The sequence below is a fragment of the Ammospiza nelsoni genome, chromosome 1 (genome assembly GCF_027579445.1).
Source record: "Ammospiza nelsoni isolate bAmmNel1 chromosome 1, bAmmNel1.pri, whole genome shotgun sequence".
NCBI lineage: Eukaryota > Metazoa > Chordata > Aves > Passeriformes > Passerellidae > Ammospiza > Ammospiza nelsoni.
In genome coordinates this window covers 66,302,797-66,374,885 of record NC_080633.1, presented here as the reverse complement: position 1 = coordinate 66,374,885, position 72,089 = coordinate 66,302,797, and the positions used below count along the sequence as shown (strand labels likewise).

The following is a 72,089-nucleotide window of genomic DNA, read 5'->3' as shown; positions in this document are numbered from 1 at the left end:
TACAGCCTGCAAATGATTGATTTGTTAAAATGCAATTCCCCACTGCCCAAACCAGATTCTCACCCAGAGGCTGCTTTATACTGCTCCAGTAATGTCAAACTGCTGAACTGCCAGTGTGGTATGAAAGAGACCTGGGCTTTGAAAGGAACATTCTTTCACATCTCTAGAATATTTTCCATATTCTATAGAAGTACCAAATGTTTTTGTAAAATAATAATAATTTTTAAAAATTCACCCATTTAATGTTCCTACTCACCAAGTATACCATATGGTATTTTAAATGTCATCTTTCAAAGCCCTTCTCTTTGAAAAGCTGCGAAGATTTATGGCATAAATATTTTCCCTGTGAGGTTTGGAAACCAATGTGTTGGACACTATATTTTTTTAACAGTTATGGTATATTAGATCATGATCTTTTGTGGTTAGGTATGACATCAGGCCACCACAAAGCCATACCAGGAGAATCACATGGAGAAAAACATGTCAACTTAGTGGCTTTCAACCTTCAAGGGAATTCCAAAAAGCCAGGCCTGTGTATGTGGAATGATCAGTTGTTATTCTGACACAGCTAACCTGGTGTGACTTGCAAGCATGCATACTTACAAGCAGTTTTGAGGATTAGATAAGGAGAAAAGAATTGCTATGTGCATATTCCAGTTTCAGAAAAACATCAGCAAGGCTGCCAGGTCAGCCACTGCCCCCCTTACTCTCCTGTAAATACCTGATGATTCACCTACGATCTGCAGCCCTTGGTACCAGCTGTCCTAAATGAGAAATGCATTCCAAATTACTAACAGACCCACCTTAGATCTTCGTGTATCTGTTCTACTGTTTTCATAATGTTCCTATTTATCCCTTCCATTTATCTATTTGTTTTGGGTTTTTTTCTTTCCATAATGCAGCTCCTGCATTTCTTAGACCTTTCAGCCAACACCATGAGGAAACATAGAAGAAAAATAACTTTTCTTGGAAGACAGATCTGTGAGAGCAAGGGCCAAAGTGCTGATGGGCAGCGGGAGCACAGTGATGCCTCAGGCTGGCTGCCGGTGATTTAGCTGGGGAGGGGAGACCCAGTCTGGTGAATATAATCTACCTTGTGGGCTGGGTGGTGGGGCTGCCGTGACTTGTCATGGGTGCAGAGGGATTAGCTCCTGCCCTGTGCTGCCTCCATCCTCCTATGGCCTGTGCCATTACTCTTCTGTCCCCCAGAGCAGTTGGGAAGCCTGGATTTGCTCTACCTCTGCAGCTACAGTCAGTGATTGCCAGGAAGGCAGGGCCCCTCCAGGGTAGGAAACACAGCTTGGGGGAAAAGCAGGTCTCAACCCTTGTGACAGACAAGCACCCACCTTCAGGGATTTGTATTGTCTGCTGACGAGGCCATTGCCTCCATGGAGCTCAGATCCTGGGGTTGCAGAGGGGGATTTTTTGGTTGTTTTGGGTTTTTTTTTCCTTTTTTTTCTCAGGAATGCCTGCAGTTTTATTGGGAATTTGCTGATTCTGTTTCTGACCTGTAAAAGCACTTGTCCACCTATGAGGTTTTCTCCTTTTCCTTAATATCCTAATTGGGCTAATGAAAAATATTGCTTCTACCCATAAGCTTTTTTCTTGATTAGGATGTACTCCATCCTGTCCCCAGCAGATAGCAAAGTGTCATTCCTGCTGCTGGCCTTGTACTTTGAAGGACAGAGAGAACATGTGACAGATTCTGTATCCCTGCTAGGCCTGGGAGACCTATAACTACATACTGAGGTGTGCATGCCTGCATATGTGACAGGAGATATCTCAGATTGCAAAAGAAATCCTCCTATTGCCATTTCTTAACTTTTAAGTCCTCGGTTTTGTAAGCCAAGACTTGCATTTAGGCATGCACTAAAATGCCTCCAAATGTGCAGATTTATTGGCACAATGAGTGCATTTTTTTCCCCCTGAAATGGAAAGGGTAAGAGCAGCTGCAGACTCAAATGCATTTCATAGACCTGTGTTACTCTGTTCTTTGACTATTTTATTCTTTTCCATCCTTGTAATTTTTGTATAGCTGTTATGACCTTCTGTTCTTAATGGGGCTTTCCTTTGCAACGGGCACCTGAGATGTATAAATGTTTTTTTCAAAAACTTTTCTATGTGGTCCATCAAGCCATTCAGACTTAGCCAGTCTGCCTTGTACTTTGAATATTGAAATCCACATGATTACGAACTATGTACAGCTTGAGAAATGTTTAGGGACATCATTCTGAATAAGGAACACTCTCAGATTTATTCTTCTTTTCAGCCTCTTACAGACAATCTACAAATTCAGTGAGAGAATGTGTTTGTGGACTCCATTACATGAAACTGTAGCAACTATTAAGTTGAATCTAAACAAAATAGGAGGAGGAAGTCAAAATCCAATTTGTCATTGTCCTTTCTAAAAGATATGTGCAAAAAGCAGTGATAGCAAGTCACCATAGTGTTTCTTATCAGCTCTTGCACAGGGACATGAAGAGAAGATGTTTCTGATAACATTAAAAGTTATTCCTTTTTTAGATCCAACATGTTCATAACTGATATAGGATATCAGTTCTGACTGCACATGGGACAAACCCCTAAGAGCTAATCCATTGCTTTGCTCATGGGGAAATGCTGCTCTCCCCTTTGGATTTCATAACAGCTTGACACTAACTGAGATATTGCCCTTTTAAATTGGCATTAGTGTGCTCAGGGGTTATTTTGTTGCTGTTACTGCTAGCTGGTTATGCTTTGGGTGGGGATTTGGAGGATTTCTGTGATACCAAAAGCTCTGACACAGGTCTAAGTACCTGCACTGCTCCCCATTCTCACAGCCTGGGGGGGAGCAGCTGAACCTGCCCTGCCCTGCTGCTCTCCTGGCTGAGTAGTCATGGAGGGCCACTGAGGCTGTAGGAGGTGTGAGGCTTGGGAAAGCAGAGGGATCCCATTTCCTTTGCAGTGTGACAAGGAAATACAGCAGGCCAAGCTCCTAGGTATGTCCTGTGTGCTGGACAAACACTGACCTCCTGTACCTTGAATCTAGATTTTCAAAGCACTTTTCTGAGTGACTCAGGGTGGGAAGAGGCAGGAGGTGGATTTCAGGAACACCTCAAAACTCTGTTGTGTGTTTACCTCCTCCAAAGCAGCCCCCAGATTGTGGAGAGGAGAGGGGAGCCCTGTGAGAAACAGATATTTTTAAGCCCTGCAACAAGAGCCAGATATTCCATGTTTGCTTAGTGTGTCACTGGGCTGGGCATGCCTGTACTTCTAAGCCCTGGAGGACAGGAAAATGCTACTTCCCTGCCCTGGGTTGTTGCAGAACACGGCTTTTAATGGTTGTCAGATATTTATCAGAGGGCAATAAGGAACTTTCTGACTTCCAGGGAAATATCTAGTGCACCTTTTCTTAAACTGCCAGATAATGATGATGGCCACAATTTTCAAAGGAAACCCTTTGCTAGGCACTGAAAAAGGAGGTGGTTTCCAGAGCTGGCAGCATTGCACAGCTGCCCACAAAGCTGCAGGGAGCTTGTGCAGGGGGCAGCAATGCCAAGCAGCCCAGCAGGGCAGGGAGACAGCTTTGTGTCCTGTCTGCAGGTGTTGTTGAGAGCCCCACTGTCCTGGGAAGGCCTAAAGGAAGAACCACAATAGAACCTTTGGAAATTAGAGGAGTGGTAAGGTTCCTTGTCAGTCCAGCAGAAGATCCTCTCCTTCCTGTGTTCTGTGACAAAGACAGAGAATAAATACTCTGGGCTGAATATGATACAAAATAAGCTCTTCTACAGTTCCTGGTTTCAGGCCCTTAGCAAGGGCCTGTAAAAAAGGAGTTTAAACATTCCCTAGTTAACCTATTTCCTTTGAGCTTTCTCATGTCTCCAGCTGCTGTATTCGTGTGCTTCCCCAGCTGGAAGGGAGCCAGGCACAAGGTGAAGGAATCTGGAAGTTTAGGGATTCATTCTTACAACATTTGGAGTGCAGAGTGAAAGCATTAGGCAAAAGCAGTAGTGGCCCTTCCCTGGATTGTTTTGCCCCCTTTTTTGTATGGTCATACCCCAAAAGCTGATGATTGCTAGCACATGAATTGGCATGCTGGTGTTTTTCCATTCCTGGTGGAGGGCTGAAGTAACTGGCCTAGTTCACCACAGCTAGCAATAAAAGCAGCAGATGAATGTGAAGTCCTTGAACTCTGCATTGTCTAAGGTGTGACTCTTACATCTAGTTTTATTGGCGTGCTACAATATGTGTTATATATTGGATATAATCATAAAGAGAGTTTATGATTATAAACAGAGTTTAGATAAATACAGTTGAGACAACTAATAATGGCCAGGTGTATCAAACCCCACAATTGTTCATTGTAATTTGAAGGAGGAAGTGTTGTCTTTTTTCTAATGTTAACAATTTTCTCTGGAAAAACATCCAGATTTTCTAAGAGCACAAATGTGACTTTCACTGTAAAAAACCTGTGTTTCTCCTACTTTGTGTATTAAACTGTGTGTAAAAGACCACTTGTTTCTATACTGCACAAAAACGCTTAGCCTCATTGAAGGTGACTGAAGAAAAGACTTCACCATAGTTATTTTTCAGGCAGTTCTTGGCTAGTGGGTGCACAAATCATACAGAGTGCACAAGACTATTCCTCCTCTCCCTTGCTTGTGAACGAGATGGGCTTGATGTTGCAGAAAAACATGTTTTCATTCTGTAAGCAAGCTGTGGTGCTGTTCATGTGAGCATGGTTTAGAGAAGCAAGGATCTTTCAGATACTCCCTCTTCATGGACTTTAGTTTTCAATTAAAAAGAAATATTCCTCTTAATCTTTGTAAAGGAAGGAATCACATAAAGTAGCTAATGCTGGGCTAGACATAGTTGATACTGCTTACCAGGAAACTCAGAGTAAAAGTATTCATAAGGCTGATGGCAAATCAAAAGCTGTTCTAGAGGCAGCACAGTGAGAATTTTCTATTGCATTATCAGGGCTTGATGGGAAATTTGTCTAATGTAAGAATCCAGACTGGAAGAGATGGAAACAATAAACTAAATGAGAAAACTTTGGGCATCACATGAGGTAACACCTGTTGGAGCAGCAGCGAAGCTCCTGAGAAAGACCTGCTTCAAAGGAACATGGAGATAATGGAGCACCTTGCTTGTGCATCTCCCACCATCACCACCAATGGATTCTGTAATAAAGACTCAGAGAAACAAAGCAGTCACATCTAAATGTTTTGCTGGCAGATCGCATGGAGTTTAATTATTCTGTGTTCCTGCTTTCAGTGGCTGAGGAGAACAAATAGACCCATCCTTCACCTTTCAAGCATCTTGCTCAATAGCATTTTTCTCTGTTTTCCTCGGTGACAGTGGTCTTGGAGAAGTCTGCCCCAGAGAAGAGGTGGCAGAAGAGAGGTTAACTGTGGGGCAGGATATAGGATATTTTCTGAAGCCAAGGCTGTGATCATTTGCCTCATCACAGCTCCTGCCTTCTCCCTCATGGCTCCGCTGTACCTTGTTATGCTTCCATTAACTTGTAAGCTGACAAACCAGCCTTTCACTGGGGAATGCGAACAGATGGATTCTTCTAGTGTCTCCTCTGGCTTCTGCAAACCCCTGTGCTCCATGCTGTTGTGTCAGCAATGGGAATCATATGAATTTTATTCAGAATTTTGGTAACAGGGAGGATGGGGCCGTTTAAATATCAAGTGTTGGCTCCCTGCCCCATGGACCTAAGAACTAATTACAGTGGCACTGGTTTTGGTTTAAACAGATCCTCTTACAAAGTTGTTGGTATTTTTAGTATATATTTGATAAGGGAAAAAAATTTAAATCTGAGAAATTAGATTAAATAAATTTAAAGTATAATTAATTTGAAGCACAAATCTGAAGTTGAAGCAACCTCCTTCCCTCCCCATCCAACAAAAGAGAATATCTGTATTTTTAGACTGGAAGGTCACTAGTGAGTGACAAAGGAGACTTTTGTTCTGCCCTTGGCCACACTTTTTCTTGCAGGCTGCCCCTCCTCAGGCCAGCCTCTGTCACCCTCCTTAAAAAGGGAGTGTAATGATATCGACCTACTTGGCAAAGTGCTTTGGGATGTATCTGTGAAAGAGCCAGGGCTGAGTTGCCTTTGCAATCTTTGAGTGTTTCATGTTGGTACACTCCTTCAGCTTGGAAAACACTGCTTGCTAAATTTGGGCAAGTTTAGTGCTTGTGATTCATTCCCAGGGAATTCCAGACTTCTTTAAGCTCTTCCCTCATCTGTAGGTATTTGCTGACTGGTTTACCAAACAGGCTGTATGCTGTGCTTGACACCGCTTAGCCGCTCGCAGCCCTGAGTCACGCACCACCGAGCCTTTCACCATTTACATATGGCAAACTAAACACCCAGCCCACGGCCCAGAGTGCTGGGGCCACAGCTCCACCTCCCCACGCCTGGCTCTGTTGGTGTGTGAGTCAGGGCAAGCAGCCGTGGGACTTCTGGCCTGATAACAGAGCAGGACAGGAGGAGCTGTTATCTGCCGTGCACGCACAGGTACTCCCGGTGCAGACAGGGTACCCGGCACGTAAACCCATGAGCCAAGCACTGCATGCAAAAGGTGACTGCAATAAAAATATACTGAGAGCCTCTGGTTTATGGTCTCTTCCTTGGTACAATAATCTGCAAACTTGTGGCAGGTCTTTCCCTAGTAATTTGCCTTTTTTCTATAGCTCCTATTTCAATAGGATAAAAACATAGAATTTCCAGGATACCCCTTATTACTTTGAAGCCTCCTGCAGGGAACAGAAATGCGGTTGCAACCTGCTCATGCTCTCTCATAAATTGATTTCAAACCTTGCACGTGAACACACTGTGATTTCTGCTGGTACCCAGCGTGACATTGTCCATGAAACCTCACAGCTGTCCCTTAATGGGAGATTAGTGCCTTAACAAGTCTTTTCATTACTGTTGTTGTTTGCTCATTAATGAAACAGGCTTGTGCTGTTTGCTATCAATTACATTGCAAATCATGTAATGTAATGCCTCAGTACTTTTTATTTTTTTTTAAAGAAAATGTAGCTGCAAGTTTTATTCAGTCTGGTTGTTTCATGGCTTTAGAATTTGTTGTCCCAGTTCCTCATTACTGCAGCTGTAGATGAAAACTTGAAAATCTGACTCTCTTAAGGCTCAGGAATGTGACATAAAAGGGCCCCCAAAAGGTCACACACAGTTTGGTTCTGTGGCAGAGGTGAAGGTGAGGAAGAGGAGGAGAAGATACAAAAGCTGGCACTGTATATTTGCAACTAACACTGCTGTCTCAGGGGGGGTGCTGGCAACATGTGGCTCTTGCGGCTCCTTGGAAAGATTTTGCTGTTTAGCCTCAGAATCTGGATTCCTCCAGCATTGTTTAGTCTTTCTGGGCTCTTTTAAAGGTCAGCTGAGGGAAAACATGAATTAGCTCTTCCAGAGGGAGCTGATGCTCCTCTCTCTGTTTGGCAATGCAGGGAAAGTGTCTAAAGCATGGTGTTGTGAGAGAAATTAGCTGCTTCTGCTTTCTCCCCTTCCCCTGTAGTGAATTTTGTTCCCTGAATGAATGAGACAGATTTAGTACCAATTTTATTCCCAACAGTCCCCAATAAGCAACCTAAAAATACCTGCAACCCCACACACATCCCATGTAGTCCACAGCTTTTTCTGGAGCTGAGGCAAAACAGAGCTGATGTCATGGGCTATTTTTATACAGCAACCTCTAAAATACTTTATTTTTGTAATAGTGAAAGAGTGCACTAGACTTTTTGGTAAATAATTTCAATGTTATTCTTTCCATTTCTGTAAACTGATGAATAGCTGAAATTAAATTGAGCAAGTGGGGTTTTTTTCTTGTTTTTGGGAGGGCAGGGTTGGTTTTGTTTTTTTTTTTTTAATTCTTTTCAGCTTCTTAAGCACCAGTTCCACCCCTGTCTTCTTCCCCTGAGTCTCCTTCAACAGCAAACACCAAGGTAACACCTGCCAGGGGTGGGCCAAGACAGTGGCCTTTGGTCTCCAAATAAGAGCAGGTGAGTAACTGCACACCTACAGCCCCAGGCATGGGCAGGCAGTGCTGCAGCAGGGCTGGCACCTCACTCACAGCTCCTGCAGAAAGATCCTGCAGTCCTGTCAGCCTCACATCCTCGTGCTGTCCTGGCAGCTGTGAAAAGCCACCAAAGCTTCACAGAAGGCGTTCCCGAGATGGTGGCAAAGAGCAAGAACCCAGATGTCCAACTTTGAAACACGATGAATAGTTGTCATTAGCCATGTCAGATACAGGCTGGGTGTATCTGGTGTATTTTCCAGCTTCTGGTTTTCTCCTCCTTCAATGCTGCTGAAGTGTTTGGGCAGACAGTCTGTTCCCTGTCAACTCCCACTGTCACTTTTTCCTTAAGCGTAATATCAAAAGTGCTTCTACTTTTATATTTTTTTTAAAGTATTGAGAGTACCCCAGTCTCTCCTACTGTGTTTATGCTTCTGCCAGCAAATCACTGCTTCTGTCATGTACTTGGCACCCACTTGCTGCTCACTAGCAACCCAGGTGGGCACAGCACAGCCTTTGTCTCAGAGTCATCCATTGGAGTAAAAGTTTTTTTGGCAATTCAAGTGATTGCTAGTCTGCAAAACTGGAAAATAGAATTTTGCTAACTGGAGCACAGAATGTTGATGAATGCAGAGCTGTTTCAAAAACGAAATTAAGGCAGTGCAGGTTCTCTCCATTTTATGTTTTCTAAAATTCAAATCAAGGAAATTAACATGTTTTGGGTTTTATTCAGGCCCTGCTTTAGCAGCATCTGTCTTACCTGTGGGAAACAGGTGTGACTGAAGTGGTAGGCAAAGGGCTTTTCTCCAAAAGGATTCAGGTGCCTAATGTCAGTTTGGAATACTTCTGACTAAAAACATCCCCAAAACCTCTGTGCTGCCCTAGGAGACCTGAAAATCTGATTCCAAGCCTCTAGCAATTATCACAGAGCTCTGCCTGGGCAGAGCTGCATGAAAGGGTGGTGGCAGCTTTTTAGCCACCCATTTCTGAAAGGGGAGACAAAACCATTGGTATTTCTCTCCTGCCCAAGAACATTTGAATTCGTGGCTTTCACTTCCCTGGGGAACATCCTAAGCAGCCAACTAGAGCGTATCCCGACCCGGTCCTCTCTTTGTTACAGCTCTTCCTGGCTCAGAGTAATTACAAGTGTAATTATCAGGGTAGAGACAACCATGGAAGCCTGACTCTGCCTGGGTGGTGGCTAAACACTTGCCGCAGGCCACAGGTCTTACTCCAAGGATTGTGAGGTTTATGTATCTAACTCTAGGATTCAGCGAATTGTTGTGCTCAGAAAGGAACAAAGCTTACTGAATCTTCATAAAGTCTTGTATTAATTCAGATGCAATGTTTGAGTCCTTTACACGTACAGAGCGCACAGACTCTAAAGGTCCTTGAGATTTATCTTGAGAAGTGTTTTGACACCCATGCTCTGCTGCAGACCAGCACTGGCAGTAAGCACCAGCCTCATAACAAAAAGGAAATACCCTTATTGCCTGCCCATACTCAGGTGTGGGGTCAGACTGAGGTATTTTCATAAACACAGTGTCACACTTTGTTACATCTGCATCATTTAAAGGAAAATAAAAGGCTAATCTTCTCATTGCCATCTTCTCTGCTTCCAGCTTTCTGAATTACTTTCACTGATTTCATGTGAAATGCTGATCCTGTGTTGCAAGATGTAGCCCAGCCTGGAATAGTAATTCAATTTTGAATCCTCAAGGTAGAAAACATTCCATTAATGTCTTGCTACCTAAAGGGTCATGCTAATCAACTTCTAGCAGTTTCTTCTTCAAGTCTTACTCAAGTAGTTATTAATGAATGTATGCCTTTCCACTGTTTTTTTTTAATATATATTTTTTTCTGATGACTATTATTAAACCATCTGCCTCTGGAGTACAAATAATTTCTCCAAACTTGCACCATTTTTGCATCTCTGTGGACAAGCAGTCACTGACAACAGCTTCTGAAACCCTTGGCAGTCACCAAGACCAGCGTGCTGTGATTGCTTCAGACATCACTGGGGAGTCTGCCTACATTCCCCAGCTGCTGTGAGACAGGAAAAGGGAATTTGGGTTGGGAGGACTGGAAACAACCTGAAAGGGTTTAAATGCTTCTGTCCGGTGAGGCTGAAGGAAGAAAGAGATGAACCGGTGACTGGCAAAGAGCAGAGCCATTTGCATCACGAGGGAACAAGAGGGGTCTGCGGGCCCAAGGTCCATGGGATTTACACAGTGTGTCACATGTACGTGGCAAAACACTGTTTAGAAGATCTTGACCACATCTTGGCCACTAGAAAGGAGGCTTTGGCATTTTTAGTTCGACCTGCTAAGAAAATACAGTCCCTCAAGCAAGGCACTGTAACTGACCTGCAGAGCCAGGGCAAGCATAGGGCAAACTGTGCAATTTCACTCTGAATTTACTGAGACAGTTACTTCCCTCTCAGGAGTTTGTCCTTTCAAATGCCCAAGTGTGGCCTCAAAATCTCCATTCTTCATGGGTATTTGCAGCTGTGACCTGCCTCTTCTGTTTCTGCTGGTTTGATGGAAATGAGCATAAACCTGCATGGTGCGGCTGCCCTTATTTCTCTCTCACTTTGAGGTTCAGCAGCAGTTTTTTATGAAGAACCAACCTTTCCTTTTTCCAAGCCTAGCCCTTCTGCATTGGAGAAATGTCCTCTCCTCAGAGCCATGCCACCTTCCTCAGAGTGCTTATGTCCTCTCCCCAGGAAAGGATTACAAATTATGTCAGGAATACCTTTTTTAAAACACACAACCTCTCATTACTTGGTGTTTTAAGTAAAATAACACTTCAGCTTGTTAACTCTGTCTGCCACTCTTCTCATGGAGGACATGTTTTTTAAACAAGCTTTAATATCCTTTAGTAAATAAAAGTTGTTTTCAACAGGAGTACTCTGAGCATAATCATCATATACATATGTGCTTTTTTTAATTTAAAAAAAAGAAGAAAGAAAGAAAGAAAGAAAGAAAGAAAGAAAGAAAGAAAGAAAGAAAGAAAGAAAGAAAGAAAGAAAGAAAGAAAGAAAGAAAGAAAGAAAGAAAGAAAGAAAGAAAGAAAGAAAGAAAGAAGAAAGAGAGAAAGAGAGAAAGAGAGAGAGAGAGAGGAGAGAGAGAGAGAGAGAGAGAGAGAGAGAGAGAAAGAGAGAGAGAGAGAGAGAGAGAGAGAGAGAGAAAGAGAGAAAGAGAGAAAGAGAGAAAGAGAGAAAGAGAGAAAGAAAGAAAGAAAGAAAGAAAGAAAGAAAGAAAGAAAGATAGAAAGAAAGAAAGAAAGAAAGAAAGAAAGAAAGAAAGAAAGAAAGAAAGAAAGAAGAAGAAAGAAAGAAAGAAAGAAAGAAAGAAAGAAAGAAAGAAAGAAAGAAAGAAAGAAAGAAAGAAAGAAAAGAAAGAAAAAAAAGAAGGAAAGACCCCAATAATTGCCATCTGCCACTTTCTTAGTAAACATTGCGATATGTCATGAACTCAATTACACAGATCACTGGGGTGTGGACAACTGGTTGCTGCTTTTTAAAAACAAGTGTTGAAATAAAACTTTGCTTTAGGTGCAGCAAATCCATTACTGAACGTCCATCAAAGAGCAGGGGCTCCTTTCAGGCAGCTCTCTGTGTTCCCTTACATCAGTGGAAAACTGCCAGGTACAACCAGCTCATTTCTTACTGACTCCTGTATTTGCAGGCGGGGTTAGCAAATGGCACCAGCTGCTGCAAAGGCTGCCCCAAATTCTGCATTCTGCCTTTGGCTGAGTTGAGGAACAATGACGAATTTCACCAGATCTGCTTTTTGGCCAAATGTTCTCTGTGGCGGGGAGGCCACATTCCCTGCTGAGGAGATGCTCTGGGCTCAGTTTTTGAAATAGGCTCATTTGTTTAGAAAAAGTCCAGACTGAAGGGCTGAGGCACTGCTAGTACAGGGGAGAAAGAGGGGTCAGAAGAAAAATATGAGGAGAAAATTCTGTGATCCCCTTGAAATCTGAATTTGGAAGCTGCTGGGAGAGATGAGAAATGCGACTCAGAATTGGTGGAAAGGTTTTTAAATAAGGTGAGCCAAGGCACTGGACAGAGGTACATCCATGAAAACAAAAGGCACAAAGGTGGTAAAAATATTCAACAACCATTTAATGAATAGGGTGGTGGGAGTCCCTTGTCCCTTTTCCCCAGCTCCTAAGAAATCATAGCTAATTTATTAAAGAAACAGTGGAAGCTTGAAAGCTAAGAACTCCAAAGATAAGATTTACTTGTTTTAATTTTAGTCTTTTTATACATAAACAGTTAGAAATAATTCTCAATTGCACACTAGATGAGACTGTGCAGTGTCCCACATCTGCTAATTGAACAAGAAGAACATCTTTTGAGACGGGGAACAAGTTACAAATCCAGAAGCAGCCTATATTGCAAATATAAGAGGTTAGTCATGGTTATGATTCCTAATTTATGGTTCACAGGGCATTGAATCATCTTCTTTGGAAAACCTACAGAAATCTGCCATCTTACACCAGATTCTGAAAAAATTGTATCCTTTTTCAAATTACTACTGGCATCAGTTTCAGCTGACGCTTCAAGTGTCTTTAAATATCTATGTAATTGTCTTTTTTTTTGTTCGTATGGGTCAGACTCCTGTCATCCTGCTTCAGTATTCATTGTAAATTGATATTAGGTTGGTGAAACAACTTCTGGGACAATTTAACATCTTCTTTCTCTGTTTCATTTTGGCATGTCTTCTTTCACCTTTCTACACAAACCAACCTGCTTCTCTTAATGATATTTTGATCAAATATATCTTTATATATGGTATATATAATGATGTGGGGGGAAGGAAGACTGTTTGTGAGAGAAGGAAGACTGTTTGATACACTCAACAAAACTCCTACTGACTTTATTGGAAGAAGGATCAGTCCAGAACCTGTCTCTTCTTTTTGTGCTTGCTGTTTTGTTGTTTCTGTTTTGTGTGTGTGTGTGTGCTTTTTTATTGGTTTTTAGTTATTTTATTTGATTTTGTGATTCTTTTTGGCCAAAATGCACCAACGTGCTCTGAATATGTGTATCTTGCATTCAGTAAGGTACAAAAAGAGAGCTTTATAGGGTTCCCATGACCTGTTTATCGCTCAGGAGCTGCCTGTGTTTGATGTGGTGGGCACATTGTGCCCAGTTTGTCACACCTATTTGCTTCTCAGCTGAAACCCACTGGTGCAAAGCTGCAGCCCATTGTGCTAAGCACACTGGCCCCTTGTGAGTAAATTACATGTACTCCCCTGGCTGAGTGAGACCTTGATGAACTTGTATCAAAGGGTTTTCTGAACTCATTTTTAGGAGCATGATGTGAATTATATGGAGCAGGTGTGAGTGCCAGGGGAAGGTGGAGGTCAGTGTCACACTTCACAGCAGAAAGCCACCCACCATCAAGGCTGCTTTTCATGTGCTCAGCCACTGTGAACCCCACTGAAAACAGAAGGGCCTCTGAGGCTACGTGCAAGCCTGAAGGAACAGAGCAGGCTTTTGAGGGAGGAAATCAAAGACATTGGAAAAGTTCCTGCTCCAAATCAAGGTAACTTTTAATGACTCGTAAGTCAAGACTGGACTGAAGAAAGAAAAACATCATGATTTAGAAAAATCCTCTCCCTTGACTTCAAAGTAAAGAGGACACTTTCCATACCAAATCACCTGCCTCAGTCACCTTGGCAGAACAGAAGAGGACTCTGCAAAGGGAGCTGGTTACAATTCCTGTGCTGTGCTGCTGCCTCCTGTGAGGAGGGGCTGTGTGTTGTCCTGTCCTGAGAGAGCATCCTTGAGGGTGGCAAACAATTGCCTTGACTGGGAAACAGAGCCATGCTGTGAGCTTTTCTCCCAAAGGGAACAGGAATCCTTGGGTTTGACCTTTTCGTGCTGTTGGTGTTGGGTTAGAGCCACCCAGCCCCTGGAGTCTTTCCTTTGGAGGTAAAGTGTCTGATGATGCCCTAAGGCTACTGTGCCTTTGGTAAAGTGCATTACAAGGAAAAGCCTCTGGCTTTACTTCCAACAAAATTCATGAGCTACTACAACTGACAGAAGTTTTTGAAGTATGGGAGAAAAGTGTAAAAGGGTTGATGAAACTTTATTTTAGCAAAGCAATTTTGGATGGCTCCCAGTGGTTTGAGAATGCTTATATTGTACACATCCAATAAGGTCAGCTGGGAAGTCACTCTTGTCACTGTGCTCCCCAAGACACTGATATCTTAATTGCTGCTGTTCTGATAATGCTTCTGTGTATCCAGTGTTTGATGCTGCAGAAGCCACCTCAGCTTGTGGGAGAAATTCCTGTGCATTTCATGGAGACTTCATCTCTGGTCCACTGTGGGATAAACCTGAATGATGAAGTAACAGAGTTTTGGGTATCCATGCTCTGTGACCTGCTCTGGGAAAGTATTTGGATTTTGGTTTTTTGGTTTTTTTTTTTTTTTTTCAACTGAATTGGCTCTTTCTTCCTTTGAGAAAAGGAAGCCCCAGGAAAATCCTGCCATAAAAGGTTTCTTTGCAGCAGTCCCACTAGGTTAAAATGGAGACCCATCACCATGAAAATGTTGTGTCTCTGGAGGAAGTTTCACCTGTTAAATCTGAGTGTTACCAGCATGCTTTGGTGTGCAGGGTCTTTACATTCTGCCTTGATGGAAGTTAGGAAAGGGGGATGCCTTCAGTGGTTATCACTTAATTTTTTTTTATTTCAGCAATGGAATTGGTGGTGGAGGAAACAAACAGAAAAGTAGAAGTGTTAGGAAAAGAGTGGCAAAAAGAGTCTGAAAGACTGCCATACAAGCAGGCTTCTATCTGAAGCTACATAATTTCTTCTCTACGTTGGCACACATCTGAAAAGTTTTGTAAGCTTTCTTATATATTTCTGATTACTTAAAAAAATTGGGTGAGCTGGATTATCCAGATTAGTGTTACCCAATATCAGCCTGCATTATGTAACTCTAAGGCAGTAGAGCTACAAAATTCCAAGACAGCTTGATCAAGGTTTTGCTAGAAAGTGTTAAATGGTACAATTTAACAATGTGTAATACAATTTAACAGTGGTACGATGTGTAGTAACAGTTGCTGCCTATGAAGGGGGAAGAACATTTTCTGCCAGTTCTGAAATCAAGGATTGCATAATTTGCAGAAGTGGCTTTGGTTGAGGCTTTGCACTCCAAAGCTGTAATCTTCTGAAGTCTCTCCTAGTAGAGCTGGGTTCTGTTGCTGTAAACTGTCATGCCTCACATGCAACAGGTGATATTTGAACAAAGCCTTCTGGCTGGATTGAAACCTCTCATAATTAGCAGGTAATTAAAAAAAAAATCTAGTTTCTCAAAGCCAGCATAAAGCTCCACCTTATTGCTTAAATAATGCAAGAGAAGATCTCAAGTAATGCAATTGCAATGACAACTGCAAATCAGGGTAATTATTCTTTGCAATACACTTTTAATAAATATATGCTTTATCCAGAAATAATCTCCTTTATCACTTCTTGGTGAGAGCCATCAGCTGCCAGTAGAAAGAGCAGGGATAGACCACAATCAAGTATGACACACAGAGCAGCAGAATGGGGCAAGAAGTAGAGTTGGGTTAGCCAAAACTAAATATTTCACCTGTCTGTAGCCTTCATTTGGCATTTTGCTTTAACCATCAGCAAGAGTCAGTTGTGCTGTGCATCATCCTCTTACACTCTGAAGTCTGGAAACACCCTGAAGAATATGCTTACTTCTCAGATTAAATTCCTCCTAGCAGGGCTCATTTGAAAGGACACACAATATATAAGAAGGAATGTCACAATAGCATCCAGAAAATGAAGTAGCAAAAAAAAGGTCACAGAATAGCAAATTTATAACCATGAAGTAAGGGGTACTTGACATCAGTAGCAGTCTGAGGATGCTAAAGATGATGACTCTAATTCTCCTGATGTTTTATTAAGGATAGGGCAGCAGAAAGGACTCTGGGCTGCCATAAGAAAGGTGGCAGCTGATGCTTTTCCAGGCTAGCATTTGCCAGCAAACACAACCTGCACAGGATTTTTAAGAGCATAGGTGAGTGCTAAGGATACTGAAAATAAGTGCCTGAGGGAGGGTTAGGCTCCTCATTTTTCTCTCTCCTGGGAAGAAGATGTGTGATGTGTACCACCTTTCCCACCAAATGTGCTTTGTATTTGTTTGCATGGTTTTCTATTAGTCCCATTTCTTTCACCAATCCCTTCCATGTGAATGCTTTTGGATGCACATTTATGCTTCAATGGCAAGAGTAAGAACAGGGTGCAAGGACAGAGAAGCCTTTTCTTGGCCACCCTGCTGCATTCTGGAGTCCTTCAAACTTAATGGTGGCCTGGTTCCATCCCTAGTTTATTTTCCCTGTACGTGTTGAGTGACACTGTCCATGATGGAAATCACAGATGTAGGCTGGTGTAACACTCCCTCCCTCTCAGCTCCACTCACATTTTATGGTCAGCTTAGTTAGGTTCCTTTGCCTCTTTTAATATAAAAAGTGGCAGGTGCTGGTGGCCTAGACTAAGGAAGTGTGATGTAGCTTTAAACATGATTTAAGTCTTCTAGCTATTCCTTAGGCTAGCAAAGGGTATTCCTTCCTATCAACATAAAACATAGTTGAAAACTACAGCTATCCACCAGAAGCAAAGACTAAGAAAACTAAAACCAGTCCCTTGGTGCTCTTTTGCTTTATCCTCCATAGAGCTTATTTTTTGAGTGGATGTTTTACAGGTACTTCCTTAGATTTCTCCTCTGGACCAGACACCATGAGCTGCACTCAGGTTAAATCCAGTTTCCAGAGTAGCTCCAGTGCAGTTCAGGCCCTGACAAGAGGCACAGAGCATGGCAGTGCTTGGAACAATATATATAGGATAGAAGCAAGGCCTTCTCGACCTGGTGAAAATGTGTCAACATGCACCTTGCTCGTATTTTACCTGTGACTCAGTCAAAAGAGGGGGGTGGTGGTGGTGAACAAAAGCCAGTAAACTTAAAAACCTTCTGCTCATGAATATGTAATGGAGTCCACTCTTTCAGCCTTGTCTGAATTCAGCTGGATTAAAGCAGTGAACAAAGAATAAATGTTTGCCAGGAATATGATGATCCACAACAATGACAGTGTGAAAGAAACAAGCTGAAATGCACAATAACATCCTCAACACTCAGCAATTTTGCTGGTACATCATAGATCATAACTGAAGTGCTGGGTAATAAAACAGTTAATGAAGTAATTCTAAAACATTTTTTCCACTTTTCTGCTGAGCAGCTTATGAGAGGTTCCTAACCATCAGTGGCATAGAGGGGCCTTTAAAGGAACAGGGATGAAGGAAGGGAAAATCTAGAGAACAGAGTCCAGATATCTAAGCATAGATTTTCCCCTGGAAACTAAACAAATATTTTATTTTTTCATTTTATTTTCTAGAAATGCAAAAGCTTTAGGATGCAGTTACCAGAAGCATTTTATGTGTCAGCAAGTGTCATTTAAGTAGACTACTGATCGCTTGCTCCTGTGTCTGTGCTGACATGTCCCAGCCTCTGTCTCCATCAGTGCAACCATCTGTGGTGTTGTATGCTGGATACTTCCCCTGGCAGATAATGAGGAAAGCCCCTGACCACCTCTGTGTGCAGCAGCAGATGCTGCATTGAAGAACCTGACTGGTTTTTCTGGATACAGACACACAAAAGCAGTAGCTGATAGTGCAGTAATAGGCCATTCAAAGAAGCAGAAAGTAGCTCTAGGAACTTGGAGTAGAAGCCCTTAGGGGGGCACGGACCTTTGATTTCTGCTTACAGATGTGTTATTAATTTTTGAAAGATTGCTTTACTTTCCAGAACACTATTTTGATCCTTTTTGCCACATTTTCAGAAGTGAAAGACGTCACATTGGAATATCTAAAACCTCCGCTTCCTGCCTTCCTGATAAGATCTTTGTGACCCATGTTTGTCCCTTCTCTTTCCTTTTTTCAGACATGAATGTTTAGACATATAAATATTCAGCAAAATTTCATTGTCCTTCAGGAAGAAAACCTGCCTGACTGTCCTCAGTTCCTAGTTTCTGTGCACAGACTAATCTTTTACAACTTCAGTGCCTTGTCACAGATACTGCATCAATTAACCAACATCTGTTCGCTAATAAATATTCTAATTGTTCTGAGGTGTAAATTGGGACTGGGGGAGGATTGCAGATCATATCTTACATAATTGCCAAAGAATATGCAAAGCCTTTGGTGGCCTCCTGAATAAAAGTAAGCTATATGTTCATTTTCCTCAGGGTAACCTCCTCCTGAGCAGGGCAGAAAGCGATTTGTGCCCCGAGGAAAGGTACGTGACAGAGCTCTGCGTTCTTCGAAGGCAGCACTAAGCAGTGCCAGCAATATCCGGTAGATCAAATGTTTCTAGGCTCTCGTGTTTCTTGTCTGTGAAATCAGATTCAGCTGATGGCTCCCAGGGAACTTACAGAATAGCATTCCCAGCTAAAATACTGTTTGAAAACCAAACAGCACTAAATGCATATTACATCTCCCTCATCACTACTGCTGGGCATCGCAGCAGGCAGTGCTTAATTACAGCTGCATTTATAAGTGGGCTCTTGGGCAATGAAACATTAATTCTCCAGTGTCATTTGCTATGCTGGCCACAAAGTCAATGCTGAATTACTCACATGCCTGTCAATGTTTGGTTACTGTACCTAAAGAGATTCTCATAAGCTCAATCCCCTTGTTGTCTTCACTAACTAAATCAAAAAGTAAAATAAAATTGTCTTCCAGCCAAAGCCTATAGTGGCATATGGAGGATCTTTTCCTTATGACTAGGAATAAAGGATGCACAAAGTATGTGTGTCTTCAGACTTGCTGTACACCTCCAGCTAAAAAAAAATAGTATACACATATATATGTGTATGTGTGTGAGAGATATATAGATATAGATATAGATATAGATATAGATATATAGAAATACATAGAGATATGCATATATATATATATATATATACACAGAGAGAGAGAGAGAGAGAGAGAGAGAGAGAGAGAGAGAGATAATGCTTTGATATTTGAATTTTGCTTCTACTTCAGCCTATGGCTGACTCAGCAGAGGAATGAAAATGAGTTGCAGATGAATGTTATGGAGGTTAGAAGCAAAGGGAGCAAATGGCTCTGCCCAGTGATGTAGTATAGGAACCAGAAAGGAAGTCAGAGTAGATTAAGAGGATTGCCATTAAAACACTGAAAGCAGCAGGTTATAGTCACCTACAGGCTTTTGCTAGGCTTCTGGTATTATTATGTGAGTCACATGAAGACATATTTTGGACTACAGTTAATGTGTTGGTGATAATAATTGTACATCCGGTGTTATCTCAAAGGCAAATTTTTAATTTGTCACTGAGATCTCCATGATCCTGAGCATATTGAAAGAAGCCTGATTGATTGTGAAACCCAGTAGGCACTGTGACAGAAAGCAGTAAGATAAATTGAGTGATTTGAGAAATGTGCTTTTTTGGTTGTTTCTGATTTCATCAAGAGTGACATTTCAGCCTTAAATGGATAGCCTGACTAAAGCCCAGGCAGTACTTACGCACCATCTAAGCTTTGACTTTTTTGGAACACTGTCAGAGCAGTGTGTTTTTGGACTACTCACTCTGGTGTGGAATTTCAATCTTTAGGTTTATATTATCATGCCTCATTGCAAAAACCTGGTAAAAACTGAGCCTGAATATGACTACACTCTCCAAATATGCCTCCCTGAAGCTGACCTCTTTGCATTCCTTACCTGGCTACATTTAAAGCTGCTGACACTTTTATGTAAAATTTAGTACCATCTACCTGAAACAGAAGACCAAATCCAGCTGTGTTCTGCAGTAAATAAGAACAGCTACTGTAACTTATTTGTCCAGATGGTTGTACAGCACCCCCTGACCTTCTGTTAGGTTTTCTTGTTGTTGGGCTTTTCCAAATAGCATAATAGAATGGAAAATTTGTATTGAAACAAATATTTAAGCACTAAGGATCAGTATCTCCTCTTTAATGCCTTGGCAGGGGAAGCTCTGTTGGACAATGTCTTTTTTCACAAATGGCATCACTATCAATACTGGAGCCTGTAACAGAGTAAAGTAAATGGGGTGTCAGAATCTGACCTTACACCACACATTCTTTTGGAACCTTTTGGATTTTCATTGTATTAATGGTTCACTCCATGAAGATCAGAACAAGCAGAGGTAACGCTGACATTACAAACCATGGGATCCAACATCAGGATAACTTTCTGCTTAGCAAAAAGACTCTCATGGAGGGTAGAATCAAAAGGGTTATCTGTTCTGCTAAATCCCATCCCTGCAATCACCTGACCAAACCAAATTCATCTCATGCACCAGAGGCTACAAAACTTCTTCCAGCATCTTGTAGCAGCCATCAGGTCTGTGGTGAAAGATAAAACAACACCCACCAGCCTGTTTACCTTTGCCTGCCTCTCTTTTCTGGGTCTTTTAAGATCAACCTAACATTTTGCTCTTAAAATGAGTCTGAATGTGATCAGCTTTTGTCACATTGTATCATATTACAAAAGGGCATTAGGTGCGATTCACCACTGTGAGGCATCTGGTCTTGCCTGTACACCATTTGCCAATGAGATCTCAGGTCAGTTGGGAAATGTGAGTGATGTCCTAATTTTGCACTTATGTCTTCATTAGCAGTGACTTTTTATTAGAAGTCCTTTCAAAACTGCACTATCAAAATTTAATATAATCAGCAAGCCCCTGGCACAAAAGCTAGACTGCACTTGCATTGGTCAAAATAAGAGTAATAGAAAAGAGTCAGTGATCAAAGCACCTTCCACTATAAAGCTCTAGGAATAGGCCAGGAATTTTTCAACTAAAAGATGCTTTAACTTTGCTTTAAAGCAAGGGCTGTTACTCTAGGCTCTAAGATCCTCTGCATGTTTACAGATGCTGCTGGACAGAGTGACTCGCCTCTGACATGTAGAAGCAGAAGAGCTGAAGGTGAGAGAGGAGTTGCAGAGAGGATTCCATCTGAACAGCAAGGAAGGCAATCAGCAACCTTAAGGTACACCTTCAGTGAGCACCTTTCCCTGAGCAAGCCTTGCAGGTATCACATTCCCAGTACAGGGCCCTGCAGGCTGGAAAGGAGGGCGGGTGAAGGGAGGGTAGCCATGAGCCTTGGGCAGCTCTCAAGGAGGGTCTGGCAGAAGGGCACTGCTGGTGGGCAGCGTTGAACCTGGCAGCACAGCTCTCCTCAGGCAGCAGCACCCGGATCCTGAGCAGCTCTGGTCTCCTCTGGATGCTCTGGCTGCAAGGAGGTCGCAGCCACTCTCTCCAACTTCCTCCCCAGACAGACAGTCTGTCTGGGAGGCTGCGTGCCAGGGTTCGTGCTGTCCCAGGGGTTCAGCCCCTCATCAGGGGGATTTAGTTACTAACACATTTGTAATTCTGATGCTGTTAGCACTTGCAGCACTGTCATGGGTTTTACAGAAGCTGCATTTGTTTGCTCCTACATGAACGAGCAGAAACAGAAAAGCCAAATTTTCTTTTGTAGTGAGAAGTGGAAACCAACATTTAAAACCTTTTCCCTGCAGTCCTCACCCACTGGGCTGCTTCACCAGAGAGGCTGACAGAAACAGAGAACTTGAGCCAGCATGCATTTCTCCTCGTTTTGCAAACTGACCAAGTTCCCCTTTCAGATGTGAGGTGGTACGTGTGTGCTCACTGAGACCAAACAGTTAGCTAATCCTCTGCTCTGGAATCTGTCTGACAAAGTGTTAGAGCACTGGGACGTTTTTCTTTCCAAAGTTGTTTAAGTAAACAAAATTAAATCTCTTCTTGGCTGGTTTTAAAAATCAAGTCATAAAAGCCTGGAATAGTTCTGTTGTATACATTTCCCTTGGAAAGTATCTGCTTCAGTTTTTCTCTTTGTTAATCAGGTCTGAGACCTCCATTAGAGAATAGTTTATTCCCAGCTTTAGTTAATATTTTTCAAGTGTGCTGTATTTGTGTATGTTAATTCCTGCCCCCTCAGCTCTCAGAGATTATCTAAGGACAGGACAGCTAATGGCTATCTGAAAGCAGTCAACTTTTTTTCCTGATGTCAGAGTAAGGACAGGTAAAATAGCAGTAAAAAGCACCTTCTTAAATTAGCTGTGGCCCTTTTCCCTTTTGTGAGATGCTTTCTGATTTTTTGCGTTGTTTTCCTTGAGTTGTCAATTGCTTAAAAGTGGGTGCATTATTCAGAGCATATGACAAGAAAACCTATTTAAATTCTGATGCCTTTGGGAAGTTTGTTGACATTATGCATTTATCTTGTGTTATAATTTCTGTGATAACTGCTACCTGAATGCACAAATTCTGCTGTACTGATTCTGATACTTACCAAGCAAGCATAAGGTGAGGAAAATGTTTGTGAGATGATGTTTATCATCTTACCAGGACCTGAATTATTTTTAGAGCAGGGTCATAGCAGCTGGTGTAGTCAAAAGCTAACATTGTGTAAGCTGGGAATATTACCATAGCATTTGTTGCTGCTTTGGGTCAGATCCCACCTTTCCTAGCAGTAGTAAATTTGTTTTACTTCTTTCTCTTCCAATACTGCCGCAGGAAGCAAGGAATTAGGACACACTCATGTACAGCTCCATCTCCAAACATTTTCAGAGTGCTGCCACTTTAACTGCTCGTTTGTTTTCATTCCTACAGGTGTATTTGTTTTCAGACCACTCAGTTTGTTATTCTAGTCTCAGAATAAGCTCTGCAGGGCTTTGTCAGTACTGTTTTGGGGGAGGACCTGAGGGAAGAATGGGAGGATGGTCATTTTCAGGGTCAGTGCAGCCTTGGACATCCTTACACCGATTGTGATCTACACCTCTAATTAGGGCTTTGGACAGGGAGCCTGGCCTGCACGGAGCACACTTGTTTGCAAAACCCCCTGACCTAAGGCACTCCCATGCAGGCAGGTGCACATCACTTTCATGTAGTTCAGCCTGAGTTAATCCTTGAGCTGTGAGTGCAGGAGGATGAAATGCAGAAGGCAGAGCTCCTCCTGTTGGGCACAGCTCCGTGCAAATGTGGCCAGGCTGCTTCCAGACCCAGGGGGACAGAGGATGCTGCACTCTGTGGCCCTCTCAGTTCAAGTCTCTATCAGCTATCTGTGTTCTGCACAACTAAAGGGGCAAAACTTTCCCTTCCTGTAAGAAGGAGATTTCTTAGATTAGGTCAAAGAGGGCATTGTAGCCCAGACATAGTGACCAAGTTCATCCTGTGAGTGAGAGAACACACTTCCCATCCTCACCTGACTCTTTCACCCTGTTCTTAAGACTACTGAGTATCATGACAGCCCCTTTTAGAGGAAACTGGAAGAGTGCATCTGACAAATACTGACAATAAAGTATTTCACTTTTGTTTTCCCCCTCCCCACTTCAGTTTTTTGATCAGCTAGAGCTAACAACTCTATAAAATCAAATATTTCTCCTCCTGGTGGTATTAAATCGCATGCAAAGCTCTGTGGGCAGGTAGCCAGAACAATAACAAAGCCACCTTGGAAGTATTTATCTCTGCAAATACCTTTTACTTCTGATTTCTGTCTGTCTGAATTTTCCAGTGCATTTTAAACTGTCCATTCATTAAACCCCACAAGTAAGGTTACCTCATTTTTTTTCCATCTGTAGAAACCAAACACCAAAGAGGTTACAAATAGAATTAGGAGACTTCTTTGTGTTTTGAGCACTGCCCAAGGCCACTGGCAACAACAGGGCTGTTCACAGGGTGTGATAGTGCCTGGAGTGAATCTGGCCCTGTGGCTCACCTGTCAGCATGAGGCTGGTCTGGAAAGAGATGCTGTGTCTCCTGATTCTTGGTTGTGCACCTCAGTGATGCTGCTGACTCTTTCCTTTCTTTAGGAATAAAGTTACTGAAGAATTGAGCAGTACTCAAGGCTGTACCAACAAGAAGAAAATCTTTGGTGTCTTGTTGGATCGTACCTGCAGAATTTTATGAAGTATCAAGACCTGATCCAAAATTATTACAGTTACCCATAGTTCCACATGATTTTGGTTTTCTTTTCCAGCAATGGGACTCCCTTGCTGTAGGAATGAACTGAATTTTTTTCTCTTTATGTCTACATGAGTTTTGCTCAGCACTGCAGAGGGAGGTATTTTTGAAAGCATAGTTCTGTGACATATTTATATGATCAGCTTGAACTATGAACTAGGAGAGGAAAATCTAAAGGGGATGACAGGAAATCAAAGACTTGTTAAAATATATTGAAAATTCCAGGAATTCAGATGGGAATCTCATGATGGTTGGAACTAATCTACGCTTGTGGTGGTGCCAAAATTTTCTAATTAACCCATAAATTTAAACCAAGAGCCAGATTCTGAATTTCATGGGATTGTGGTAGGGCTGAAAGAACCATCAGACTTTAAAAAATGTTGACAACAAAGGTGTTGTTGAGGTGCCCTAAAAGGCATTATCTGAAGTAGACTGTACTGATGAAATGGAGAGTTAGGGAAGTAAACCAGTGCAAACACACTGGGATAATCAAATAAGTGGGTAAGACTTGTTAGAACTGGCCTATACTAAAGAGGAACAAAAATACATGGCCCTTACTGGCAGAACAGAATTGTTTCTGCCCTAAGGCAGCTGAATCTCTAGAAACACCTGTAACAGTTCTGCTAAACATAATTATTGTTGTCAGATGAAAAGAAGACACGATAAAATCAGATAATTCCCCCATTCAGCACTGGAGCCCACTGAAATCAATTAAGCATTTCCAGGTTACTTTAGAGGATACTGGGTCAGCAGAAGAAGGACACGGTTAGGAACTGAAATATTTGTGGTTTTGCAGGTTTATGGTGTCGAAAAGCAATGCTACAGAGGGGGAAAACTAGAAGTTTTGAGGAAACGTCCTGCTCTGTAATGCTGATGTGTCCTCTCCTGCCTGCTCCAGAATTGAGAGGCAAACAAGGGGAGGGAAGGAGCTCAGTGTGAGGATATGAGCAGATATGGCTTTAATTGTGAAGCTTGAAGTTACAGGTATTTCAACTAAACTCAGATATTTTGAATCTGAGTTTTCTTCAGTTTTAAATCAGAGAAAAAATGCAAATGTATTGCAAATCAGATGGGCCAGAGCTTAGGACTGTATGTAAAAGATAAACACCTACGTACTGTCTGGACTGTGGCATGCATATGTGAGGGTAAACAAGAATTTGTTTAACAAATGAAGGAACAGATTTCTCTATCAAACTTCCAGCAACTCCAAAACAATCTAAAAATAGGATATTTCAAAAAATAATAGCTTGACAATGTTCTTGCTAGCTAATGACCTAAGCATATGAGAAACCTGATGTGGCTACCATGGATCACATTGTTGACCTGGACTGTGAGAGTCTGGTATGTTATTTTAAAAATAATTGGAGGAGGGAGGGCTGTTCTGAAAGAAATAAGTCTTGCTGGAAGCAAGTTTTCTGCATTTTAGCCAAACAGACTTTTTGAACATGTCAGTGAAGAGAAGAAGGAGCTAAAGTTGTTCCTCACTTTTACTTTATACTTTATCTTCAGAAGGAACAGTGAAACTGGTCTCATCCATGTCTTGAGAGATGGTTGTCCCTGCTAGACTGTTCCAAATGTCTCCTACTGACAGTTTTAACAGATAAGTGCCTGTTTTGAGTCAACTTATAAAGGAGAACACAAGCAATAATTTAGATTTCACAATAACTCTGATAACATTATTAGTCACAGGAAAGGATTCCTGGGGAGGGGTTCATTAAGAGCAATAAAATTCTTTTCTAAGTAACAGCATAGTTGATATTAACAGTAGTGCTTACCTTAAACTGCTACATGTGTGTGAATGTACACACCTGTGTGTGCACATGTCTGTGAGTGTGTGCAGAGAGAGAGTAGGAGAAAGCTTTACATTTCTGAATGATGGTATTGTATAAAACAAATAGCTGAGTTGGTCTTTTAAGCAGTGCAGATTTTAACACTAAAAAAAAATTAGATCCAAGTTTAGGTAATATTACTTATGGCAAATCTTTTTAGAGTAGTCAGTGGGACTTTTCTATTTCATGGTGGGTTCAATCCTTCAGGCATTTTAATACATGCAAACTATTGGCTCAAAAATCAATGTATTTTACAGAGGGATATTATCTAAATAGACTAAGCAGACTTTTTTTTTTCTTCCAAAGTTTTGATTAAAAAATAAATCTATCTGCAGTTTCTCGGTACCCGCAGGTGTTTTCTCGCAGCAGCAGTGCCAGCACAGCCCGGGGACGCTCCCGCGGTGTCAGAGCGCAGCCGGCCGTGCAGAGCAGAGCAGTCCCGGTGCCGCAGCAAGAAAAGTCTGCCGCGCACCTCTGCCTCCCTCTGCCGCCCTGCCAGCCGGCTCCGCGTGATTTCCGATGGCTCTGAGCAACCTGGGATGCTGCTTTCATGCTGGGGAGAGCTGCGATATTTAGCCCATGGTATCGCCTTACTTCCTTCCTCTCCTACCTGGCTGTCCAGGCGTCTCCATCCGTCACCGAGGTCAGTGGCTGAGATCGCGTTTCAGCCTTTGGAGAGCTGAGATTAGGAGGCCAAGGATGTCTGAAGGACCCACTTCTCCAGCCACAACTAGCTGTGACTGCCAATTCTCCTGACTGAGTAGTAACTGCTGTGCATAAATTGGTGGTCTAGAAAGGGGACAAGTGTCACTGTTAGGTCGGATGTGACGTACACACCTGTGATCAGGGTCCAAGAAGAAAAAAGTTTTTTATTCTGCGTGTTCTCTACCTTATATACTCTTAACAAAGCGTGATCTTAAGTCATTAACTACATCACAATAACTTATTATATTAATTGGTGCAAAGCAATTAGCATCAATATAATTGGCAAAATTTTTACAGAAATTTAATAAGGCCCGTATACACATCTACTTAAGGATGTAGTCTAGCTTAGAAAAATTTTCATGTCTCTTTTCTAATCTGTTTCCATGCTGATGGCCTTGTCTTCTTCCTTGCTATGGATACACTTGAAAATTGTCAATTGTTGTTTCTTCTATCAACACAGCTTTGCTTGCAGGCCAGCTGTTACTACTCCTATTGAGTAGTAACTCAGCTGTTACTACTCCTATTGAGTACTACTACTATTGAGTAGTAACTGCTGTGCATAAATTGGGTGGTCTAGAAAGGGGACAAGTAGGAAGAAACCTATTGCTAACATCAGAGGTTTAATTTATTTTCTGTATTTGTAACAGCTTGTCAGTGACTTGGGTGAAAGGCCAAAAAACCCCTTTGAAATGGGGAAAAAGTGTCTGCATATATGACAAGTGCTGGGGTTTTCCATTCAGTTAAAACAGTTTAACTGCACTCCTAGTCAATCTACATGGCCAGCTCTGGATAGAAAATCTCGAGTGAGAATTCTGTTCCTCAAGGGGACCAAAAGGGATTTCTATTTGGATTTTGATGTTTTACTATGATGAAAAGTTGTATTCACTATGGAAAATTAAATATTTGCTCCAGAGCATGGCAATAGAACATATTCAGTCTTGTCTGTTTCTCTAAAGAAATGCGACTTAAGGAATCAGTTCATTTTGAACAGCATTACCTTTCCAAGTGGAAAATTATTCAGCCAAGGGCTCTCCAATGAAATCTATCATTATTTCTTTAGCTTCTGAAAACAATACCAGAAGTTAATAGCAACTTATGTAGAGGTATTCTGATCTTTTGCAGAGCAGAGAAACTAAGCTGACCCTACTTTTCCACCTGTAAAACTAATTTCCTTTGGCTGAAGTCAGAGTTTACAGCTGGCTCCTTGCAGTGCTTTGCACACTCCCAAACCTCCCAGCTGCTGTGAGGGAATAGGGGAATGGGGGAAGGAAAATGAGCTCATCTGGGATGAAGATCAGTCCCTGTATAAGCTTTCAGGTGCTCCCCATGGACCCTTTCACTGGTGGGTTTGGATGTGTAAAGGAGTCCTGCAGTCTCTCAGGCATTTGTGGTGGCTCAGGGCTGGCTGTCAGGCAGACCTGGTGAGTTGTGTCCCTGCCTCTGGGATATCACACAGGAGTGGAAACCTGGGATTTCTACACAAATTGTGAAAGTTTCTTTGTCAGGTTCTCTCCCCTCCCCTGCTTCTTTCCCTGCAGTTCCAAGCCTTCTCCTGATCCCTGCTCTGCAGAGGATTATTACAGCTGGTCATACCCAGCCTGCCAGCCCTCCCTCTGCCATCCTACTAGCAAGTCTTCCTCTCTGGCACAGTCACCTTCCCTGATCCATCCCCACATTCTCTGCTCTCCCTGTCCTCCCCATGTTCAGGGTGCCACAGCAGTGGAAATGGTCTTACCATGCCCTTGCAAAAGGACTCCTTCTCTTTTTTTAGCCATTAATAATTTATGGAATGGAGCTACCTCACCTGATAAAATTCTGAGATTATGTCCTCCTCCTCCTTCTTTCTTCTTCCTTCTTTCTTTCCCGTTTCACTTATCAGAACAGTGCTGCCCACTGTAGTTTCTCCTCCCTGAGATGTTTGCAGCCCTCACCCCCTTTGCCTGCCTTGCTCAAGCACACGTGGTTTATTCCTCCCCTGAGTCACAGTTTCAGCTGCAGCCTAAGCCCTGCTGGGAGCCCTTTGCCATCACTGCTGTTGCTCCGTGCATTACTGCCTACAGAGCTGATAATAATCCCTGCAGGGAGCTGCTACACTCGGGACTTCTGTGGCAGCACCACCCATGTGGGAGGTCTTGCTGAGGACAGAGTTGGCTGCAATTCCCTGCTTCTATAAAGCCACAGCTTGGAAGAGTGAATTTTGACTGTTTCTGCTGCTTCATTCAAGGGACTCTATTTCTCCAGAATGACATCCTCCTAGTGTTGTGCTGCTGGGAAATGTCACTGCCATGTATGACTCTTTTTTAAATTTGCTTTTAAGTCAGTACTTTAGCAATATTTTCCTATTTTCCGGAATGACCCAGTTAGCCTTGTTCACACATGATGAATTTGCATTCAAATTTTTATCCACCTCACCTGCTGGATGATGGGCTGAGGATGAAGTTGAATAAATTATATAAATTATGGCCATTTTTAAGATGAGTCTCCATCCCTTTATCACTTGTACACTGTCCAAGCATGTTGGAGGTGTTTGATAGAAAATGCTCAGTTAATTTAGGTGTTGCATGCCTGAGGTTTGACAACAATTTTTAGCCTCTTAGATGGAGTTTCAGTGGAAGCTGGACTGTGGTTTTGGTGGATCTCTCTGGTTTGTTCTCCTAGGACTTAGAGGAGCAGCTGTGTTCTTGCTGTCCCTGCGCTGCTGCAGAATGATCAGCCCTCCCTGGGAGGAAAGAGCATCTGCAAAACCTTGAAGGATGATCCTTGAAGGAAATGTTGCAAGAATCTGCGAACTACAGAGACTCTCACTCACCTCTACGTGAATGTGCTGCCCGTACTTCTACTGTAAAACCTTGAGGAAGGTGTTCTAGCAAGTTCTGGACACTGGCTAGTGTTTTGAAGCCAGAATTCCCCATGCACTCTTCCCTGTGCGGAACACAAGGAAATCATCCATGTGCAGGTTGGAAGGTCACTAGGCACCAATGCAGCACTGTTTACAGACACATGCATGTTTCCAAGCATGCCTCTGGCCTATCAGTCTTGCTGACATCTGTCAGTAGGTTGTCATAGAAGATTTATGAGGTAAAATGGTCACCAAAAGTAGTCTTCCTTTTTACTGTAAGTTCTATTACACCACAGTGTCCTGCAGAGTGTACCTGGTTCTTGGGACATTGGTCTGCAACAAAAATAAATTTAGGGGTGGGGATTTTATTTAAGGACATTTAAAAATGTTTGTTTTCTCAATGTTTGGCATGCAGGAGTTAAAAAGAATAAACCATAAAAACTGTTCCTAAATAATTCATTTTCTGTTTCACATTCAAACTTAAATTTTATGCTATTTTCTTACTGAGCCCTACTCCAAGTATGGAATAATTCTGCCTTAAAAATAAATCACTACTGTATAATGAAGGGAACTGTTTTCTCTAGGGCCTGACTTACACAGCTGTGAAGTGGTGGGGTTATAAGAAGAGGAAGAGAAAGGACCTTCTCTTGATCATGGGACAGGGACCTGGCCCAGCAGCTGAGTTCCTTCTCCATCAGAGATGCCATGCTTAACCAGTGAAACCCAGAGCCCCCTAGGGAGCTCTTCCCTGTGAGTTTCTCATTGCCTGGCTCAATACCTACTTGCAGAAATGCCAAGTACTACTGTCAGCTGCAAAAGGCTTTGGAAGCACACCCCTGAACCAGACATCCTGCATAAATCTATCTGAAAAAAATCGGGTCATTGGCATCAAGCAGGATATGAGCTGATTTATCTGTCCTGGCTCTTAATTTATAAATTGCAAATTTTATTATAAATTGCTTTACCTCTCCAACCCTTTCCATCAAAGGATGCTGACATAAAATTATGTTTATGAGGTATTGTAGCAAGCACTGCTGAAGAAATGCCAGCGAGGAAGTGTGGACACTACCTGTGGCCTAGGGATGCATATTTAAGAATGGATGCGGGATGATTGCTGGCTTTCACATCGGTAAGCACTGTGCCATGCAAGAAGCCGCTTCCAGCTTAAAGGCTCTGTTCCTTTATTACATAAAGAAAGCAAAAGCACGGAGTAAAGATTCGCTCACGATTTCTGACGTTTTCTGACTTTCGGTGGCTTTAATCTGCGGCCGCAGTGACGGCGGAGCTGCGAGGTTCAAAGGGACGGGCAGGGACGTCACGCAGCGTTGCCGGGATGATGCCTCGGGGTGGCAGCTCGGGAGGGCAGCTCGGGGTGGCAGCTCGGGAAGGCAGCTCGGGGTGGCAGCTCCTCCGCTGCGACATGTGCTGTCGCCTGCGCCCCGGCAGCCCCGGCACTCCCGAGCGGCGCTCCCCCTGTGCTGTCCGCTCCTCTGTCCCGGTGCCGTCCTGCTCCGCCGGGGCTGTGTCCCCAGACCCCGCCGAGGCAGCCGTGGAGCTGAATCCGCCCGCGCCCTCTGGAGCTCCGTGTGCTGAGGCTGCGAGCAGCGAGGTGAAAACACCGCTCTTATCAGAATTCAGATTCTGCATTTTGCTCTCCTCCGATGTTTAAAGGCACTCAGCAGCATCAACTTAAATACTTTAACACCATGGAATGTTATCACTTCATTTTCCCCTTTATATCTACCCATAGGTGTATGCAGATTTTATTTGATACACTTCTTGCTAAGGCAAGTTTCTTTGGGGGCCCACGGCATTCCCAGTCTTTCCCGCCCTCTTTGACTCAAATCGTGATTCCGAACGCTGGCTCTCCGTTTGGAGGGAGGAGCCCGCGCCCCCGGCTCCTCCCGCCGCGCCTGCGCGGGGCCGCCCTCCCGCTGCCCCGCTCCCGCTCCCGCTGCCCCGCTCCCGCTCCCGCTGCCCCGCTCCCGTTCCCGCCGCTCCCTTCCCTCCCCTCCGGCCGCCTCTGGCGCCGGGAGCCGCCCCGCTGCCGCCGCTGCTCCCGCATGGAGCCGCCCGCCTAGGCACGGCCCGCGGCCGCCCCGCCCTCGCTCCAGGTGATGCCGGTGACCGGAGTGACGATGCCGCCGGCGAGGCGGCGGCGGCCGCTGCTGATGGAGGAGGCGGAGATGATGATGATGGTGATGATGATGGTGATGATGATGATGGTGATGATGGGCTCCGCCGCCTGGCCCTGCCCCTGAGCGGCAGGGAAGCGCCAGCGGCCGGCTCCCCTCCTCCCCCGAGACCGCCCGGCTCCCCCGGCCGCCGCCTCCCCCACTCCGTCCTCGATGTCTCCTCCGCGGCGCGGAGCTCCCTCGGCCGCCTCCCCGCCCTGCCGCTCCTCGCCGCCGTCTCCCTCCCGCCCCGCGGCCCGGCGGCTGCCGGACCCCGTCCGGCGGCGGCACCATGAAGGTGGAAGCGGGGGACAACTCCATGATCAACCTGTCGGTGCAGCAAGTGCTGAGCCTGTGGGCTCACGGCACCGTCCTCCGCAGCCTCACGGGTAACGGGGCACGGCGGGCCGCGCTGCGGGGCCGCCGCACAATGGAGGGCGGGCGGTGGCGGTGGTCTCCCTGTGTGCTGCGCAGAGGGAGGGCTGGTGTTGGTGTTCCCGGGTCTCTCCGGGTGCCTGCATGCGTGTTCTGGGAGCAGGTACATCGGGTGTCTGTGTCTGTGTGTCTGTGCCTGCTGTGGGGTCCGGGAGTCAGGCGGGGTCTGTGTGAGGTGCTGCTTGGGCTGGGGTGTGTGCCCGGTGTCTGCGGTGCCTGCCCGTGCAAAGGACATGACCGTGGGGGATGTGCTCCCTCACTTCTTTATGCCCATGTATAATAAAATAAGGCTGATGGCATAGGGTGTGTGTGTATGCGAGTGAAGTGATGAGTACCTGTGCGTGAGTGAAGGATCGTAGAAAGTGTGTGAGTGTATAAATGCGTATGGAAGGCTGGAGTGTGTTTGTGGAGGTGGTTGGGTTTTTATTTTATTTTTTCCCCTTGTGGGTATATGCTCATTGGCATTTGACAGAGAGCTATAAAAAACCAACTAGAAAACCACAAAGTTTTGAGTGTGGAGAATCAGAGACTTCCCCCACTACCCCTGAGTACACCTGTGGGTAATGAGACCTGTGGGAGTGAATGAGGTGACAGCTGTTTTCTGACAAGTAGTTGTAGTCTTAAACATCTGGGATTCTTAAAGACTCAGCTGTTACAAAAGAAATAATGTGAACCGAAGTAGAGTCAGGTCCTTCATCCTCTTTTAGGAGAGGGGAGCTTTGGCTGGCTCTTGGCCAGAACTGGCTTTTTTCTGCTCGGTCTCAGGCTAAAAATGGGTGTGGACTACTGTGAGACCCAAGGCATACAGTGGAGAGGGGTATCTGCTCTTATTCTGTCCTTGTGTAAAGAAAAGCGTAAGCTTCCAGCTCTGAACAAACAGGATTGGGTGTCAATAGCAGAGATGTAACTGAGTAAATTCTTTCTGCTCCGTTGTAGGGGTGTATTAGCTGGTGACAGATTAGTGGAAAATGTTGAGTAGGAGTAGGTTTTAAACAGTTATGGAAATAATCTAATATTTATGAAAGAGTATTATGTCACCTTTTTGCACTCTATATTAATGGTTAATAGATATATTCTGTTTTCTTTTTTAATCTTTTAGAGGTGGAAGATGTGTGATGGAAGTAGAAGTGGGATGAAAATAGAAGTGTAACTGAAGTTGAAGCTGTAGCAAACAGAAAGTGATTATCTTTATTGCTCTTTTAACTTTCAGGATGCATCTTAGTGTAATAAAAAAGGTTAACCTTTTCATATTTATCTGGTCTATGAACTTTGTAGCGTGTGTCTGATAATTAGAGTTTCCAGGTATTAGTGTGGTGACACACTAAACACAGTTCACTTCCTGAGTAGTTACTTTAACATACCTATTTAAAAACTTGTACTCTTAAAGGAAAAAGTTCACAATGGATTTCACTTTACTTTGTGCCACACATCCTCTATAAAGTTTTTCTTATTAGATCATTGTGCAGCATAGGCGTTTCTATGAAATTCAGTGCTGAGAGTTAATATCAGCTCACTTCTCAGTGCTTTTCAATAAGATAAGGGCTTGCATAAGGTATTTTTAATGTGGAATGTATTTTCTTTTTAGCTTAAAAATATGAAAAATACTTTTTTATCCATTGTAGTGTTGTTGGGGAATGTGTCACTGCCAGTTGTAGTGGCGGTTTCTAATTTTGTGCTTAAACGATGTTTGCTCTTACAGCCATAACCTGTTGACCTGAATGTTCTCATGGACTGTCAACAGTCCAAAACTTGCTCTGGGCTTAAAAATCTTTTCCACAGGTTAGAATATATATTGATATAATCATTGATATTATCAAAAAGCTGAACTAGTTACGAGCCCTTACTTACTCCTTATCAAAGTAAACTTTGCTCAAGACCAGAAATTCTGTTCTTTTCCCTGCCAAGAAAATAGGTTTGTGAACGAGTTTATCTTCTTTGACTACTTAATCCATTCCCTTTTGCACCACTGTTAGGTATAAGGAGAAATTTCCCCAGAATACTGGGACAAGAAAATCATTAATATGCCATGTTCTATGAATATTCAAGACTACCTCCTGTCTACTTTTGGACTTAATGTTGTGGTCTGAACTGGACTTTAAAGTTGCACAAATGAAGACTTATCTCCTTCAGATAAATCATATTGATTATGTGTTCACAAACATGTTGCAAAATGTTATCAGCTTCCTTCTTAAAAATATGTTAATTTTCTGAATTTTTCAACAGGGTCCTGATATGAACGCCAGCCTAAGCTAGGAATGCTTCACACCCTAATAGCTTAGTTTTGGTGGGTTCTTTTTCCTGTTAATGAGAAACTAAAAGATTATTTTGACACCATATATGTGAATCAGGTTCAACATAAAAAAAAAAGGAAATCCTGTCTTTCGTTCGTGGCCTCAAACACCCAGGAGACCACAGACAAGTTCATTGCTGCCATACCCATCACACCCTGTAACAGCTGAAGGTGCTGGTGTTGTTCCTTTTAGCTGAACACAGGCCCATCACCATGGGGTGCTTGCTTCCTCTCTTCCTGACCTCTCCTGGGAGGTGCAAGTAAGGCTTTGGGAGTCATGGAGAGGTGGGGTGGCTGTTACCTCACTCTTTGTTACATCCTCCAGTAAATACCAAGAACATCTCCTTTATATGAGCTGGTTGTGTTTTAGAGTCTAGGGTTTACTAGAGCAGATCAGATAGCAGCTGAAATTGAACTGAAAACAGAGAAAAAATCCCATTATTAGTATCCAGTAAAATAAAAATTGTTTAAAGGCTGCTTCCACAATAAAGGACTTGGCAATATTTCTACTAATAGAAGCTCCTAAGCTCCATCTTGTGCTAATTTTTCCCAGATTGTCTGGATTTTCTTTTTTCTTTGCCCCCTATGCTGTTACTTGAGAGGACTAGTCTGTAATTTGAGATTTAAATGATCCTCAGCAAAGTGCTTTTTTTCCCCACTTAGTGCAGCAAAAATCTTAACATCTCCAAAGAACGCTTTGACTGTATTGTTGATAACTTTGAAAGTACCAGTTAATACAATAATTAGGGACAGGACCTGGTGCTGAAGAAAAAAATATAGCATGTAAAGAGCTGAGTTACATTTGCAGTTATTATAGCTGTCACTTCATCTGAGTGCTTTGAGTTTATAAGCTACAGGAATCTAACATTACTGGTTTTTCTAATTCTAAATTTGGTGAGTGCTACCTTGTTGACTTAAATCTGTATTTTTGTATTCTTAGTACAGGTGCTTATTGCTTGACTACTTGTAACTGATAGCAGTAGGCTGGGTACAGGGCTTAGAATAGAAAGAGAAAGAGAGAGACACTTTGTTTTGGAGTAATCAATTTTGATTTATGACATCTTGTAGGCAATCATTATTCATCTGGCAAAACAAGATTAGAGCTAGAGGAAGAGTGCTGAAGAGGAAGGACTAAGGAGATAGTCCATGTTTATTGAAGCTTAGTGGCAGTAGGACAGCATATTGATACATTATATAGCTAATATTTGAAAATCATTTATCTGCTTCTGGTGATGGAGTGATGTCTTCAAGTCTTTCTAAGATGGAAGTGATATGAATGTTATTCTAAACAGTAACATAAGTCTTTTCCCAATCTCTAATGTTGTGTATGCCTACACTAATATATATATATATATAATGTTTATCTGTAGTACGTAAGCATAATGTATGGATGATATCTATCTGATATATATGAATACCAAAATTAACAAAGTGCTCTAAAACTGATGTGATTGGGCATTAATTACAAGGTATTTGAGTTTGCAGCTTTTCTGGTAGGAAAAAAATCCCCAACTGAGGCAAACCAGATGAAAGGAGCATAAACACTGTCTTAAATCTTCTTTTCAGTTTAAGCGCTAAGAATTTTAAACATGAAAAATATATCTTAGTTGTTCCTGTTAGAAGAGCTGTGACATCTTTGCAATTTACTGAATGTCACTATGCTTGTAAACTACTGGGCCTGCCCTAGTTCCTGTGTTTCTCTAGGAACTGTGGAGTTTTGATAATGTATGTTGTGTTTTGGTGACTTCAAGTAACTTGGATACTTTAAAAGTAAACTCTGACTTTTTTTAGGGTCAAGCAAAAGAAGTTGCAAGAATTTTGTTGGTTTTTTTTTTATTTTATTTTGTACGATTCATATCTCTTTGAGGGCATGACTAAATGAACTGAGGCTAGGTGAGTATTTGAATCTCTCTGACAGATATAGGTAAATCATTACCTCCGTAACAGCAGCTGATGCTGTCAAAAGAGCCAGCTAATTAGAATAGCTGCACAAAGACTGAAATTGGACTGTGCTTTTTTTGTCAGGGTAGCAATACATAAATTTATGCTGCTTAAAGGATCAGTCAGTGTATAGGACATAAATAGCTGAGACACTTCAGTCTCACTTCCTCTTCCTTAGAGATGGTGCAAGTCAATTCAGCAATCAGACTACTCAGTCATTTTTGAACAAGTGAAGTCTTGGCCATTTGTGTTCAGACGTCCTCATTCTCTTTCTCTATTCTTTAGTGGCACCTCTCAGTGTTATTCCTAAGCTATTCTTTGTGTCTTTCAGTGTTACTCTGACATACTGCTTTTGAGAGTCATCTCTCTTTGTGGTTCAGGGGTTAGGTGATACTGAATTTTACAGAACATAAATAATTCTCTGCCCTCACCATATCAGGGTAAGAGTGTCTGTGCTGTCCTCTAGGTGAATGGAGCTTAAGGTCTCCTGATTTGCTTGAAGAGTTCTCTCTCTCTCTCTCCTTACCTTGTTCATCCCTGTTAAACAACTTACTTGGCTGGCTTCATCACTCACCCTACAAGCAGAAGTAAATAAATGTGTTGAACTAGCAGGCATAGAAAGAGTAAATAAAGGAGGATAAGAAAGGATAACTTCTGGCCTTTCCTAGGGAACGTGCTTGGAAGTGATTGTCCTGTTTCAGCTCCTACATGATGTTTTAAGACATACATCATGTCTTAATGAAGGGAGGTCATAGTTTAACAAAGCTCCAGCAGCTTTTGTGTCAAACAAAGAATATTTCTGGATGCTCTCTAATTTCTTTTTCAATATGCCTGCTGCTTTTAAAGAGTAGGAGGAGAAAGTGTGTAGCAAAGAACTGAAGTTTATATTTCTTTAGCCAACAGAACATTTTGGTGCTGGTTCTATTCTCAAGCCTCCTGCCCTAAATATAAAGTGAGGGGTGATGTTAATTTTCCTTGAGCCTTATTTGGAATGTAAATAAGACCGAAGATCGTTGCTCACTGTGGAGCTATTTTGTTGTGTAAGAGTTTGTAAATATTTTTGGTTTCTTAGTTACAGGGGAGTAGTTTGCCTTCCCATAAGCTTTCATTTTCTTCTAAAAATACAGTCATCCTAGTGAGTTTTCCTAAGACTGGAAGTCATTTGTCTTTTCTACCTGCTAAAGGTTGGCAATGCCTACAAACACCAATTTCCTAAAAGGTGATGCAGTGCCTAGCAAATCCTGTAGAAATTACGGGGTGTGGCAGTGGCAGATTCCCACAGACTTTCTTGGTCCAGATTGGTTAATAAATCCTCCTGTTGTCCAACTGTAGGTCTGGCAGGGCTGCCATGTTCTATATTGGTGGATCTTTGGTTAATCCTTTTGTTTATGTGCTGCCACTTGAATAAAGCAATGGAAATACCCAGGCTGTGCTAGTAATGGACCAGGCCTGTTAGGACAGCAGGAAAGGTTCCCTTCCCACAGATTAGGTCAGCCAGTCTTTCTTCATTTTAGTAAGGAAGTTTGTGGAGTGACTGCCTGACACTCCTGCCACTGTTCTTTCACAGTGGCTTCTGAGAATGACGAGACATTAATTTAGTGGAACAGAGTACCATGGTCATTATCCTTTTGCCAAGATTTTTGACACCCATCTTGGGGCCAGGGGTGAAGGGATGGAGGATCTGATGAGAGCTGCTCTGAGCCACCCTCAGGATGTGGACACATGTACCCAGGCACTCAGAAGGAAAAGCTTGAACTACAGTTGAAGAATTCATTGGATGTGGATTTGCCAGCCACCTTCCTTGCTGCTCTTTTAAGGGAGTCTTTTGTCTTTCATGATTTAGAGGAGCTGTACGTCCTTGGGCAGACAGATTTTCATTGTGTGAAAGGGGAAGGGTTGAGCAACTCCCAAAGTACTGCTAAATAAAAAGCTTAAACTCTCTATCTGTGCTATCTATATACATATCCTACTGACAATGGACTCCCAGGGCTGTGGTTATTGTGTAGCAACATTTTTTTTTCTCAGCATCTTTTCACAGTATGTTTTGTGCTGCTCAGTATTTTTAAAGTTAGCTAATTGGGTTGTATTTTTTTCCTCAAATAGTTGATATGAGTCAAGCTACTTTAATACAGGCTTGCCTCATAAGCAATAAGTATCTTGCTTTTGTAAGGAAGCTGGGGTTTTTTGTTTTGTTCTATTTTTGAGGGGAACTGCAGCAAAAGCTGAATTAATGACAGTGTCATGGGATTATGGAATATGTACCCTAATTTGCTAAGTTCTGTAATGATACATACCCACTGTAGCTCACTTAAAAGGGATTTTTTTTCTTTTATTTACTCACCCTTTTGATTTGTAGAATGTTTTTAGAAAGTTGACAGCAAGTGAGAAAGTTTCTTGAGTTATTGTGTAGCTCCATTGATGGTTCCAGGGTTCCAGCTCTTTTCTTTGAAGGTGCTCATCATGTCTGCCATTCTTCAAAGAAATGTTTGTGCTCCAAACATTCTCATGATCTGACGCCCTTTTTGGTAATTCAAATAATAGTCACTGCCTCTCTCTGAAGTTCTCTACTAAGGAATTAGAAGCAAGGAGTTAGATGTGTTAAAATTTCTTGTTAAAATGATAACGTTTTTATTTGCACTTTTGAAGCCACTTTGATGGAGCACTCTATTACAGCTCCTGGGTGTAGATAAGCTAAAGTCTTTAATCTCAGTTCTCCCATCTGATGTTACCTGATGCTGTCTCTTATTTGTGAGTGTGGGGGATTGGGAAACAACAAAAGATCCACACCTGCCCCAAAACAAAAACTCAGAACCCAAACAAACCCCAAACCAGTTCTTGACTTTTTCCTCCTTCAGTCTTTATGTCAGAATATTTCATTTGACAGAAGCAATTACAATGCCCACTATGAAATTGCAGTCAACACTATTTAATGAAGCCATCTAAGGAATTATGGCTACCTGTAAAAAAAATCTGAATTAATATTTTTGCCAAAATCCTTTTCATAATTTTTAATGCAATTCAGCTAGTCCTTTATGACAGACTGCTGAAATGAGGAAAGAGTCTTGAGCATGTGCTGATAGTGTCACATGTATCACTTTTAAAATGGAAATCAGTATTGATTTTCTCCTACTGTTGATTGTTTGCAATGTTTTAAAGTTTCTTACTTATGAAGTTCTTATCTTAAAAACATTAACCCTTTATTTGACTGCTTTCTTTCAGAGATGTGGTACTGGGTTTTCCTCTGGGCTCTCTTCTCCTCTCTCTTTGTCCATGGTGCTGTGGGAGTGTTAATGTTTGTGATGCTGCAGAGGCATAGGCAGGGGAGGCTGATATCTGTCATTGTGGTCAGCATTGGATTTCTGGGTTCTGTAACTGGAGCAATGATAACCAGTAAGTCTGCCTTTTGTTCTTGTTTGTTTTTTTTTTTTTTGTTTTCTGTTTTTTTTTTTTTTTTTTGTTTTGTTTTGTTTTTGTTTTTTGGGTGTTTTGTTTTTTTTTTTTGGGGGGGGGGGTTTCTTTCTTATTTTACATCTAACTTAAAAAAAAAAAAAAAGACCAAACTGCTTTTCTTAGTTAATTGTTAATTGTTTATTAAGGATTTTTACAATAGTTATAGAGTGGCTTCTCCTCACCTCCCAAAAAAGAAAAATTAAGCTTTGCTGATGTTCTAGGTGGAATACTGTTTGGCAAGGGCATGTGTTACAGAGTTTCTTATGGAATTACATGAATGGCCACCACTCAAAATACATTTTTTCATTATTTCTTGACATTGTATCCTCAGATAGATGCAACAATTTTCTCTGTTAAAGCCCAAAGGTTCACAGAGCTGTTGTTAAAAACCACACTCATATTTAAAACATTGCAGAAAGTAGGAGTGTGTTATGTAGTGAAATGTGGAAGGCTTACACCTGACCAAATACAACATGAATTTGTTGCCAACAATGTTTTGAGGAAATGTTGCTCATCTGTCCTCATCTAGAGTTATTGTATCAGATGCTGCTTTTCCATCTTTCCCAAGAAATTCTGTTATCTATGTCAGCACTGAAACACGGGCCATAAAACCTCTAGGATACTGTAGTCATTCTTTGGTTTTATCATATCCAGCTTTGTTTATCAAATTTATAAATAGACTACAGTAGCTTTCCCAAGCAAGTAGGAGCATGGTGAGTTTTCTCTTGTGGGGGGAAAAATAGTGAATGCTATTTTTTCAGGAAAGAAGCACACTCTTGCCTGCAGCAGTGCTGGTAAGGAGTTCTCAGCATTAAAAACCATGTGTTGAATGGTGCCTATGTTAACTGAGCAGTAGTTTCTGCCCAAAAATCTTCAGTGTTGCAGAAAAGATTTCCTTACCCTCACAGACCTTTCGAGTTAGGCACCTTAATACTAGCAACCCCCATATAGTCTGAAGGCAAAACTTCCCACCTTTCACTTTGGTTTTCCTGTGTTCTGCCCAGGTTATCAGAATAGTGGTATCACTACTCATTCATAGAGGATTTGTGTCAGATTATTTCTTATTGCTGCTGAAAGACATTCCTGACTATTGTTTTTCAAGGCTAAATAAAAATGCAAATGTATGAGAAGTTTCACTAAAACTTTCCTCAAAATGTTGTTTTAATTGCTACAGATTTCTCATCTTAGAATTTCCACCAGTTAACACAGTATGGTTCAGTATAGCTATTTTTTGGGGGAGGTTGGATTTTTTTTTTTTTTTGCTAAGATAAGTTGGAACTACTTGAGTGCCTTATGTTATATGTTATGCTGATTTTTGTCTTAGGATTAAAATGGCAGTGGCCTGTTACAAGGTCAGCCATGCAGGAGCATTTCTGAAGAACTGAGATAGGAAATGTGGTGTTGAAAGATCCAAGCAGAGACTTTCACAGCTTTCTGTGGTGGGGAGGTTTCAGGATCAGTGTCTCTCAAATGAAAGTACTCTGTGTCTTTTATCTTTGCATAAAAAAAGGAGCAACACAGTTGTATTTTTGGCATCCAGTTTTGCAGATCAAAGCATTTAGCACGTGAGCAATCCTGTTTGTGTGCAGATTCATCTGAGAACTTCTCCAAGCTTAGACTATAGACTTGTTATGCTGTTCCCAAAGGTTTTGCACAGAGCATTGCAGCTTGCTTAGGCAACTACTTTCACCTTGAAGCATTTTTTGTTTCTGGCCAGAACTCGGTTGTTTCATACTGATAGAAATTCTGTGGGGAGCTTTTGAAGGCAAATTATGGTGATCAAATATTAAAGAGGAGTTTTAATAGCTATTATGCTGCAAACTGAGAGATGCAAGTTGAAATATCAGCTATTTGAATATGCCTGGTCCAGTGCTTAAGAAATTGAAATAGCCAACTGACTTCAATTTCCACTTTGCATTTCCAGTGTTCTGCATTGTTTGTGTAGGAGAATGAAGGCAGCATAGACTATTGCAAAATGTAAGTTTAATTTTGGTCAGGAAGATCTTTCAAACTTTCTAATGTTCTGGAACCTTTTTAGCAGCATATAGAAAAGCAGGAGACTCCTCTGTTTCTTAGCTTTGAAAAGTCATGGAAATTAAAAAATTAAAATTAAATTAGGTATTAAATAAAATTTTAAAAGGTATTGAAAAATTACTAATCAGAAGGGAATACAGTAAAAAAAAAAAAACAAAAAAACCCTGAAACCCTAATAAAAACAAACCCACAAAGCAACAACCAAAAATACCCCACCAAGCCAGACAAGAATATATAAACACCAGGCAGCTTAAGGCAAGGATTTTAGCTGTATTTGATCCAGAAGGGCCTGTCCTTCCTCCTCTTCGCCAGCACACTCCTTTTTGGTAACAATTCTCATTTCCCTCATTGGCAGCCTATTGTACATACTTTTGGCTCCATACCATCTGTGCTGGATTATGCATTACAGGTTGTACTGCACAGTGTTATTTGTGTAATAATACATAATTAGCAAACTACCAAATTTTTATTGCTTTATTCTGGATACTTCCCAGAGTATCTCAGTGTTTTCTTAAAGCCCAAAATTTCTGTTACTGATCTAGTAGTGACAATTCTGGTATACTTTTTTGGCCAATTTGAATTCGCTTTGAGAGTTCAATCTGAAAAATAATTTTAATGTCAGTAGTGGGCTCAGTCTAATGGATCTCTTTCAAGTTTTGACAGCAGCTAGCCAAGGAACAAATGGAAAAGCTTATGAAAGGTAGCTGAGTGAAATATCATAAGGCTAGCCTTCTGGTGAGATATTTCAGGCAAAATATACTTTACAGAATATGTTTAAAAAAAACCCACAACAATAAAAATAACCAAAAAATTGCCTAACAGTGTGAATAATAGTGTTTGTAAGTACTGTTATGGCCACAGTCATGACTGAATTCTACTCTTCCTAAAGCTGTTGTGAAACTGAGGTGTTACTTGTTGAAGATGTCAGATGATTCAGATGCTGGTTGTACTTTCAGAAAATCTGTTGTGACTCAATGTATTTCTGTGTCACTGATGGATTTTTGATCACTCCAGCAGACTATTCCTGTTAGTAACTGTGCAAAACCAAAAAAAAAGTCCCATTTTTAGTTTAAATCTTGCATATTTATATTTATATTTATATTTATATTTATATTTATATTTATATTTATATTTATATTATATAAAAAATTGTGATGACTTTTCAGTTCTCTTTGAGCCTGAAAGAGCCTGTGTGATCTCTGAAAGCATTTAATTATGACTAGATAACATCTGAGACAATACATACTGAAGGTCTACAATTAAGTTTTGGGTTTGGTTGAGGTTGGTTCTGGCCTCTTTAGATTATATTTCAAATGTGAATTTGCACACAAATGTACAAGAAAAATGATCTGTTGAGTTCGGAATCTTTTTATGTGCTATAGCTCAAATTCTAATTGTATTGGTTAGAAATTTCCTCTCATACACATTTATGGCAAACACTGCAATACTTTGGCCTTTTTCATGTTTTGCTGGATTTACTAAACAACTGTTAACAATTCAGTACTTTAAGTTGAAATAAACTCATTTAGTATCACCAGTTTATTCAGCTGAAATATTAAATGAAGCTGGTCAATGTGTGTTTGCAATTGTTTTGTTGACACTAGCAGCTTTATTGTTCTTGTCTTCTCCCTGCCTATACAAGCAGTATTAAACCACTCTTCAGACCTGGTCAATTTTTAGAGGACTGTCTTGCTACCTTTTCAAACTGGCACAAGGCAAAAAATGTTAAAAAAATTTTGAAGATGTGTAAAGGGAAACAACAAGATTTGATTTTCTTAAACTGATGATGGAAAAGTTGATCTGGTTCAATTGGGAAAATCATTCTTGAAGGATATATATAACTGTAAAAATACAAGCAAGGCTGGTAATTGTGTAATGCCATGAAGCAATGCAGTGTTTGGTAATGTTCTATAAATAGCTGTCACATAGAGTAGATAATTTGTCACATATTTCAACCTTGGCTTTTTCTGTGGTTTGATCATTGTTTTCCTTGTGATCCTTAGGTGCTGCAGTAGCTGGAATTTACAGAGTAGCAGGAAAGAACATGGCTCCCCTAGAAGCTCTCGTCTTTGGTGTTGGACAGACAGTACTGACATTAATTATCTCATTTTCAAGAATTCTTGCAACGCTTTGAAGCTCATGTAGAAAGGGGGGAGAAAAATGTCTTCAATCTGAAGAGAAGCGTCCTGACAGTGGATTCATCAGTTTATGAACTCGAATTCTGGTGCAAGAGGAAGGAAGCTATGTGGAAAGTGCACTACAAATATCGAGGCTCAGTCAAATGAGCAGGCTGTCCTCTAGTGTTGGAACTGCTGCACTCCTGCACTGCGCCTTAACGTGCCTCCATCGCGGGCCGGGGGGATCCCTGTGAGATCCAGGGATGGAGATGGAGCACCTCCAGCAGCTGCCAGGCAGGTCCCTGCTTGGTGGTGGCATCACTGTCCTTATCACCTTGGAAGGAAACAGAGGGGCCGTCCTGAAAGCTGCTCCGTGTGCCAAACTTGGGGTTTAATTCTGAGCAGGTGGCTGGGTAAGCTCTGGAATGTAGAAGAATTCTGTGAATGTGCACAATTCTCCTTGAATTCAGGTGAAATAGCAAGATAACTGACTTTTGTGTGTTAGAAGAATCTCTCTGAATGCTGAATGTTCTTGTTCAGCATTCAAAACAACTGTTAGATCTGTTTCAAAATGTAGATTAATTTTGATGGGGTTCAAGAACCACAGCTTTAACAACCCTGATATAATTAGCACTGTGTGAAGAATGGCTCGTGGCAGTTTCGTTCCTTGGCACATTTCTTTGTGATTTTAGCCTGTCAGAAATCAGGAGTTTAGGGTGACTATATGAAGGTTATTAAGTACAAGCCATTGTGTATGTACAAACAAATCTTAAACTGTTGTTTTCCTTGAAATTACTTTGTCTTAAGCATACACATGGCTACCAGCCCTTCTGCAAACCTCAGAGAAAGGGTGCTCATTGCAAATGAACTCCCTATATTTAATTAAGCGCTGGTAGGACCCTTACCCCTACATGCATTCTGTAAGGAAAACACAAATACAACAAACTGTCAGAGGAAACCTATGAGGAAAATGGAAAGGGTTAACAATATGATGTCTTGGTTTTCTACTGAACAAAAATATTAAGTGTAATAAAATAGTTACCGTACTCCAAAAATTTGTAAGTGGGGCAGCACTAATGTATTTACTACCTTGTTTCTGAACACTTTGTATCTTTGGAAAGGTCAAGATACCTAGAACTTTCAAATACTTAGCTTTTAGTGGTTTGTGCTTTTCTAGTTTAAAAGGGACTGAGTGGTGTTGTGCATGTGAATGTCATAAATGTGAGTGTTTGGAGTAAAGAGAAATTAAGTCTAATGACTAATTATTTATGAAATACAAAATTAAAAGGGCATAAAGTTCTGTGAAGAATGAGGAATCTTTTACATCTTTTTTCAGCTTAATGCTTTTCAGCAGTTGTCTCTTAATGATGACGGGGAATAAATCACTCAAAGGTTTTGCTGTTATGATGTCAAAAAGACTTTCAGGACTGTCACAAACACTGGCACCTACTGCACACCTAAAAGAATATGTTTAAAATATAACTTGCAATCCAGTCATTGCTTAGTACTTTAAAATATAATGAACTAACATGTCTGCCTTTATCTTATTCCACATTTCTTTGAAGTGCTAGGAATGCTAATAGTATTTGTTTTCTTTAAAAGCATCAAAGTCTTGTTTGGAAAACATACAAAGTTATGGGCTTTGCAGGGAACAAGTTAAAGTATAGGTTTGTAAATATTTTCAGTGTTATTTTTACTTTTAATTGCTTCAAAAATGTGGCTGAATACATATACTGTCACTGTTTTTGAATGTCTTCAAAAACTTTCCTGTGGTTTGTTTTTTTGTCTTTTGTCTTTTACTTTTTGCTTATAATTTTTGGCACATGACCATTGCACTTTAATAGACAATGAAATTATGACATCTGTAACAAGCAATTGAAACTTTCCCCCATTGTCTTAAATTGTGAGAAAACTGGTTTCAGGTATTTAAGTCAAATTGAATAATAAAGTGATTGAAGATATTTTTCCTAATGTGCCTTGTTACACATATGTTTAGGTGAGAGGATTTAAAAAAAATTGTCACATCTTCATTCTTGTTCTACTTTGATTATTTCTGATTAATTTGGTTACTTGATACAGTGTCTTGTTCAACAGAGTTTAAAACATTTTATTTGACAACCTGGAAATGCTTGTCTGGATCAAAACCAAACGCATCACGAAGCACTCGCTGTGTTCAGTAATTTAGATTGTCTCATGCCTTTGTCTCACACTGAAACTTATTCACATGTTCCAAATTCTTAATTTTTAATCTCAATTCTTAATTTTTGTAGGAGGCTATTATGCTGCCACTGGCCAATGGCTGGCTGTCTTTCACTAAGCTAAACTACAGCAGGCTGCTGCCAACTGATGAGATACATGTGTTTGTATTGATGAACTTCATTCTTCATTTTAATTACTGTGCCAATGAAGTTGTTGCTGTTGTAACTCTCCCCCTTGGACAAGGAGGCATCTTTGCAGGTTTTAAGCTACCTTTCTCCAAATAATTTTTTATTGCATAGGTACTTGTATTCACTTTTAGAATGTTGTTGTGTGTTTAGCTCTCTCTGCGTTGTATGGCATTATTGCCTGGCAAGAGGGGACAGGCAGATAATGTAATGCTTAAGTGGCCTAACAGGGACAAGGCTTTATTTGACAGAAGTTTGTTTTCAGCTGTTTGTTGTGAGGAGTTTATAATGATGAAAAGTTTGTCTGTGAAGTGTTCTTTGATCACAGCATGAACGTACTGCTTAATAACTCCAGCAGTGAAAGAGAGTGTAAGTGGCCTTCTGTCTGCAAAACTTGGAACTTTCATTCCATATCCCTAGAAACAGTGTTGTTAAGCATAAGGTGCTTTAGTCAGTGTTTGTGTGTGTGTCTGTGTATATATGTATATTTGAATGAGTGAATGGTGGCTTTGTGGAGTGTGTTTTATACCTGACACTTGCTAACAACTGAAATAGCTTTTCCAATAGAAAATAGAATTACTTTAGCTAGCCTCCCCTCCCCCTTCCCCTCTTAATGAAGCTACAAAGGAATCTTGTGTGTGAATGGCACTGATGGTACCCTGGTTCACCCTTGGACAATGCAGTGTTGTCCACACAGATGTTTTAGCACTATCTTCAATCAGCTCTGCCTGTCTCTGGATTGTATCAAAGTGCACATTCTGCACTGTGCAGAACAAATAATGCATCAACACAGTTTAATATTTGGAAGAAGGGGGAGTACTGAATATATTATTTAATGAGGAAAAGCTACTGGTTTTTTTAGGAGCTGCTGCTATCAAAGATTTAAACATTCCACACACTTTTGATTTATCAGTATGATCATAGAATTGTAAAATACCAGGTTGGAGGGGACCTCAGCCATGGTCTGGTCCAACCTTTCCTGTCAATAGCATGGTCTAGACAAGGTAGCCCAGCACCAAGTCTTTAAAGTGTCCAGTACTGGGGAGTCCAACACTTCCCTGTGATTTTGTTCCAATGGCATTATTCCAGTGTCCAACTGGAATATCACAAAGTAATTTGTATACATTACCCCTCATCTTTTCCATGTGACTGCTTGTAAAAAGGGAGTCTCTTCTTTCCAACCTCCCTTTAAAAATTGGAATATGTTGATAAAGGCTCCCTTAAGCCTTCTTTCTTCAAGGCAGAATCAGCCGAGTTCTTTGTTTTTCCTCATATGTCAGGCTTCCCAGACCTTTGATTATCCCTGTGGCCTTTCTCTGGAGTCTTTCCAGCCTGTCCATGGTTTTGTGTGTTTTTTGCATGTCAGGGACCAAAGCTAGACACAGAGAACCCATTATTGCAGATGTGGCCTGTCAGGTGGCTGAGTGAGATAATGGTGATTTTAACTCCGCTGGTGATGCTCTTGTCGATCTAGTCCATCCATCATGTCAATGATCCTGTTGGCTTCCTTTGCCATAACAGCACACTGCTCACTCACATGGAGCTGCTTGTTCACCAGGACCCCCAGATCCCTTTCCACAGAGCTGCTCCTCAGACAGGTCCATCCCAGCCCGTGCTGCACTCCTGCATTGTGTTTTGCCAGGTGCAAGATGTTACCCTTGTCCTTGTTGAACTTCCTAAAGTTCTCTGTACATCCTATCAATGTCCTTTTAGTTCTCAGTGTGTATTTTTCTGCTTTTCCATCTCTGGTACACTTCTCTTCTGGATTTGAGCAAATTCAGAGGTTCACAGTTAAACCAAGGAGGTCTCTTGCTCTGCCTCTTTGCTGACCTTAAAGGGGATGAGCTGGTTTAGTGTTTCCAGGAGACTGTTGGTGAAGAACTCCCAGTACTTTATCCTCCTTAGCAACCCTTCCCATGGGCTATGAGCGTAGTGAAGTTTGCTCTTATAAGTCTAAAATGTTTGTTTTAACACTGACCTTCAGCATGCTCAGCAGGATCCCAGTACTGTGACCATGGCAGCTGAGGCTGTCCCTGATTGGAATTTTACAAAGCAGGTTTCCTTGGCTTGTAAGTAGCAAGTCCAGCAATGCCCCATCCTTGATTGGCACATCTAACCATCTTTATTCCAAATCTATCCTCTACATACTCCAGGAACCTGATGGATAACATGTGGGATGCTGTATTGTTCTTCCAACAGGTGTCTAGGCAGCCAAAATCACACATAGAACCAAGTTCTGTTGACCCAAAGCTTTCTTAAGTGACCCAAATATTGTTTAATTAGTATTATTTCCTTGGAGATAATGGAGTTTGGAGGTCAGTAGCAGATGAGCTTGGAGATTCCCCTTGGAGATGACCTCTCTGACCTTGACTCTGGCATTCAACTGAGCTTCCACAATCTCTGTAGGCATATACTGGAGGTGGTTGCTCTTTGGCTTCTCTTCTTGGGAAGCAGCTGAGGAGCATTTGGCGTTGCTCTGATTGGCTTGACTTATTCCCCAGATCACAAATTCTGTTTTGAGTCAAAACCTGCAGCTATGTTTCAGGAAAAAAAGGTTCCAAAAATTATTGTCCTTAAATTTCTGGGTAATTTTGAATTTATGAAACTAAGCTGTGTGTTGTGGCTAGTCAAGACTTGCTGTTGGCATTTTTTTTGAAGAAACCAATAATTTAACCAGTTTTGAACATTCAGCATGGATGTGAAGCTTGTCTAAACTTGTCTAAAGTAGCTTTCTATTTTTGAAGCACATTGTTTTGATTTTGATAAAGAAAATAGTGTTGCTGTCACAACATATTGTACATTAATATTTATTTAGCTTACAATTTGTATTTGAGTTCTGTTGTGGGGAGCACATATATAATGAGGAACTGTAATGGAGTCTGAGTTCTAATAACTATAAGAACTGGGTCTTTTTGTTTTAATTTATGTATTTCGTGCACTAGGCATATTTTAATAATGCATTGCCTGCATTAAATCTAAGTATTTATATCATGAGCATATTAAACTGGATGTTTTTGTACACAGCCATTCAACATCACATATGTATAATTCCAAATGAATAGACACAATAGTATTGCTTGGTGTAGTATTGTGGGTTAATAAGTTAGCCTCCCGCCCCAGAAAGTCTGTGACTCTAATAGGGCCCAGAAATGCAATTGTGAACCTGAGATGCTTTTCAGTTGCTCTTCTGTTTCTAGAAATAGGGGTTTTATCATATGGGTATTTCAGTTAAGGGGAAAAAACATGGAGATAGGTCACAGTTGTCATCCTAATAACCAATCTAATCCCATGTAATTTGAGACAAAATGAAATTCTGAATGTTGTTCATAAATTATGATGGAGTATTAAATACACAAAAATGCTAAAGCAGAACCTTTTTTCAGAGTTACCAAAATTTAACATACCATTGCACCAGCATATTGATGGGATACCTTTTAATTTATAACTTTTTTTTGGTCTTTAGATTGGGAGCAGCCCCAGGTGGAAAGACTGTTCTAATCCTCAGCTGAAGTAGTAAATATTCTTTGAGTAGAGATGAATTTAACAGAGCTGAACATTTGTCTTGGGCTAGTGGTCAGATATTTGGTGGAGACATTGGTCACCACCATCACAACCTTTAAAGTCAGTGGGAAAAGTATTCTCTGTTACAGCAGTGAAATCTTCATCTGGGTTCATTAACTGGTGTATGAAGCTGCACATAATTTTGGGGAAATGAAATTATCATAGAAAGTAGAATTCAACCTGAGTACATACATTTGATATCCTAAAATTGTGATAGATTATATCCTGAAGCATGCTGTTTCTGCTGTTTCCCACAATTGTGCCTGAAGTTAGACGTGAAATTCAGGCTGTGCATTAATTCTAAATGTAATCACAAGGACATCTCAAAGCCTGTGAAGATGTATTACTGCTTGGGGTGTTCTCCCAGTGTAGCAGGTATAAAAACAATTGCGCTCTAAAATAATGATCTAAAGAAATATTTTTCTTTCAGGAACGTGCATTTTGTCACTTCTGATTGTTCATCTTGTAGTTACTGAAGACTTTAGGAAGCTACTGCATGAATGCTAGCAGGATTTGATAGCTGTTGAAGGGAATGGACAATATGTCCTTTTGTGCTGCTTCTGTGGACCAAAACACCAACTCTAAGGCAAAGTAAATACTGAAGAGTGAAATATTTTCAGTGAAATAAACAATACTTGATTGATACAAATGGCATTCCTTTTGATTTGAGACCTAACTCTCTAGGCTTACTTGAGAAATTTAGTATCAACACTGTAAAATCCATTTTGAATTATCCACCAATATAAGGTATATGGGAGCTAAAAATCTAAAACCTTTTAGCATTACTTGGCTAGAGGTATTGCTTGTTTGAAATGTGCCTAAATTTTATACAGATAATGGAGTTCTGAAGGTCCTTAATATTTTGGGTGTTTTAGAGGATAATCAGGTATCTATAGAACTAAACTTTTGACTGTGACAATATATAGAATAGCACATAATTCTTAATAAGTGCTTACAGTGGCCACTAAGAATAAATACCTATTTTACAGTTAGAAAAAGTATTTAGCATCTGTATTCATAACTTTAACAGTTGTACTATAAGCTTTACAAATACAAGTGTTATAATCATTTGGATTTGGCTGAACAAATAGGAGGAGAGGAAAACGGGAATTTAAAAATCTTTAAAAATGACAAAGGTAAAAAATATCCATTAGTCCACTGACAGACTTGTGCACCTTCAGTACAGCTTTTCACCAAGCATGACTTAAACAACAGAACACTGTTGGTGTCTCACCATAAACTGTCTTGTTGACAGAATGCATTCTTCAAACTTGTATTAGAAATAGATGTTCATAGCTTCACTTTGTGAAGTTGCCTAAGCTAAAGTGTTGTGACCTAGGCAAAGTTATGAAGCTCAAAGATAGCAACAACTGTGATGGAGAAGAGTGACTTAACATTTAGTTGATTTATGCTTTGTACAGGACTCTGTTATAGTGTGCAAAAGGTACTTGTTTTGAGTGGGTGTACTGCATGCTCATGTAATAGTTTAGCCCCAGTTAAAAAAGGGATGGCATTTAAGTTGTAAATACTGTATACTACTCTATTTCATTTTTAAGCAACTTTTTTATTTCCCTGTTTGTGTACAGTTCTCTATGTACATATTTAAAAAACCCCTAAAACAAACAAACCACAACATTTTGAGAAACTTTTGTAGTTATCTTTTGCATTTTAATTGTGTTAACAACCTTAATATGTGCATTCAGCTGTCTTTGAAGTTTTCATTGCATGCTTTCAGGTTCTCTGAAAAACAGCAATAACAGTTGGACAACTATTTAAAGTAAAACATTCTTCTGCACAATTTCCACTTCCATTCTTTAGAATGCAGACACAGTGGAACAGTTGTCCAATTGTAAGATTTAAAGAATCTTAGGTAATTATTTATATTTATTTTATTTTTGGTAGTAGGAAATGTCTCATAGCAGCTTATAAACAGAACTTGCAAGTTAAACATGATTTCTTGTGCAATTTATTTAACTGAAATTTTCTATTAAAATATTTTCATAAACTTTCTGTAGCTTATTGCATGTTCTTCTAAGTAATCATGAAGCTATGTGTCAACCTCTGTATGAAATACTCTGACAACACAAGTTTTACATTTTGTGAATCTGGTTGAAGTGTACAGATGTACACATAAAAATAAAGCTAAAAATAGTAAATAAATGATGTACCTTCCTGTAGACCACAGTGGTGTGTCCCTACAATTGTCTGATTTATAGATAGAAAAACCCCCTCACTGGTACCTGTGTGAGCACCAGACTGAAGTGTGTTGTGAGCAATACCTTCATTTCTCTGTTGTTTCCTCACAAAACTTTATAACCTATGGCCTCTGTTTCTTACAGCTAAACTTTAGCATGTGGGAAAAAAAATGCCTGAGCAAATGAATCACCTGTAAATGGCTGGTTACAGCAGAAACTGAGGCAGCTGCTTCTGTGGTTATAATAAGTATTTGTTTATGCAACTGGCTGTATGGAGTTTAGAAAACAAATTGGTTGCAGAAATGAGAACCAGATTGATACAGTTCATCAGGTTAAGCCAGCTCACAAGAGAAAGCAGTTTGGGAAAAATATGCTTAGTCAACATGATGTAAATGTTTTTATAGTTGGGGGTTTTTTGTTTTTTTTTTTAGCTGCTAGTTATTCCTGCTTTTGCCCCATGTCCTTAATTTTTAAGGAAGTCTAATTCACCATTAGTCCTTATCTCTTGGAGATGCTATTTTGACAGACTGCAGTGTAAGCTTTGTATTGCTTATTTTAAAGGAAAAAAGTTTAATTTGCTTTATATTTTCTTAAATAATCTGTCTGAGAACATTGATTAGTAAATCTGTGGGTCTTCCCATGGAGGCTGAAAGTACTGCTTTTAGAGATGGCATTGCAGGAGCTGACTTATGAAGTGCTTAAGGGGCTGCAGAGAGTATAAAACTAGATTGCTATGTCTCAAAGTAGTGGTGGGTAGTGAGTCTTTTTGTTTCTTTTGTGATTTTTTTGTGCCTTTGATAATTTGATTTTGGGGTTTTTTAATTTGTAATTTAAAGTTGCTTTCAAAACGAGCTTTTACTGTGAGTGATGGGGGTACAAAAATGGAAATCAGTCTAGAGGGAAGGATTCAAAATACCTGAATCTTCTGATTATTGACTCTGGAGGAAGTTGTGTAAGGCACAAAGCAATGCTGTGCCAAAGTCTCAGCTTTAAGAGTAACTGCCAGAAGCAAGCAGCTACTTTGAGTTTGCACCCTGCATGGGGTGGGGTGCCTGCCTCTGCAGCACAGCTGGGTACCCTCTGGATCTGCCCCTGGACACAGCAGGGATGTTCCACTGCCACCCTGCTCCCTGCCTGCCTGCCTGCCTGGGACCTCTGCAGGAACGTCTGTGACACCTGGGCTGTGTCCCCAGCAGGAGCCAGGGACAGCAGGAGCTGAGAGCACGAGAGCTGCTCCAAGGTAAGTCATCTCTGCCCATCCAGAGCCCTCATCCCAGGAAGAGCAATGTCCAAATGCTATTTCTAGTGCCCCACAATGGCTCATTCACAGCTGAATTTTTTTTTTTCATTCTTAAAAGGTAAGATGTGCTTATTTAAAAGACACATACTCTCCCAAAGAACAGATTTTCTTGTTTTCTGAGAAGCTTAGTTTCAGGGAATGTTGTTTAGCATTACATCTTACATTGCCTCACAGAAAGTTTTTTTAATCAGGTTATAAACAGAATTTGCAACTTCTTGACACACAAGAAAAATGATATGTCAACTTTAGAATAACAAAAGTACTTAGCCTGGTGGGTTGGGTGCAACCAGAATAAAACTGTGTTAAAGTGTTCCACATATTTTAACATATATGTGTACAAACATAAATGTAAATATAGACACGTAAAAAAACATATATATCCATGTTTACTTGAGCTTGTCTTCCTGGCTATACTTTGTAAATGCTGATGGGGAGAGAAAAATGTCAACTTTAGAATGCCAAAGGTAATTAGCCTTCTGGGCTGGGTACAACCAGAATAAAACTATGTTAAAGTGTTCTACATATTTTAACATATATATCTACAAACATATATGTAAATATAGACACAAATGTGTATATATATATATATATATATATATATATATCCATATTTACTTGAGCTTCTCTTCCTGGCTATACTTTGTAAATGGTGGTGGGGTCTTCCTTGGGCACAGAAATACAGTGTAGATGAAGCTTGTTCAACTGTAAAATAGGATATGAGTTTAAATTTTTCAGGGAGCATGAGGACACAATTTGTATTTCAAGTATGCTCCTTTTGTCCACATAAATTATGGCATGTGTCAGCTCAACTCTGCTGATGGATATTAGAATAACACTGATTACTGACATTCCAGGCATGACAGATACTGGCACTATCAGGGGTTTTTAAAATTGCTATTATTGTAGAATAGCAGCTTGAAATGTTATCAGTGGAAGGGGAGCCAGAGTAATCAGTAGTCTGAGCCTATATCTTCCTATTTAACATGGAATTTTTCCCAACACAACTGTTTCAGAACCAGACAAAGCTGCCCCTTTGCACAGTGTCTGACCATCAGCTGAGCAGCATCTTTGTATTGTGGTTCCATTTTACTTTGCAGCTGCCTAAACTGTCCCTGGTGCTATCTAAAAAAAAAAAAAAAAAAAAAAAAAAAAAAAAAAAAAAAAAAAAAAGGTGCCTTAAAAAAGAATGTTTCTAATGCCTGCACTATTTGTTCTCTCTTCAGTGTTGGAGCAGTTACAGCTAATGGATGCCTTTCCATTTCCAAACCTTGCTGGGCACAGCTTCTGCTTTTAGTACAATTCTAAGTGCCCTTCCTCATTTATTTGTTGTTCCCTAACCACCCTGGCAGAGGTGTGCAGCCCTGCTCCTAGCCCTGGGCAGCCTAGAGCCTTGGTCCCTGACTGTAGCCCTCTTGCTGGCGCGCATGCACAGGACCTGCCCTACAGAGCTGTAACTAAGTGTGAGACTGTAGAAAAATGTCACCTAAAGGCAGGATGGGGAGTACGAGCCCATAGCACTGTTGAGTGTGCTGAAATGATAGCATTTAGAAAATTGCTTTCTAAAAAGTCAAAATTGGGGCAGTTATCACATAGCTAAGTAACTTGAGTGATTAGGGACAAAACATAACAGTGCTTGAGAAGTCAGTCACTGCCAGACTGTGACATGACAGGCTCACTGGATGTGGGTGAAAATGCCCTGACAGTCCATTAGGTGGCTTCAGTGGCACATACTTGAAATAAAAGCATGGAACTTAGCTAGGGTGGGGAAGCAGAGCAAGAGACAGGGTGGGCAAGAGGAGGATGCACTGAATTATGGTGTGAAAGGGAGCAAGGAAAGGTGTATTTCTCAGAATGGGGGGAAAGGATGCTGCAATTACAAGAAGGGAGGCAGCATGAGCTTCATCTGGAAGGCTAGGAGAGTTTTATTATTCTGAATATAAAAAGGTAGACATCCACCTCAAAGGTCATGCCTCAAGTTTAGCATTTTTAATTATGGCAGTTCTGGACAGGAAGGGAAAGAAAACAGTGAGATATGAAAGAAAACAATAATGTGCTGGAAGAATTAAAAACAGATTCATCTTCTTCACCCAGCTCTCCTTCAGAGTCAGGTGCTGCACAAACACACACACCCAGGGCTGTTTCCCTCATACAGAAGGACCACTTCCTCTTTCATGTAGTCCTTATTCTGTGTTTTTTGGGATGCCACCAGTTCAGAAAACTCATGCCTCTATTAACTAATAACAAAATAATTAATTAAAAACCTGTTCAAGTTCAAATAATATTTAAGTTATTTTTATCTAAATTGTTACTTTGAGGAATAGTAGAATAAGTGCTTAAACACACTGTTTTCCCACAAACACAAGAAAATATTTTTCTTGATAGTTTTTAAAGCAAGCAAACAAAAAGAGCCAACAAAGTGCTACGTTCTTCACTCTACCAGATCATATGCTATGAATTTTTTTGTAATCCTGAAGTAATGTATAATCCTTCCTTTAGAGGACTGTTATTGTGTAGGAGTTGGATAATTTGTTTCTCCAGCACCAGGAGTTTGTCTGATATTTAGGCAGAACCCCTGCAAAGCAGAAGTTCTGTCACTAGGTGGTAATCTTGGCCTATCCATGATTTCTCTCCCTCGTCTTTCTTCCCACGCTGCACTTCTAGATAATGACCAAAGCTACAATCCTGTTTTATGCTGCTTCTGAATATTATGTTTACAAAGGTAAGTAATCTTAATATTTAAAAGCTTAGGACAGACTGAAACTATTCATTCTCACAGTTTTCTTCATAACTTTATCTTTGTTTATGATGTCTGGTACTCAAAGTATTATTTATTATTTATTCCTTGTTGCATGTTTAACATTGTGCTATATGACATGAATATTTCTAAAATTCAAACTGAAAACTATAGGAGCAGATGATAAAATCTAGATCTTGAACACTTCAATGTTAAATTATTCTTTACCTGAGTAAAAGCAGAAATGGGGTTTTGGTGGTGAAGGTGGTGGGTGCTTTTCCAAATAAAGGAACAGAGCAGTAGTGTGTTGGCTCAGGAATTCAGGGCACAAGATTTTGTCTGGTGAGATGCAGTAAGGAAACAGTAAAAGTGGGAGTGTGCAACAAACTGGGACAGAAGGGAATCTCTTCTTGAGGCTATACTTCTATCTGGCCTGCCACAGCACGTGCTTTCTTTGGAACCCCTCCTTTCTTTCCATGCAGTGCAGCTCTGCAGGCTGGCAAAGTGGGCCAGTAAAACCGGGAATTTTTCAGGAGCTGAGTGTGACAGTTTTGCCATCTGTGTTCACTCATGCAAGCTGGGACTCAGAATCCCATAGGCCAGTTTCAGTCTTGCCTCTCTCAGTGCACAGCCATTGCATTAAATGCTCTCATTTCAGTGTGTTTTGGAAAGTGGAGTCCTGCTTGGCTTTCCAGTTGGTCAGATTGAGATATGAGATACTTCAGGAAGAAGCACTTCAGTGCCAAGACAGGGTCTGGCATTTAAATCTTTGCGAAGCACTTCCCAAGGGTTTGGCAGTCAGAGTAATTACTTTGCAGACAGAGAGGATCTTGGTCAACTAATGCCTTGACTGGCATGTCTGAGGAAGATCAGCCTGAAAACAGCCAGATTGTCAAAGTCACATTAAAATCTCAGTCAACTGCAAGAGAAACTCCCCAGTTCCCACTGGAAGTAGAGCTATTTCACAGGATTTCATGTCTGGTGGGAAAGATTCCAAACAGTCCTGTAGTGAGCTTCAACTCCAACAGCTTTACAGTAGAGAGGGAAAGTGCCTGAAATTCTTCATATAAACATTAGACCTCCCATACCTCCACTTATCTGCCTAAACAGCCCCACAATCACAGTGATTGCCTATGCCCAGAGCTGAGCCACCCATTTTCATACTGAAGATTAATGACTATTTTTATGTATTTTATAGTAGTGTATTATCCTGGAGCCAGTCAAGGGGAAAATAAGAACTTCAGCCTATGACAATCCTCTTGATTTCAAATTAACTCCTTTTTGGATCAGTAAGAGTCAGCTCTTTATATTTAACTTTGTCAGGTTCTGAGTACAGATTTCAAGTAGGTTAATAAGATAAAGAAGACTTCATATCTCCAAATTTAAAAGCTGTGGGGGATTGTTTGTTGAGGTTTTTTCCCCCCTTTTCTTTTTCAAGTAGGTTAAACAGTCTTTGGAGTGCTTCTTCTAACTGAAGCCATCCAACTAATTCTTCCAACATGGTGTAATCTGTTAAATCTAAGATATAAACATCTTTTAGATATCCCGAGGAAACTTCCAGTTGAAAAAATAAATGGTGAGTCCCTGTTGTAAACTTTCAACAATGCCAATAACAGCAATATTCTGCCTTTTACCATAAGTCTGAAGAGTGAGTTTTCTAGTAATTTTACAATTCAATAGTTGAATGCTCTTGCTTTTGCTGAGGGGCCTTTAAGCACAAACAATGTAGTGCGTGGATCATGTGCTTGGAAGGTACTTTAAAAATAAACTGTAAAGGAGAGATTTATTACTTCAGTAATTAAACAGAAAGAGTAAAGCAAGCAGGTTTTTAATGCCAGAGATTACATGAGGGATCATTGTTCCATGTCAAAACACAAACTTACAAGTGGTAGAAGAGCCATTGAGTTCACATAGTTCTAGTTTTGAACCTGAAACTTGTAGAGCTATGAGTTTTGAAGACATCATGCCTTAATTTAAAAACAAAGCAAGCAAACAAAGGGCTAAATAGACTGAGCTATTGCAAAACAAGTCCATACTCAAAGGTCAGACTGAGTTCAGGAGGCACAGGAGGAACAAGCATGGATATCCATCTTCTGAGAGGGGAGAGTCCAGCCTAACCCTCTGAACACCCCGTGCTCCTCAGCAGAGCAGTCAGGGTGAGCATGTGCTGCCGGGGCTGGCCAAGAGCTTCTTTGCCCAACTTCTCTCTCCACGTGAGAGAAGGGGACAACCTCCTTTAATGAAGTCTCAGTGTTAGCTAAACAATGAACCCTGTAAAAATGTGCATCTGAGGCTTTTCAAAGTATGTCTGCTCTTTGATAAAATAGCTCTTATAAATTTTATACCACGGGTCTGCAAGGTACAGCCTAGTCTCAGGCTTCTTAAGTGTTCTCTGCTCTGATCTTCCTTCAAGGGTTTGACACTGGTCTCCCTTGGTTTGTAAAGGTTCAACCTAGCAATTTCATCCTATACCTCAATCAGGGAGTTAGGACTGAATTCTAATAGCCCCACACCAAAAAGAGCAGGAGCAGATGGTGCTACACCTGTGTGAAAGTTTGTAACACTGCCTGCCCAATTGCTTCCTATGAATAACAGATGGGTCACAAACAGGTTATATCAATTGATCTTTCCAGCTTCTCTTCTGTACTTGCCAGGAAATTTCCCTTTCCAGGCTCAGTTTCACAAACATGTAATTTAATGGGAGCATGGTCGAATTTCTTGGCTCCTATGGTTGTATAAAAATACATGCTGAGAGCTCAGCAACAGAGCATGCACAGGTTGGGGGGACAGGGTGGAGTGTCATAACATTTATTGTTAGTCTGTAGTGAAAAAGTGTGACATTCACATTCTCTGAAAAATTCCTTCACACAAGATTTTTCTTCTGGGAAGCTGAGAAGCCTCAGAGAAAAAGGAAAACAACTATTATCTCATTTGCTTCTCCTGTGTTTTGCTCATCTGGAATGTGTTTGGAGATTGTTTACCCAAAGGCGATTGTTTCATTGGATTCTGGTGTGATTTGTTTTTACTCATTAGCCAATCAGTGCCAAGCTGTGTTAGGACTCTGGAGAGAGTCATGAGTTTTCATTATTATCTTTTTAGCATTCTGTAAGTATCCTTTCTGTATTCTTTAGTATAGTTTAGTATAATATTCTTTAATGTAATATTGTATAATAAAATAATAAATTAGCCTTCTGAGAACATAGAGTCAGATTCATCATTCCTTCCTTCATTGGGGCACCCCACAAATACAATAAATAAGAGCCCTACAAAAACCAAATATGGTGTAAATTTTGGGTGTTCCTTTCTGTGGCAGTGAATATTCTGTGAAATCTCCCCACTGCCTGCACAGTTTCTGCTATTGTGTAAACAGCACAGGGAGTGGTGTGTAGGCAGTGGTCAGTGGTAGCCTGCCATGAGTTCCAGGTGTGAATATCTTTAAGGCTAGCTTCTTTTTCAATACTTCCTACTCATTCACAGCTGCTACTCTCTTGCCTTCTCTTTCACAGGTTCTTGATGTAGTTTTTGCAGCAGGACTCTTCTAAAAGGCTGCTACCTACCTGCACTGGATTCTGCTCCCTACTGGTCTCCCTGGCCTCCAGTAACTCACCTCTTACAGTGAGAATGAGATTAAGTAAAATTATGGGATCCATTTTTTTCATTGCCATAGTCAGCTGAGATGTTTTATACAAAGCAATAATCCTCTAGGTATGCCCTAGGTGTGGCTTATATGTACATATATTTATTAGAGTAGCACAAGCTGAAGTGAAGGAGAAATTCCTAGTGTGTATCAGTCCTGCAACACACACAATCGTATTTAGTTGCTCTTAACAGAGCACTTAAAGAGTTTTTCAGTAGTTTTCAGTAGTCTGCCAGGTCTTACTCATGCTGTGGTTTTCTGGCAGCTATGCTGATCATAGGCCTCTTTTTCAGTGAGTATAATTTTCTTTCAAATAGCTTTTAATTCTTCCTGGAGTTATCTGTCTGACTTCCCATTTTTTGTTTAAGATGACACCTTTTTTTAATGTTTTCATTTATGTTCTGATGTGAAACTACAGCTGCTTTTTCATGCTTCTGCATTATTCTCCCCTCTGTCCCCAGTTCCAATAAAACTTGCTGCAAGATATCCAAAATTATTTTCCTTGAACTGCCTGGGATAGTTGATATTGCAAATATGACGCTATGCAAAAGTACTGTCAGATATTCCTTTTCACCTAGGTTTACTTTTGGCTGGATTCCTTAAATGAGCTATGGAAAGAGAACTTTATGTTCATGCAGCTTGGGACAGAAATTATGCAGCCTATAACTAACTCTTTAAAATCTATTTTAAAAATCAATTAAAAGAAAAAACCCCCATCATTATATTGTGGGCAAGCAAAATTACTATTTTCTTCCTACCCCTGGGTATCTTTTTCCAGGTGCTTTCAGGACATGCAGTACCTGTCTGACTTTATGCATTTATGACTCATCTTAGTTATATAAGAGAAAAGAAATAATTGATTTATGCCAGACAAAAGGGCACCAGTACAGAGAATGTGCCTCTTGGATTTTAGGAGTGAGAGGAAACATATGGGTGTACAACAGTAAAATCTCCTCTCCTTCTTGTTCTCTAGGAAAGGCAATCTGCCAGGGAGAAGTAAGGAATTTCAAGCTGAAGATGAGCAATATTATTGCAAATGTGTCTATCTTACAGGATAGTGTTGTTCATTTGCTTTCCTGCCATGAGGACTTAGTGTTGCAGTGGAGAAAGGGGAAAAGATGTACTGGGGTAGTCCCATCTTTTATTCTGAAACCCGGGGTTATTTTAGAGAATGGCAATTCTAGGATAATAGCTTAAGTTAGCAATATTCCTTAGCTAGATGAGCACTACCACAGCTTTAGTTAGCACATGTACAGGGCTTTAAATTTGCTTTTGTCAATATGCATATCTTAAAATCATTGGTATCTTTTCCCTAAACCAAAAGATACTTAGAATAAAAAGAAACCAAACCAACCAAAAGAAAAAAAAAACCTGAAAAGACAAACAAACCCCCAAACCTAGACACAGGCATTTCAAAACTTTTCAATTATGAAGGATATATTTAGAAGTATATTGAGGATTTCAGGCTTTGCAGATGGCTGTTCATATTGCAAATGCCACCAGAACAAGCTATTAGTACAATCTGAAGGATGACATGTAATGAACAGGCTTGGCAGTAGAATGATTTTCTTCCTGTAAGTGTTCATCATTTTCCTGGGGCAATGATATCATGAGAAAAAGGGTGAAGGTGTAGGAAAGGAGAATATGAAGAAGTCGTGTTGCTTTTTTCTGTGACATCTTGATTTATGGATAGAGAGAGTGTTCCCTGTCTCAGTACCAAATAGTATTTGTCAACCCTTCAGGAGAATTACTGTTATTTTAAGCATGCTCTGATTTATTTTCAAAGAAAAACTTTTGATAGATGTCTCATGCTACTGACCTTTGTAAGTAAGCACTCCATGTTTCACTGAAGCAGCAGTAAAAGCAAACCATACATTAGGAAATTAATTTCACTCATGATTCTTCATTGCAGCACACTTCACGGGGGCATCGACCCAATGTCAAAAGGAGGGGTCAATTCAGTTTTAAATCCTCAGCCTTGTGACAGCAGTCTGGGATCTGAAGAAGGATGAGGTGTACCAGGTGCAATGGCTACAGAAACAAATTGCCTATGGATAGGCACAATCTCAAACACTTCAAAAACCACAGAGGCTTGCAAGGTAAGATGTGTAGGGCCTGCCTTCCTATGGAAGACTTCCACAATATGAAGTTAAGGTGGAAGAATAATTAATTCTAAGGTAAGAGGGTTCTACAGAAAGTTACATGGGAGTGCTTAGCCTAGATCAGGTGTAGACAAGTGTTGTTAAAACAGGCCTCTAAAACTCGTGTGTCATGTGGAAGAGTTAATTGATGGGTCCTATATGGTGCTGACAGAGGTATCTAAAGACCCCTATGACTTACAAATGTGATCACACTAATTACCAGCTAAAGCAGCAATGGCAAAGCCCTAAACTTTTCCCTTTTTTCTTTTCCCCCCACAATCAAGATATTTAAAGAATACAATGAACATGAAGAAGTAGTTGTTCGGCATCCCACCTACCCATGCCTGCAGCATCCCACAGCCCAGGTCTGTTGTACACCCTTACTCCTATTCTACGAGAAGCAGCAGCCTCTATTCCTGCAGAGGTGACTTCTGCTGTCAACAGCAGTATGCTATGTCATATCTGGAGAGAAAAAAAGCTCAATGTCTCCATTAGGATACATTATGGGCAAATGAACAACTGGTGAGAGGAAATGTCCTGTGGAAAAAGTTGCTGAGTGATGGAGGATGGTGAAAGGAAGCAAATGAGCAGTTGGTGATTTAGAGAGAGCAACAAAGATGTTACAGGTCTGTTCTGGGAGTAGCAAACAAAGTATTTCACTCTAATTAGCTGAAAAAATATTGGCAGTTTTAATTTCCTGAACAATTAGGACAAATAGAAATGTCTTTTGCTTGCTCTGAAAAACATCAAAGAACATCAGGTTACAAAAAGGACTAAGGACCTACAATAACAGAAATGGGAAGTGTAATAATCAGCTAATTACACCTGGACAATAGATCCAGACCTCATAAATAAGATCATTGTCTATCTTCTGGTTGGCACTGAATGAAATCCAGCCTTTTGTAAAACATGTTTTGAATGAAGGCTAATTCACTTCCATATAGTGTCTGCTTATTTTCTCAGGAAAAAAAGAATATAATAAAACAGAGTACCAGTGAGTTGATCTTGTAAACTGGAAAGAGAAGTGTGAAATTTCAACAGTGGCATTTTATGGAATGCCTGTAATCCTTGGAGGAGCAGGTCTCCAGTGGGTACAAATATTCAGAACTTCATTATTCAGCTTCATTTTGTAGGTGGCTTTGCAGAAGCTGTAGGTTGCCCCTGGGCAGCTCAGATGCCAAGTCAAATTGTTCCTCAAATGGTACAAATGGATAAAATCATTAGCTGTGCGTTCAGGCTATGTGGGAAGGAAGCACTGATTCTCTTCACAACTTAATGGCTCGCCCCCCATTTCATTCTCAGAGCATCCTCATGGCAACCTCATTATTTCTTTTCCAGAAAGTTAATCCTAAATGTAACTTGTGGCCTCCTTGAGTACGATCAGCTTTCTGTCCTTGCAGGACTGTCCCCCCTGTCACTGTGAAGCAAGTGGACAGCAGAGCCCTGCACGTGGCTCTCTGTGCCATAGCAGCACTACCAGCCCTGCTCAGAGGCCCCTGCACTGGGCTGTGTCCCTCGTCTTGAATTAATCATTTTGGGTTAAGCTTTGCCAGAGTGAGTTCCTGGGATAGGTCTTGTTTTTCACCTCTGAACAATAACAGAACTGGCACACTACCAGGAAGGGCAGTGGCTGGGCTGGGTAGGAAGGAAAGAATCATATAGGAAATAATTGTGTAGGCAGTTTTTAAGTATGAGGAAACAGAAAATAAGAGCCAGGACTTAGACAGATTTGTGATGAATACATATGTTCAGCTATAAATGATATCTGCATAGAAAACTGATCTATTTTTAGTGGGCAGACTTTGAATCACTGTTCTGATTTGCTATTGTTTTTCTCAAATGTATTAATCCCTGCAGGTGAGTCTAAACTGGAAGATTAAATGTGACCAATTTACAGCGATGGGGAAAATTCAGGCTGCAAATCCCAACCTGAGATTCATACTCATCTCTGGTATGTGTGAGACCTTGAGAGATAATATCACCTGGAGATCTGAGCTTTGTTGGAAAACTATGACTGCCCAGGATAGGGATGGGATGGAGGAAAGGAGACCTGTGATTGTTGCACAGCTCAGATACTCACAAAGACTGCATTTTCTCTAGCTGCAGAAACAACAGAATGTCCTTGCTTCCCAAACCCCTGTAATGCTCTGGCCAGTTGATGGATAACTTTTTCTGTCTATCCAGAGTGGGCAGACTACTGCCAGCAGACATTATTTGGGAGGAAGAGGGGTCTGTGAAAGTGAATGACTGACATTGCAACTTTCCTTTATTTCTAAGGCTCTGTGTTTCCTCGGAAGCACAGATGGGGGCAGCGGAGAAAGGGAAAGCTTTTTCACTGTGTGGATTACCAGTGAAGCAAAGAGCTGATTGCCTTTAATGCACTTCTGAGAAGAGAAAGTAAAATTAATGGCAACCTTTGGATTTTTCTTCAGGAGACAGTTATGAAGGCAAATTGCACTTGTTAAAGAGCTTATTAGCACTGTCTATGATGCAGCTGACACTTTCTCTATTCTTAGTTAGAAGCTGCTGGAGTGCTTGAGGATAAGTTTTGGTCCTTGCAAGATGTGAATGACCAGTAACTTGCTAGCCTTTATTTATTATTTTTAAATATGATGGTCTGACGGTTCCTTCTGAGGGCTGTTAGAGGTTGTCATGTAATTGTAGTCAGAGATAGAGCATTACATAAACAGTAAGACAGTCAGAAAAATGCCTTAAGAAACAGTGCCAAAAATGGAGGGTATTATACAGGACATCAATCTGGTTTTGAACACTGTTGGTCTCCTGGCTGTATGGTGTTACACTCTTGCCCAGCAGATCCTGTTCTAGAGGCTCTCTTTGTAGCTGTTTTCTCATGTGGATGTGTTTCATAGTCATCTGTGCATAAATTCTGGGTGCCTTTAGGAATATGGAGTCAGTGCCTACCTTAGCCTGACTTAACAGCTTTTGGGGATCCATGTGAAGAACATGGCCTTGCTACAGACAGCTCAGCTGTGATCTTGGCAGTCTTTCCAGCCTTCAGTTTTGCTATTTTTATTTTTTTTTCTTCCAGGCTTTCTACTTCTTTCTTTGCAATTCAGCCAATGATCTCTGGCTCTAGAGCCTGGCACAAGGGCTTTTATCCCACTGCTGAAGTGATGCATTGTGAGGTGCACTGTGATACTCTGCGAGGGAGAAGGGATCTTTGATGATATCAAAGAATTTTTACGAAGCAACACCACAAAGATCTGTGTTGTTTGTACTGCTATTGGCAGAAATATCTGGAACAAAGGAGCATATGAGCTCAGATAACCTTCAGATCTGAAAGAGGAGCAGCAAACCTCAAAGTTGAAAGCAGGGTGAGGCAGTAAGCTTGATATGATTCACACAAGAACAGGGTAGCTACTTTCTGAATTCTGGGGCACACTTGATCTTTCCTTCCTTGATTCTCAGGACATCATAAGTTATGCTCTACCTGCAGAATCTTGAGCTTCATACATACATGTCAGGATTTTGTCTATCACCTTAGCAAGGGTGATTTATTTGGTCGCCCGTCCCTTGTCCCCCTCTCCTGCAGACCATGGGACTTGACCAGGCAGCCAACATCAGTAATTAATAGTAAATAACATCTCCTCTGCAGTTATTTCATAATCTGTTTGCACAGACTGGTCCCTGAACAATGGCAAACAAAAGGAGTACATATCTTGAGCTGTTTACTCTCAATTTATGAGCGGCAATGAAGTGACTACTTATTTATGAAAGCAGAACAATATGCAAATGAGAAAGGTAAGAAAGCCATTAAAGAGATGACTTAGTCTAGCTGGTGGCTAACACTACATTAAAACAGGTAATTATTTGTAATGTACTGTGGAAATATCTGTTTACCACCTCCTTATTGTGGCATTTACTTTATTTTCAGTGTGTGGCTGCATATGCATATCAATTTTTTAACCTCTTAAAGGTTAGAGATTCTTACATCTCCTTTCTGCTGTCACTTACATAGAGGCTTCAAGACAGACTGACCCCAAACCGTTCAGTGTTGTTTTCAGAAAACAGCCAGAAGTGACAGAACCTGCCAAATCTTTCCTTTTCCTTGAAAGCACAGTTGTCTTGAGGGAGTGCTGCTTTGCAAGGACTTTTGCAACCTTTGTTTTTGACTCCTCTGGAATGTGACACATTGTTATCGCACTTGCCTGAGAAGGCTTTGGTTGCAGGTTTATCATATACTCCAGGCTCATGAGCCATTTCCCTGGGGACCACGCTGCATTCTTGATTTGCATGGCGTCTAGTGGCCAGCCAGCACCATTCAATTCCTGTCCTCTTGGCATCCTGTCTTAGAAAATGACCTTCTATTCTCCCTCAGTATCTCCAAGTTGCTATTGAAAAAGTGCCTGCTGTTCAGGAAGACCCACAGGCGAGTCTGGCAAGAGAAAACAGCATTTGAGTCTAGGAAGTTTCAGTGATGCATATATACACACAGACACACACACAGACACAGTCATCTCAGGAAAAGCTGAGCTGTTTATGTTCCTGTCTTTGAAATGGTGAAGAATACAGAAAAATTCCAAGTATGTACAGTATGAAACAGGTGCAGAACAGCCCAGTGACAAACAAAGGGCAATGCAGAAAACCCTTCCAAAACACGGGCTGAGCTTGTGCTTTACAAAGTGCTAATTCATAAGTTATTGCCAACATACAGCTGGGCAGATGCCAAGTTTTCTTTGATTCTGCCTTTTCATTTTTTTTTAACAACTCAGTTTTGAGAGGAAAACAATAAATAATCCCCCTTTAGGAATTCATTGCCAAACAATCTTGCAGCTCTTAAATGGTAATACTGTAGACATTAAGGCATTTGTACAGTTGACAGGATCCCCCTAGAACATAATTTTTAATCCAATATGCACTTAATTATCTTTGTTGAGGACACAGTGAAGCTGTCACATTTTTGGAAACAGGTACCCACTATGTCCTCTCCACCAAGTAATGATCTTCTAAAGATCACACTTTGCTGACAGGAAAAGCTCTTCTTTCCTTAACTACCTCAGAAAAAAAGTCAATTGTAATATATTTATTTTTAATCAATGAGAATTTTCATAACTATACAGAAAAACATTCATTTCATCTTACATTCCTTAAACTGTCATTCCAAGTTTTAACAGCACATTCGGAACTGAGAAAACAGAGCAATATGTGCCTGATTTATATTGTAGCAGTGCCTTGTAGATCTTACCCTTTCCACTTTACCAAGATGGGTAAATGCATATTCAGCTACACACAGGTTGTTTTCAACGAGTTAAAGGTGGGGCACACACTCAAGTTCCTTGCTGATGTGCATCTGTCATGTGCAGTCCATGCAGTTTGGTATTTTTAACAAACACAGCCAAGCTGCATTCTAGGAGAGCATTGCTCTTATGGAAAGCCAGTCCGTAGGGAGGAAAGGAGCAGAGTTTCCCATCTGTTGCAGTCCCAGCTGGGCTCCACATGTGGGGTTAATGGCCCTGCTAAGTAGTGACCCTCAAAGAGCATGGTTAAGTAAGTTTCTGACTGCAGCCCTTTCACCCACCTGGAGGACAAAGGGATTTCTGAGGCACAGAAACAGGTTCCTCTGGCACGGCTGTGTCTCCCCTGAGTGCCCCAAAGGTGAGCGGCTCCCAGTGCTGGAGCAGGGGGCGCCCTGCCTGCCTCCAGCTGCATTCGAGCATCTCCACCTCTGGTTTAGCCTTATCAAGGAGCATTGTACTGTGTATATTACTTAAAAAGAAAAAAAAGTTAAAAACAATAAACTTTTTGAAGTGTTTTCTACAATGTTTAAAAACCCAACTAAGGAACAGTGCCCTAGGAAACCTTGGCTCAGTACCCCAGCATTTTTCGCCCATGTTTTAGTTTCAAAAATAGCTCTTGTATTTAAGGCTAATCTCAAGACAATAACAAAGTAATGATGATGATGATGATGATAATAATAAAAATATCCCCACTTCCCTCAGAGATTGGGTGGCAGTTCATGCCTCTTTCAAACCTTATTTTAAATAAGGTTTAGCTTTTTCCTGTCACAGCCCTTAAGGCAATTTGAATGCTATCACTGACCAAAAAAAGTCACATCACTGTGAAGCAAGAAGCAGGAGATTTTTCCCTTATTGTTTTAACAATGAAAAATAAAAATGTGTAAGTTTTTATCTTCAAATATTTATCTTCAGCACTGACAAAACTGGTATCAAGAGCCAGAGGCATACATCCACAGGTATGTGCTTTTCCAATCCCCTCAGTCTCAGCAAGTTGTGGTGGGCAGGTTTTGTGGTGGGAAAGACCCTAAAATACAACATCTTTCCCTGATTTCAGACTTACAGGGCACCCTGTTGCTGCCCTATGTCAAGCTGAGGCCTCCCCAACTTTCCACTTTCCATATAGTTCCACTCTTGATGTTTTTCCCAGGTCTTTGCCTCAAACACTGAAAGCAGAGATAAAGTGTGCCTAGGTCTGACGTGGTTATATGCTCCTGTGCTGATTTTTATGTTATTCGTTTGATTTGATTTGATTTAACCATGTAGGTTCAAATTGATTATGCAATAAGGTCTTCTGGGAATGTTGAACCTAAATTGCAGCCAACTATCACCACTTTAGTCATAAGTAATATTTGTTCTGATAAGTTCTCAGGTCTTGCTATCAAAACAGACCAGTTGTGCCTCCTCTTGCTAAAATAAAACAACATTGAAAAGGCAGTAATTCCTTTTCCCTCACAGGAAATAGATGGTTATGATTGAATTTGTTGTTTTTTTGTTTTTTTTTTAATCTCTTATGACGCTTTAATGTACCTGTTGAATAGAAAGATGTAAATAAAAAACTTGCATGTAATGTTGCTGAAAAGTTCTGTAACAATTTAAAAGAAAATCTTTGTTGTTTGAAAACTTAACAAAAATATCAATATTTTTTCTAAAACTTGGGGTTTTTTAGGTAAAAACTTTCCAGCATAGGAATAGTCATAAGATTTCCTGAAAAGTTCTTTTTCATTCAAGTAGCATTAACAACAGCAGTACAGTCATTTCTAGTTATTACTACAGACACTGATTTTTAGAGGAGAGCCATTCTCAGTGAAGAGATCATCTGAAACACGTTGGAATTTCTTTTCAAAACTAAATTTTGCTTATCTGATAATAATAAAGTAAAAAAAATATGATAAAATACTACTGAATTAAACTGTTCATCTGAAGTTTAAAAATATTTCTAATCTGGGAGATTCTTTGCTAAGTGGGATAGAAAGCCTAGTTGAAATGGATTGCACTATGAAACTGTTGATGATAAAGGAAAAAAAAAGACAAGAAATTTCTCAACTGAACTAACACTGGCTCAGTGTACAATAACTTTTCATTCCTGACTAGTTAGATGATGTTTCTTTGCTGGAGCAATTACACATTCACCTCCCCAGGGGCCCATGTCCTCATGGAAGTTAACACACATTCCTCTCTAAAAGATTTTGGGCATGTCCAGCTGAGGTCATGGTAATTAGAGATAGAAAAGACCCTTTGGATCACCACATCTTTCTCCCTGCCAATGCAATTTTGTTTCATTAGGAGGTGTATTTACAATTGACTTGACAAAGCTTTGGAAAAGTGACTCAAGATGAGGCTATGGAGACAGTTACACAACCAAGAAATCATAAGAATACTCTTTTTTTTTTTTTTTAACGTTTTCTTGCATTTTCCTTGCTGCTATTATTTTTTCATCTGATATGCACCTGGGAATCCCCAGGAACAATCCAGTTTGGAGCTTGTCTGTCATTAGCAGCTTCCTACTTCGTCACATTGCACATTAGCTCACTCCTTGTGCAGACATTCAGGATTCAGCACATGATGTGGACTTCCTTACCTTTTTATTACTCTGTTGTTGAGCCAGTTTCTTTCCTGGAAACCCTTAAGCTGTCCTGGGCTTAAACTCAAGTTCACTACATGTGAAAAACAGCATCAAAGCCAGACCTGAAAGTAAAATTATTGTCTTGAGGGAGGTTTGGGTGGGGGGGGGAGCAATATTTTTTCTGATTTCTTTTACTACTTCTTGTTCACAATACTGTCTCAGTTATACTTTAGTTACTTGTCAACATTACCTCTCCCCAACACCTCCTTTGACTAGATTGAAAAGTCTGATTATGAGCTCACTTAGTCTGGGCTTACATCACTGTAATTCCATATGGCAAAGCTGTAACTATAGATGTCCAAGGCAATAGTGTTTTTTGCCTCTTTTTCCTGGAGTTAGCTGGTACAAGTCAGGTGTCCACATTTCCATTGTCTCCACGAGTCCTTGCCTGTATGTGCTGATGTATTTATTTACCAAGAGAGGCTTTTCTTTCCCTGCCTTGTTCACTGCACCATGGAAAAGGCTTCATGTTCTGTCATATTAAAATAAATAACCTTGTACCTAAAGAATAAAAAGAAATTCCTGTGTAATTGTTTTCAAAAGCTTGATGAGGAGGAGGCTGCCTTCCAGTCCTCAGTGGTGGTTAGGATATAAACAAAAAGATTGGGAGTTTTGTTTTTTAAAACCCCCATGTTCACAGCTGACTCTGCTTTGTCAGGAGGCTGGACTGGATGATCTCCTTAGGCTCCTTCTAACCTGGCTTAGTCCATGATCCTCTGAACCTGTTTGAGGTGAAAGCAGGTAACTTAAATGCATCACTTGAGGAATTTTCAGTAAAAATTATTTGGTAGAAAGATGTTCATTTTATGCTTCTCTCTTACATGGCTGTTTTTTCACACAGAGACACAGTATTTTAGAAGTAGGTCTTTTAAAATAATTTTCAGAATTTATCTCCCTGTTTCATTTCTATTCTCCATGTTCTATTCTGATATCAGACACTATATGAGACCACAGCTTTGTTACTTGAGAGTTAAATTGCCTGCCAAACTCAGCTTTAATGTCAAAGTGTTGCTTTTACAGAGAAGATAAAAGCTGAAAACAAACAAAAATTTAAAAGAAAATCACGCAAATCCTCAGCAACTTTCAAATAGCATGCAGACAGCAGGTTGCCTTATAAACATCCCTACTTACAAAGTCACCTTTTGAAATACCAGCAATTATGCTGCATGAGGCACAGTTGCTACTCATGTGCCAGTTGTCACTTTTTAAAAGATGACTATTAGTTATATTTCCTCCCTATGAGACATTGTGAAGCTGCTTAGCGTTTTGAGGAAGCAAGCATGTTTTCCAAATTGCATATATCATGGAAAAAAAACCCAAAACCCAAATCCACAACCAAACAAGTTGGCATTTATAAATGGCATAGGATATTCATGGAATAAATAAAAGCTCATTTTCTGTTGCAGGTGAGGGTTGCTGTCTGCACTCTCATTGCAACCTCACCACTGGAAGACTGCCATGAATATGTACAACACGTAGGAGACCAAAAAGGAAGAAAACAGGAGCAAGTTGTGGAATAGAAAGTAAGTCTATAACACCAGCCCTGGTGTTAAAATATTTTTGTATCCACTACACAGAGTTCCAACTGCTGTCCTTACACCACTGTGGTTTTTTAAGCACTTTAAAAATTTCTAATAAAATGCTCTTTTAGGTTCATTGAACCCTTTCACACAAAAAGAAAGAAAATAATTGAAAACCTGGTTAAAAGGCTGTGAAGTAACATGGGGCTTTTAGATGTCTCTTCAGCTTCATATTGGTCTCAACCTGTACTTATAGAAATTGTGAATGCAGAGACAGATTTAGCAAAAGGGTTTGGTTTGTAGTAGCTTCCAAATCTCACTCTGCTATACTTCTTTCTTACTCTGACATTAAAGATGCCATTAGAGATGGAGAAGTGGCAGAGACAGAAATAGAAATACTATTCCTGGGGTGAGGCAGGGGGAACAAACTCAACCAAAGACCTTTCCAAAATGCCAACCAAGGCTTTACATCACTGCTCCTCTCTGCTCTCTACATGTGTATAAGTGAGTCAGCTGAACAGACATGGAACAGGACTCAGGGCCATTGCCAGAAGGGGTAGAAGGTGGCATGATCTTTCACCTTTATTTCAGCAGTCAAGTGCCCTTGCACAATCTGTCTGGCACTGTCTGATGGCATCCTACCTCCTGTGTCCCCTGTTGTGTCCTGTTCAGCCATCCAGTGACTGGATGCCTCACATGAGGACAGCCTGAACTAGATTAACTAAATAAATGGCATTTGTGCAATAAGGTGTTCTTGCCACTGTTTCTTGAGAGGCAGCAGAGGCCTGGGATGGGAGTGTCTGCTGTTCTGGCCTTTCTCAGGAGCTCTGTGCTGTGTGAGCCTCATGTTATGTAATTT

The 72,089-nt window shown here is 40.8% G+C and overlaps 1 protein-coding gene across 1 annotated transcript; it reads left to right on the top strand.

Moving 5' to 3' along the window:
• Window positions 1-31,582: 31,582 nt before the first annotated feature.
• TMEM170B (transmembrane protein 170B) lies at window positions 31,583-52,001 on the top strand. Its single transcript, XM_059472701.1, has 3 exons — window positions 31,583-31,999; window positions 39,496-39,666; window positions 43,764-52,001. Exons 1-3 carry the CDS (start codon window positions 31,903-31,905, stop codon window positions 43,892-43,894), a joined length of 399 nt encoding a protein of 132 aa, XP_059328684.1. The 5' UTR covers window positions 31,583-31,902; the 3' UTR covers window positions 43,895-52,001.
• Window positions 52,002-72,089: the final 20,088 nt, after the last annotated feature.

Bases quoted from the DNA above. Each gene is read 5' to 3' on its own strand.
- TMEM170B (XM_059472701.1), top strand. From the start codon at position 31,903: ATGAAGGTGGAAGCGGGGGACAACTCCATGATCAACCTGTCGGTGCAG. The intron at 32,000-39,495 runs GTAACGGGGCAC...GCTTTCTTTCAG, and splicing joins CGTCCTCCGCAGCCTCACGG to AGATGTGGTACTGGGTTTTC. The intron at 39,667-43,763 runs GTAAGTCTGCCT...TGTGATCCTTAG, and splicing joins AACTGGAGCAATGATAACCA to GTGCTGCAGTAGCTGGAATT.